The sequence below is a fragment of the Esox lucius genome, chromosome 13 (assembly GCF_011004845.1).
Source record: "Esox lucius isolate fEsoLuc1 chromosome 13, fEsoLuc1.pri, whole genome shotgun sequence".
NCBI lineage: Eukaryota > Metazoa > Chordata > Actinopteri > Esociformes > Esocidae > Esox > Esox lucius.
The window spans coordinates 6998814-7070902 of record NC_047581.1 but is presented as its reverse complement, the minus strand read 5'-3'; the positions used below and the strand labels follow the sequence as shown (position 1 = coordinate 7070902).

The window sequence follows — 72089 nt, the reverse complement described above, 5'->3', positions numbered from 1 at the left end:
TTCTACAGATACACCGTCGAGAGCAAGACCTTAGGTTGCGTCATCGCCTGGAACAGCAGCTGCACTGGCCAAGGTCGTAATGCTCTACGGAGGGTGGTGAGGTGAGCCCAATGCACCCCCGGGGTGCGCTGTCTGCCTACCAGGACATTTACTCCACACGGTGCAACAGGAAGGCCGCAAATATGGTCATGGACCACAGCCACCCGAGCCACAGGCTGTTCACTCTACCACCATCTAGCAGACTGATGGTTCAGGAGCCTCATGAACAAACGACCAAAACAAAGCCCCTACTCCCAGAACATCAGAACGTTAAATTAACTGCTTATAATTCGTAATGGGATCCCGATGTATAATGAGTTGTTTCATAGTGTTATGGAGCTTTCCGTTACAGGCTTTAGACATGTTTTCGTAATGGATGGGGATCATAGGCAAAATGTGACAGCTAATTATCTTCATAAATAAACTAAATATAAAAAAAGATTGTTTCTGGGGTCAATTACAAGCATGAAAAAAGTGATAATAAGGCTAAATATACAAATAAGCAAACGGTCCCTTTCAGTGACTCCATTATCTATACCTTAACGACCTTTTGCACACTCACATCCGAGATCACTTATGCACACTCGCCCAATCAATCACACACACTCTCTTGGGGGACACAGTGTCCCTCACACTTACACTCTAGGCACACGACATGCGACGCTACAGTTCTAACAACGTCTGCCCTAATGTGTATTTCATTTGTAACAAGTTCAAACTTGAAGCAGTGTGCATAGCTTATGTATTGGCCTATAATAGCAATGGCTAAGTCTCTGGAGATCTTAGGGCTTTGGGGCTTATTCCATAGTGCATCTTGGGTACTGTTCAAGGGTTTCTCCTTGCAGCGGTTTTGTAAAGCAGCATGTTTAAACATGTTGGGCATCCCCATATACCTGGTTACTGTTCTATCGGGCTCTATGTCACTGTGCCTTCATTGACTCAGTTTTGAAACTCCTTTGGGTTTACATGCTGGGAACCACAGCATGTGAGCGTACTGGCTAATTCGGCTAGAACTCAGACAGGGTATAAAATATTTTGGAGTGGCAGCCATCTGCCCTGCTCCAATTTCACACCAACTTCACTCCAATTTCACTCCGGTACCACGCTGTAGCCATGGGCTCTGGGCGTGCGCTCACCCAGCATCATTTTGGTTTCCTTCGTCATGTTTTTTTTTTAATGATTTCCCAAAAATGTTGCTTTCTTCTCGGGTAGCTCACTTCAAATTCAATCGGTAGCATACATAATCGCAAACTCAGGTGAGATGTTAAAAAATGGTGGGAATAGGAATCAACTGTTTCTTTTTCTGTGAACGCAGAGCTAGATTCTCTCCTTTAGGGAACAAAAACAATGTGTTGATCTTTTCCTGAGGAAGGCAGTTAACCCAAATTGCTTTCAGGTCATTGCCGTAAAAGACAGTGTGTTAGAAGTCAACTATACCTGGTAAAACAAGAGAAACTACCAACCAAATATTTGAGTGCTGTACAATGTAAGATCGAAGAATGAACACGGGTCTCTGTGAGATGTGTGTAAATGGTTCTTAGAGGTTCTTTCCTGAATTCAATTTTTGACACTGTACATCTTATCCCAAGCATATAACATGAGAACCGGGGTTACAAAGGTAACATTTGAGTTACAACACGATCTGACACATGCCAGCCTGAAACAAACAACACTCTTCTCTAACCCCCTGGGAACCAACCATTGCTGGTGAGAGAATGGCCCTACCTGACAATGCTCTGATCCGGAAGAAACACACCTTGTGGGCACGCTCACACGCACGCTCACACTGCGGGGATCCCTTAAGGAATAAAGCTGATTTGTTCGCCATGGCGACAGAGGAAGTGGAAAAGGACATTTGGCCCTTGGGGGAGTGTCTGTATACACGAGACGAAGTCACAGACGTACATCCACACACCCACAGAGGTGACTTCACCCCTTCACCCGAAGGTGCTTAATACAGAATGTTTTCTAAGGGATCCTACATCCCTCCTCTGTACCATTTTTTATAACCAAACTGGGAAAGGCCGAGTTGATTGGACAAGAGGCACATCACGGCTACCCATTGCTTGACAGCAGAGTGAAACTGGGCATGCACACACACACACACACACACACACACCCTAGAGGAGCCACATTTGTTAATGGGGCGTGATCTTAACACCATCCTCTCATTATCATTACAGCTGAACAGGAGAGTTGCTGTCTCGACTGACTGACAACATTTCACCACAAATACAAACACACCTTGGCACGCATACCTTCTCTCCCTTTCTCTCTGTCATCTGTTTCACTCATCTCTACATTATACCTCTCTTCTTTCGCTCTCTCTGATCTGTCTCTCTATCGCTCTCATCTTTCTTTCTCATCCCTGTCTCTCTCTCTCTTTCCTTCATCAGGGAGTCTGTCTGGGATGGATGCTAGCTAGTCTTGTGACCAGCTGTCTGTTACCATTATCCGGCCAAGCCTCAGCCTCAGATGAAATGGCAGCCATGTTTATCCCTGTCGGCTAGTCTGGCTGGCTGATTGGACTGCGGATCATTAGGTGCAATATCATATTGGCCCATTGGTTAGTTAATGAATCCAGAACCTTCCTCGGGGAATGACAGGCCACTTGGTCTGTGTATCTGTCAGCAACTCTGTGTAAACACATGGATAGTGATATCAGCAATTTCTGTATACACCGGTGGCATTTCGCTTAATTATTCAAAGTCAAACTTACAGGCTTGCCATGTGACGGGCAACATGCACCTGTTTTATTAAACAAGTAGCAGGGCGGCCTTTCCTTTTCTTAAATTCCATGTCAGGCCTTTGAAGGGATATTTGGTCCAGATTTTGGAAGTCACCGGTCGTTAATCTGGCTGCTTAGCTGGAATGTGGTTTGTACAATTCCGTACAGTTCCGACCACTTCCTCCAGAAAGCTCAAGGAGAGGATAAGGATCATTACTGCATTACTGTGTTAAGAGAAGGATTAGGTCCGAGATGCTGACATCAACACGGTAGTAATCAATGTGGAGGAGGGAGGATATCCGTGTATTTTTCGGAATCCTCTTAGCTACCGCTGACGAGGTAAAAAAAATAAACAACGACAGCATGATCCTGAGTTTGAATTGATTCCACAACCACCTAAGTACCGGGTTAGAAATGTGATCCAACACACGCATGAACTTGGATTTATAGAATATTATACACAGACACACCCTGTGTTACACAAGCACATCGTTTTCCTTAGAAATTAACAAATGCATTTTTAAGCCTTCCCTTGCAAAGACCATCGCTTGGCTTTAACCGCACGCAATGCATTTCAGTGGAAGGTGACTTCCAATATAAAACAACTGTAAGTCAGTTACTGATTTTTGGTGATGCATTCTATTATGCTGTAAGTCAAGGTTGTAACCTGTTGTTCTACAGGTCTTAAATCATGTGAGACCTGTGTTTTTTCCTCTCCCACATCCTCTCTCCCCCTTTTCAACTCACAGTGCGTCACCCTGGTTGTCTCACAGGCCCAGGGCTTCAGTCACAACAAAAGAAGAGGGAGAGATAGAGTGTGTGTGTGTGTGTGTGTGGGCGTGTTTGTGTCTGCCTTAGTGTCTAAGGTACAGTACATAGAGACCACAGGGTCTGTCTGTGTGATTGAGGTCAGTGTAATTGTCCGCTGGCTTGTCGTGGTCTCCACTGACAAAATCAGAGCATGTGAAAACGCTTTTCCTGCCAGCAATTGCTTTTCCTCTCCTGAGTCACATGGCAGGTAATTAGTTTGACTCCCAATCTGCATACACACACTTAAAAACACATACAAACACACATACACACAGCTTTACATCACATGGCTGGCTGCATGCATTACACTCACACACACGCATACTATTCTCCTGCTCTCAACTTTTAAAAAGACAAACTAAAGCCATATTCATTAACTGTTCCAAATAATCTGTTAGTGAAAGCTAAAATGGTAGCTCGATCGGTTTGTATCTTCTTACCTAACGTGAAAATTATCATACAGATCACATAAACAGCACAAACAGTGATGGGTACCAGGCTAGAAGAAGAACTCTTCCACCAACTCTTCACATATGGTTTCCTCCCAGCTAATTAGCGTCATTGGAACGGCCTCAAAGATGGAGGACCAAACAAGTGCTTTGGCTTGACGCTCAAACAACAAACTAACTTAATGTAATCACAACGGCATCAGCCCCATTGGGACCCATCTCCATGGCGACAAGTGGGTCCTCGCACACTTTTTGAGCGCACTGACGAATGGAGAAACACAAAGGCTCCCAACACCATGGTCTGCATTCATAAATTGCCTCAGAGTACAAGCACTGATCTACGATCAGGTCTGCCTCATCCATTAAATGACATTCATTAGAATCTAGAAGACAATAACTGATCCTAGATAAGCTCTGAGATAAGCACCACGGTGTGAGGTAAATATTACACCAGTCATTGAAAGAGAGGGAGGGTTCACCAACCCCAGCTGGCAGTGGATACCTAATTACACAGAAAAATTGAATTACTCGAAGAGATATTCCCATTCAAGTCTTTGTTCTGCAATTCTATTCCTATGCTTAATTAGTCTCCCCTTTCTGGTTTGGCTCAGTGGCTGAGACTAGACAATGAATCTATACCTAATGAACATACTTTGGTCACCACAGAATTCTAAAAACAACTAAAGACAATTCTAAACTGACCATATGCCGTGAAACTAAAGGATTCAAAATGAGGAGCGGTGTTCCTGTAAGTCTGGGCCAAAGTCTCTCTGACCACATGTTCCCAGAGTGGGTTTTGTCTTGGGTCTTTGAGTGCTGAATGATCTCATTTCTGTTTGAAGAGAAAAACGGTAATTAGTGTGCTCAGACTCTGAGGTGAGAAAAAGCTGAAAGAGTGTAAAGGGAGAGAAAGATTTCATCATGAAGGATCTCAGAAGCCCGGTTTATACTTGTTTTTAACATGTGTCCTTCATCCTGTTTTTGTTCTGATCTTGACCTGATCTTCACAGTTATAAGATCTTAGTGTGTCTTTTAATAACACTATGTAACACCATTTTTTTCCTGGTTAGTAAGTGTTATTTTGTAATTGCTTATGCCTAAAAAGTATAGAAAATATCAATCATTCCCACAAACTTTGCTTTAGTGACCAGGACAGTGATACTTTGAAATGTACCTATTTCCAATGAGAAAATGGGCAAATGTGTGTCTTTTCATTCACATAAAGAAGAAAACAACAAAAGAATCCAAATTAATATGTATTTATACTAAAGTAATGCAAAAATGACTACAAAAGAAGTGAGTAGTTTTTTTAGATTTTCGATTATACTGTAAATCATTTTAACGACTCATCCCCCAAATGTAGTCTCCCATCATGTTCTCGTTATACTGTCCTTGGTAGCGGTGTTCAAAGTCCAGTATATCCTGGTGAAAGCACTCACCTTGTTCCTCAAAGTACACTCCCATGTTCTTCTTGAATTTATCAAGATGAGCATCAAGGATATGGACTTTGAGGGACATCCTACAGCCCATTGTGCGGTAGTTCATCACCAGAGTCTCATCCAGCTACACATAGTTTTCGTGATTGCCCAGGATGCCCCGAAGCACTGCGACAAAGCTGTTCCAAGCCACTTTCTCTTTACTAGTGAGCTTCTTGGGGAATTCATTGCACTCCAAGATCTTCTTTATCAGTGGACGAAGACACCGGGTTTGACCTTTGCCTCAGACAGCTTGGGGAAGTCTTTGAAAAGTCTTGAAAGTACTTGAAGGCTGCCGAATCCTTATCTAGAGCCCTGACAAATGGTCTCATAAGGCCCAATTGAATTTGCAGTGGTAGCATCAGCAACTTCATCAGCACCAGTGGCTCCTACTTGATGTTGTTCCTCCCCACAGAGAACTCAGTCTGCTGTGGCCAGTCCCACCTGTAGCCAGTCCCGCCTGTGGACACCACCCTGCTGTCCCAAAGGCAAAGATAGCAGGCAAACTTGGTAAAAGTGCCTTGGAGACTCATCAGGAATTCCACCATTTTGAAGTATCCTATGACCTCCCAGCCACACTCGTCATACTTCAAGGCATCCAGCATAGTGTTGATGCTGTTGTAATCCAGTATTTATACTACTATTTATATCACTGGAAAGTTCTAGAAGGATCTAGAAGTTACTCCAAGTTTACTCAACACTGCATATATCTGGAATGTTCTGGAAAATAGGATTCATTTCAAAATATCACTGTCCAGGTCACAAAGCAAAGGAATAATAGTATTTTATTTGTGGGGAATAATAGCCATTTCTATACTTTTGAGGCATAAGCAATTAGGAAATAATACTTAGTACCCATGAACATCAACAACAACAAAAATGTATGCAGTGTAATTTATACCTCTCGAAAAATGTGGGCACAGTCATAAGCTGGATAACATCAGGACAGGACAAAGGAGGCTTTGTTAGATAAGATTCAACTAATCTAATCTAACCAGCATCTAAAAAAGCCTCCTGTTAGATGCAGGTGTGAAATGGGTTATAGCTGGTGTGGGAAAACACTTTTTTCCTTTTTCTTTTCCTCTCGCCTCATTTACTGTAGTTGTAAAACCATCAAAGCAACCCCTATAATTTGCTCAACCGACTTCCCATCATTGATTAACAGCATGTGGGTAAGTGAAAGAGGTAAATGGCAATGCAAAGCACCCAGTGAAAAAAGCATTAGATAAGTAAATGTGATTCCTAACAGCCAAATGCAACCCAATTGAATTATGTGTAAATTCCAGGCACGAAGGCTATTTTCGGGGCGTGGCTACAGAGAAACAGACCAGGGTGAGAATTTTGTTGGTGGGTGAGGAATTGGAAATCATTCTATATATTTGGTTATGAAGTCAAAAAGTTAAATTTATAAAGACGATTAAAGGTGATTTCTAATTTCAGTATATCTGAATGTCATGCTATTATATTTAGGGGAAGAGACAAATAATGTACGATTTGAAAAATTGACAAGAAGACTCAATAAATAAAAAATGTGTTTTGCTCAATTTGATTGGGTGGAACTGGCTTCCCAGTGGGTGGTCCTGAGTTGCGTGCACACAAATTGGAGAGACTGTGAAGTGTATCTGAGCAGTATGGTGAGTGCAGTGCTTTGTTGTTGAGTGTTGAGAGGGTGGCATTGATACAGTCTTGAATGATTCATTCCAGATGTTCACAGTTGACCAGTCATTCACACTACAGAATAGTAATCTGGGATGATGGTCGTTTGTGACTTCTACAGAGAGAGAGAGATTGACAGGAATAAAGAAACATTGAAATAAGAAGGGGGAGAGAGAGACCAGAGACAGAGGAAGCAAGTGAACTACAGCATCAGAGAGATGCAGGATGAAAGCAGGTTGTAGCTAATCATTCATTATAATTCATCACTCACTCACTACATTAATCATAGAATGAGAAAGGTTGAATAAATACATTTGAACTGTTTGCAAATACATTCTTTTATCAAAATGTATCAATCTGTTTCGCCTTATTGAAATCAGGTGTCACTTCATGAAGGTTTACACTGGAAACTAGCCAATATTAGTTTATTATTCTTTTAAAACAACACATTATACAGAAAAATCCCAACACCTTTGCTTTAAATTGAATAGCATATTCATACCACCACAAAAAACATTTTCACTGTACCCTATCCTACACACAAGTCACCTAAATGAATATACAGTATGTCGAATACAGTATCATTTAGCCTCAGAGAAGAAAGGCCTGAGTGCAGCAGAGAGACTATGAGAGAACACAGAGAGAAGGTTGGGGAGGGATATAGACTAGGGAGAAAACTTCTCTTACACTCATATAATGAGTCTTTATCTTCGAGACTGCCTCTGTTCTTGGCGAAGGAGTGACTTGGGAAGAAAAACTCGGCGAGAGCACAGGTCTTCAGCAAATTACCCATTATTATTTATTCCGAGACGTCGCCCTTTAAAGCGGGCCACCCTCTGGTTTTCTCATCGGCCCGATTGCAGCATGCGCCAAATCTCATTCAGACGAGACGCGTTTGCCTTGAAAGACAAAAATACATAGGCGCGCGAGAACAAATCTTTTTCATGAAGAAGAAGAAAAAGACGGTCTAATGCGAGGGACCAGGGGGGGGCGGGGGGGCAGGGGAGGGTGGTGGTTAGAGAAAAGGCAGATAAGCTACGATTCGTCTGGGAGGAGGCTGAGAGCTACGGAGAGAGAGGGTTAGGGTTGAAGGAACGATAGAGTTAGACTTCAGACTTAAACTCGAATACACAGACACAGTCTGAGAAGAAGACAATGAAGAGAAAAGTTGGGGGTCTTGGATGGAAACTGGGATCAGAGGCCCAGTTTGCTGAAGAATCGCAACGAGATGGAGAGGGGGAAATGAGATAAGGAACTAATGAGGGAGGGAAGGAGAGGAGGAGGTGTAAAGATATGAAGGAGGAATAAGAGAGGATTGGTTTGGGGGGGGGTTCTAGAGTTCTAGAAGAACCTCCACGGGGGGACGCTTTTTGATTTGGGAGGGATAAAGACCGAAAATCTCTCTACTTACCCACTAAAAAATAACTTGAAAGACAGCAGAGGGAAAGACAATTAGAGATACAGTAATAAACTTAAAAGAACATATACAGCAAATAAAGTGGCGATGTGTGTGTGTGTCTCGTGGGGGTGTTCTGGAAATGTTGTAATAGCAGGAGCTCTCCTGTTCTACTACCACATACCTACCTTACATCCCACTTCAGACCTCCTCCACACCTCGCCCAATAGACCTCCTCTACACCTCCTCCACACCTCGCCCTCCTCCAATATACCCATTTACAACATATACATACTGTACACTCACCTAAAGGATTATTAGGAACACCATACTAATACTGTGTTTGACCCCCTTTCGCCTTCAGAACTGCCTTAATTCTACGTGGCATTGATTCAACAAGGTGCTGAAAGCATTCTTTAGAAATGTTGGCCCATATTGATAGGATAGCATCTTGCAGTTGATGGAGATTTGTGGGATGCACATCCAGGGCACGAAGCTCCCGTTCCACCACATCCAAAAGATGCTCTATTGGGTTGAGATCTGGTGACTGTGGGGGCCATTTCAGTACAGTGAACTCATTGTCATGTTCAAGAAACCAATTTGAAATGATTCGAGATTTGTGACATGGTGCATTATCCTACTGGAAGTAGCCATCAGAGGATGGGTACATGGTAGTCATAAAGGGATGGACATGGTCAGAAACAATGCTCAGGTAGGCCGTGGCATTTAAACGATGCACAATTGGCACTAAGGAGCCTAAAGTGTGCCAAGAAAACATCCCCCACACCATTACACCACCACCACCAGCCTGCACAGTGGTAACAAGGCATGATGGATCCATGTTCTCATTCTGTTTACGCCAAATTCTGACTCTACCATCTGAATGTCTCAACAGAAATCGAGACTCATCAGACCAGGCAACATTCTTCCAGTCTTCAACTGTCCAATTTTGGTGAGCTCGTGCAAATTGTAGCCTCTTTTCCCTATTTGTAGTGGAGATGAGTGGTACCCGGTGGGGTCTTCTGCTGTTGTAGCCCATCCGCCTCAAGGTTGTGCGTGTTGTGGCTTCACAAATGCTTTGCTGCATACCTCGGTTGTAACGAGTGGTTATTTCAGTCAAAGTTGCTCATCTATCAGCTTGAATCAGTCGGCCCATTCTCCTCTGACCTCTAGCATCAACAAGGCATTTTCGCCCACAGGACTGCCGCATACTGGATGTTTTTCCCTTTTCATACCATTCTTTGTAAACCCTAGAAATGGTTGTGCGTGAAAATCCCAGTAACTGAGCAGATTGTGAAATACTCAGACCGGCCCATCTGGCACCAACAACCATGCAACCCTCAAAATTGCTTAAATCACCTTTCTTTCCCATTCTGACATTCAATTTGGAGTTCAGGAGATTGTCTTGACCAGGACCACACCCTTAAATGCATTGAAGCTACTGCCACGTGATTGGTCGATTAGATAATAGCATTAATGTGAAATTGAACAGGTGTTCCTAATAATCCTTTATATATGATCCTTTATATATATGATAGTGTATATGATTCAAGATTTTCAAGAATGTATTGATTGTCTGTGGAACATTCATAATTCCAATAAGTCTCACTGAGGTGTACTTGATATGTTTTCTGGATCTGTTATACAGTAATTAAAACCTGCCAAAGCATAACTTTGAAAATCTAGAAAATTACACAGGGGCTATGTGTGCTTGCCTTGCCCAAAGCTTTTAACGTTCTTGATCATGAAAGAGAAAACATTCAGAGAAAATGCATAACTGGTGCTAATTCCAGCTGAATGTCAAGCAATATCACCCCAGCAGTATAATGAAGAGTTAAAATATTTGACTCATTGAATAATAAAAAGGTTGAAAAACCCATTAATATTTGTATTCAGTTAAAATTGCATGAAATGCAAACAAAGCCACTTTATCTTTAGATATCAAAATGTACATGCATTTTGACTGAGACAACGTTGAGACTTTAAACACATTTCCTCATTCCTCAAGACACACAGAATTGCAAAGTAATATATTATACATGTTACGATAATATCTACACATCCAAAAAAGCATCACTTAATCAATCTAATTTATTTATAAAGCCCTTTAAACATCAGCAGTTGTCACAAAGTGCTTTTACAAAACACCCAGCCTTAACCCCGAAGGAGCAAACAACAGTAGTGTTGAATGTTTGTGGCTAGAGAAGGCCGAAATTTAGGAAGGAACCTGGAGAGGACCCAGGCTCAGAGGGGTGACCAGTCCTCTTCTGGCTGTGCTGGTTGAACATATTAAGAGTACAAATTGTAATAATTAATAAATGCATTTGGGCTGAGTCCAGAGTCTATTTAAACTTCCAGGTCGGAAGCATGACCAGATGGACAAGGACGGGGACAACACAGGAGAGGGGGAGGTGTCAGGTAATCGTCAGGTATCGTCTTGATCTGCAACACAACCAGGAGGACTTTGGACAGGGACAACAACAGGTCTTTCAAGCTTGGTACTCCTCAGGTGTGGGCCAGGACCTCATGTTCTCCTAAGTTTAAAATGGCAGGAGACAGCAAACATTTTCAAAATGCATTCCTTAGATCTATAGTGGAGAAGGAGAACTGACCCTACTCCCCAAGCACAATTATATAGTAGCGTAAGACCTTGGGGCTGAGACAGGGGATCCGGTGCCCCGGACAGGGCCCAGCAGGCAGGAAATCAATCCACCCACATTGCCAAGCAACAACCAAAGGGACACCCACCAACTCCAACCACCCTGAATGAGGGCTGAGTATTGCCAGCAGAGTACAGCCCAATTGCACAAATGTGCGCAACAGAGAGACAACAACAAGCCAGTGACCCTGCCCCCAAATTGCTTTGGAGGGAGGGCATCCCAGTGGCGATGAGATCCCACCTGCAAGACAGCAAGGGTGGACAGTATCAAGCCTTTCTGGTCACCTTCACGCCCCTGGGCCAGGCTACACCTAATCATAGACCATGCTGTAGACATGAGACTTTAGTAGACACTTGAAAGTTTGCACTGAGTTTGCATTTCTAACCTTAATTGGCAAATCATTCCACAGTAGTGTAGCTCTATGAGAGAAGGCCCTGCCTCCAGCTGTTTGTTTAGAAATTCTAGGTACAATTAAAAGGCCTGCATCTTGCGATCTAAGGTTACGTGTAGGTATGTATGCCTGGATCATTTCAGCAAGGTAAGTAGGAGCAAGTCCATGTATTGATTTATAGGTTAACAGTAAAACCTTAAAATCAGACCTAAACCTAACAGGCAGCCAGTGTAAAGAGGCTAGTACTGGAGTAATGTGTTAAAAAAAAAATTGTTCTAGTTAGGATTCTAGCAGCTGTGTGCAGCACTAATTTAAGTTTATTTATTGATTTATCAGGGTAACCGGAAAGAAGAGCATTGCAGTAATCTAATCTAGAAGTAACAAAAGCATGGATTCGTTTTTCTGCATCAGTTTTTGATAGAAAGTTTCAGATTTTTGCAATGATTTGAAGATGAAAATAAGTAACTCTTGAGACATATTTTATTTGTTCATCAAAGGAGAGGTCAGGGTCAAGGGTAAAGCCGAGGTTTCTTACATATTTTTTGGGATACGACCATGCAGCCATCAAGGTTCACATAGAGATCTGCCAACAAAGCTCTTTGTTTCTTGGGTCCTAAAACAAGCATTTCTGTTTTTCTTGAGTTTAAAAGTTCTCTGTTTAAGAAGTTCTCTGTTATCCACTTTCCAATATCTGAAACGCATGCTTCCAAAGTAACTAGTTTTGGGGCTTCTCCACGCTTCATTCAAATATATAACTGTGTGTCATCAGCATAACAGAAAATTGACATTGTGATTCCGGATTACATCACCCAGAGGCAGAATATATAGTGAGAACAATAATGGGCCCAGAACCGATCCTTGAGGAACACCAAAACATACCTTTGATATGTCAGAGGATATGCCATCCACACATACAAACTGATATCTTTCAGATAAATAAGATTTAAACTAGGCTAGAGCATGTCCACATAGCCCAATATGGGTTTCCAGTCTCTCTAAGAGAATGGTGTGATCAATAGTGTCAAAAGCAGCACTAAGATCTAGAAGCAACAGGACAGATGTGGAACTTTTGTCTGAGGCCATTAGAAGGTAATTTGTTATCTTCACAAGTGCAGTCTCAGTACTATGATGGGGTCTGAAACCGGAATGGAGCATTTCCTAAATTTTATGTCTTCAGGAAGGCATTCGGTTGTTAGGAAACACAATTTTTTAGATTTTTGAGAGGAACGGGAGGTTTGATATTGGCCTATAATTGTTTAATATGTCAGGATCTAGATTTTTTTTGAAGAGTCAAAATGTTCACTATTTTCAGTGAGTTTGGTACACTCACTAAAATTAGCAATTTATAATGTTCAACATTGGCCGACCTAGCACAGGAAATAGCTCCTTAAGTCATTTTGTTGGAATCAGGGCTAGCTGACAATTTGTGGGTTTAGAACTCATTACAATTTTAGTGAATGTGTCGAGCGATACAGGATCAAAAAATTCAAGTGACCCTATTGACACCTGGTCAGGGAGGTTCAGCACATTCTCAGGAGATTTTGAGGACCATAACTATTTAAGGAGGAGTCAGTTATTTGTTTTCTAATGGTGATGATCTTTTCATCAAAGTAGTTCATGTATTCATTACAGCTAAAGTGAAGACCCATTTCACTTGTTGAGCGTTGCTTTTTTGTTAATTTTGCAACTGTATAGAAGATACATTTTAGATTTTTTTTTGTTCACCTCAATCAGGTTGGAGAAATAAGCTGATCGAGCAAATTGGGGTGCTTTTTGGTATTGTAGTGTACTGTCTATCCAGGCTAATCTGAATACTTCCAACTTGGTGGAGCGCCACTTTCGCTAAATTTTTCTGGAGGCTTACTTGAGGGGTCTAGTATTGTCTGTGTACCAGGGAACAAGTTTCTTGATGCTTATTTCTTTTGTTTTTAATGGTGCAACTGTATCTAAAGTATTTCGCAGTGTTGAGTTTAGCTCCTCGATTTGATCCTTTGCAGATGTATTTACTCTGTCGTGGATGAGCGAGCTTGGAAGAATATCAAGAAAATGATTTGTAGTCTGAAAATTTATAGTACGGCTTTTGAAACTCATTGATTGTGGAGCAAGTGGATTTCTTGTTTTAACGGTAAATGTAAAAAGACAGTGATCCGATATTCCAGGATTCTGGGGGGAAATTATTAGATCTACAATATCTATTTCTCCTGACAGGACTAAATCTAAGATATGATTGTGATAGTGCGTTGTACCTGAGACATGTTGGATAAAACCCATTGAGTCAATTATGGCTTCAAAGGCTTTTTGAAGAGGGTCATTGGACTTTTCCATATGAATATTAAAATCGCCAAAAATTAACTATCTGCCATGACTACAAGGTTAGACAAGAATTCTGGTAATTATGTTTTCCAACATAATTCTCGCCTGACATTTGGGTCTAAAGTCAACCTCTAACTCTGCCATCTTTACTAGAAGACGATAGTTCTCCTCTGAGTTGTAGCTACAACAATTACAGTGATAAGGAATAGTAATGGTACTTAGCTGGGGGTATTCAACGATGAGTAGTTCCGTTAATTACGTCCAAAATAGTCTTGGTGTAGAAAAGTTCGGTAAAAGGTCAACAGATAAAAATATTGCATTGGTAAACTCTTAAAGTAGAATTTAACCAATTAGTTTATATAGAGTAAATTCGAAAAAGTTTGGCAGGTAGCCAGGTAGGTAACAGCAAGCAGCATACAGTGTGTTAATGCAATGTTTCTTAAATTTGCTGCTTAGGCACTGTAGTAACATTTAATAGCATGTACTCCACGTTGGATCTCAAGAAAATAAGTACTACATCTAAAGTTCAAAGAAGCACAGTGGGCTCCATCATTGTGACTCTTCCTAGAACTGGCTTTCTGGACAAACTAAAGTAACACAGGCCAGAAGTCAGGGAGGTGACCAAGAACACAACAATCACTCTAACACCGTTTCTCTGCAGAGCCAGGACAACCTGCCAGAAGAACATTCCTTATAGCACTCCATCAGTCAGATGTAGGGCGGTAGAGTGGCTAGAAGGTAATCACTCTTCAGTAAAAGTCACATGACATGCTGCCTGAAACACTTTGAGAGCTGGTGGAAAAAGATTTGCTGCTGTGATGACCAAAATCTAACTAAGCACTATGCCAATCGAAAAAAAGGTAATGCTCATTACTTGGCTAATGACATTACTGTGGTGAAACATGATGGTGGAAGCGTCATGCTAAGGGTAAGCTTCTTAGCCGAAGGGATTGGGAGACAGGTCAGGATTGAGGAAAGGATGAATGGAGCATAATAGAAAATGGAGCAAAGTCCAGAGTGGACGGGGGCGGATATTCATCCTTCAGCACAATAACGATTTGGAGCACACAAACAAGACAACATTACAGTGGTTCGGGAAAGGTCTGGGCTTTTATGAAGTACTGAATAAAGCATCCGAACACTTACAGTATCTCACAAAAGTGAGTACACTCCTCACATTTTTGTAAATATTTGATTATATCTTTTCATGTGACAACATTGAGGAAATGACACTTTGCTACAATGTAAAGTAGTGAGTGTACAGCTTGTATAACAGTGTAAATTTGCTGTCCCCTCAAAATAATCCAACACACAGCCATTAATGTCTAAACCGCTGGCAACAAAAGTGAATACACCCCTTAGTGAAAATGTCCAAATTGGGCCCAATTAGCCATTTTCCCTCCCCGGTGTCATGTGACTCGTTAGTCTTACAAGGTCTCAGGTGTGAATGGGGAGCAGGTGTGTTAAATTTGGTGTTATCGCTCTCACACTTCCTCATACTGGTAACTGGAAGTTCAACATGGCACCTCATGGCAAAGAACTCTCTGAGGATCTGAAAAAAAGAATTGTTGCTCTACATGAAGATGGCCTAGGCTATAAGAAGATTGCCAAGACCCTGAAACTGAGCTGCAGCATGGTGGCCAGGACCATACAGCGATTTAACAGGAAAGGTTCCACTTAGAACAGGCCTCGCAATGGTTGACCAAAGAAGTTGAGTGCATGTGCTCAGCATCATATCCAGAGGTTGTCTTTGGGAAATAGACGTATAAAGTGCTGCCAGCATTGCTGCAGAGGTTGAAGGGGAGGGGGGGTCAGCCTGTCAGTGCTCAGACCATACGCCGCACACTACATCAAATTGGTCTGAATGGTTGGTGTCCCAGAAGGAAGCCTGTTCTAAAGATGATGCCCAAGAAAGCCTGCAAACAGTTTGCTGAAGACAAGCAGACTAAGGACATGGATTACTGGAACCATGTCCTGTGGTCTGATGAGACCAAGATAAACGTATGTGTGTGGCGGCAACTAGGTGAGGAGTACAAAGACAAGTGTGTCTTGCCTACAGTCAAGCATGGTGGTGGGAGTGTCATGGTCTGGGGCTGCGTGAGTGCTGCCAGCACTGGGAAGCTACAGTTAATTGAGGGTACCATGAATTCCAACATGTACTGTGACATACTGAAGAAGAGCATATTCCAACATGATAATGACCCCAAAGACACCTCCAACACGACCACTGCCTTGCTAAAGAAGCTGTGGGTGAAGGTGATGGACTGGCCAAGCATGTCTCCAGACCTAAACCCTATTGAGCATCTGTGGGGCATCCTCGAACGGAAGGTGGAGGACCGCGAGGTCTCTAACTTCCACCAGCTCTGTGATTTCGTCATGGAGGAGTGGAGGACTCCAGTGGCAACTTGTGAAGCTCTGGTGAACTCCATGGCCAAGAGGGTTAAGTCAGTGCTGGACAATTAGGCTGGCCACACAAAATATTGACACATTGGTCCCAATTTGGACATTTTCACTTAGGGGTGTACTCACTTTTGTTTGCAGCAGTTTAGACATTAATGGCTGTGTGTTGCGTGATTTTGAAGGGACAGCATATTTACACCGTTAATCAAGCTGTACACTCACTACTTTACATTGTAGTAAAGTGGCATTATTATCATATATTTACAAAAAGGGGATGTACTCACTTTTTTGAGATACTGTATGTACATTCTAAAAATTGGCACAAATTTCTAAAACATGTTTTCACTTACAGGGTATTGTGTTTAGATTTATGGCAATAAATAATGATTTAATACATTTTTCTGTCAATAAACACATCAAAATATGAAGAAAGTGAATGGGTATGAATCCTTCCGAAGGCTTTTTTTTTAGGTTGTTTCCCCTCATGTATTGGCATATTGTAACTTATTCATGATTTAGGAGGGGGGTTTGGGTGTTCAAAAAGCAGACATATTGAGAAATAAATATGGAGAACAACAAAGACGACATTAGATACCTTCATCTTGAGGAAAAAATCTAAACATACAAAGTGAGACAAAAAATTTAATAGAAAACAAATAAAATGTTCTGTTTTGTCTCTTCAAGTTGTTTGGATGAAAGGCTGACAGAGAACGTAAGACAAATACAACTGAGTGTAAAATGGGAGAGAGGGCTTGGGGGGGGGGGGTTGGGAGTAGGAATTTCCCAAAGGGGTCGATGTGTTTGTGCTAGCTTTGCTCTCTCTCTGACTCTCTCCGTCTCTCTCTCTCTATCTCTCTCTCTGTTACTCATTCGGAAAGACAGTCAGTCTCTGGGACACGGAATCAGCACAAAGCAAAGTCTCCTATTCTCGCACACTTTTAATTCACTCTCCCTCTCAGAGACGCAAGCTGAACACACCCACACGTTTCCTGTGCATAGAGCCGGGCATGCAGAGTAGAGAGAAGAGGTAGTGAAAATAAAAAGTATTTAACCTGATAAATAAAAAAATTTAACAGGAGAGAAGACACAGAGGAAAACAAAGAAAAAAGAAGGAAAAAAGGGAGATAGAGGAGGAAGCCAGAGGAAAACAGAAACAAGGGAAGGAGAGACACGCCGAATATCACACCAATTGCCATGATTCAGGTAAGAAATTAGAGACTCTGTTTCTGCCTCTTTAGTCTCCGTCTCTCATTCACACACTGAATCACTAGTTCTGACTCTTTCACTGTCACTTACACCCTACCTTTTCGTGCTAAAGTGCGATAGCCATGTAGTGTATGGGATACATGTGTGCTTTCGTGTGTTCGTGAGTGTGTGGGTGCGTGCGAGCAAGATAGAGGAAGAGAGAGTTGTGGTATGTGGATAAACAGGTATGCTAAGGTTGGACATTCAACATGTGCTGTGTATCAGGTATACAGTACCTCCAGGTCAGAGTATGCCACAGTAGCCTGATTCACAACCCATTACGCTCATCCATTACGTGGGTTAAAGGTTAATTTTGTGTCAGTTTCATTGTCAATTCCCAGAAAGAGTATTGAAACCAGCCAACAGAGCACCATTTGTCCCAATGAGACATAGTCCATGTTTGACTTTTGTAACGTTTGGATACTTGGATAGAGATTGCCAGGGAGAAAGGGAGACAGGGAGACAGGGAGACAGGGAGGAGGAGACGCAATGGGGGAGAGGTAGAGAAGTGGAGAGAGTGGGGGAGATTCAGAGGCTGTTCAGAGTTGACATCGCTACACTTGAACGCCGGCTTTCATGTTATAGACCGTCCAGTCTGTTGATAATGTGGGCGCCTGATTAGTGGTGCCAGTTCTGAGGACCTGCTGGTTATTATTGTGTTCTGGAAGACTGTGTGAAGAACTGCCTGGTGTCTGGTGTCACGTCTTCTGTTCATTTGTTTACAGAACATATGAGATTAGGACACGAGGACCTGGTCAGGGACGGCTTGGGAGTCTTTCAATGCTTAAGCGCGTCTTCCGGTTGCAGTGAGATTTAATATGAATTTTTCTTGATCAAACTACTTGTCTTAATTTATATCAGGACATAAGGGCTTGTTAGTGATGGCTCACTAGCGCCTTTTAATGCTCCAATGTTGGAACTTCTGCCTGCTACAAGTTAAATAAAACCAAATGATTTTGATTGGCTACTTTTGTGTTTATTTAACTTGGAAGTGTCCTATCATAGATGAGGTGCAGGAGGGATTGAGAAGAAGAGAGAGAGGGAGAGCGAGAGGGAGGAAGATGTGGGGAGGCCTGAACGGAACCACAGTCTCTGAATAGGTCGGACAACATGCTCCTATGATATACTGTCTCTTAATCTAGATGTTCTGGTTCACCAACCCCTTGAAAAAACAGCTCATTATGACAGACTCGGGGACATTCTGCTACGTCAATACCCTCCTTAAATATCTCTTTGAAGGCCACATAAAAGAAGCACACAGTGCTGTTCTACCCGAGTAGATCTACATGCTGTCACGTGTGATGCGGAAGGTGCGGTGTGTCATCTGTGCACTACTCTTCACAACGCCTGAGTGAATAGGGCACCGCTAAACATATTGATGATGTCTACTCTGTGGTTTCATCAAACCCTGTATGCAAGCTGAGTCAGCGATCGGTCATAGGTGGCGTGGGGGGGGGGGGGGGGTCCACTGGTCTGGTCTACTGCCTACACGGCAGATATACCACTGAAGCATGGGTTCAAATCCACCCGCTGCTCTGTCCGTTTAAAACACCCTTCCTCGACTGCCTCTGTGTGCCTGAAGAATATATTTCTATATGAATTTATATATAAAGCTGTGTGTGAGAAAATGTATGAACCTAATGACAGAGGGACAAGGAAAAATAGAGAGTGGGAAGGTGTAGAGTTCAAGAGAAACAAAAGAGAAAGTGTGGACATGGAGGGGCAATCACTTCATAAGTACAACATGCTTCAGTGATCTTAATTACATACACAAGAGAAAGAGAGCGTGCAAATGGCAGAGAAAGAGTGATTCGGAAAGAAAGAGAGAGTGAGAGTCATTCAGCTTTCCTGAGCGCTGCCCTGTGCGCTTCCACACGGTGGATCTTCCTGTCTGTCATTGTGATTGTGTGTGTGTCTGATGGCTAGACAGGCTGTGTGTTTGGATGCATTAGGATGCATTAGCAGGAGGAGCTAGCGAAGCAGCCGTGAATAATGCATGGTCAATATTTATGAGCAGATAGCGTGTCAGTTGGAAGGCATTGAGGAGCACGCCACCCGCATGTCTGTGTGTTTCCCAGTAAAATTCTTCACCAAAGTAACCATAATAATGTAGAGCTTGGGCCTCCCGGTCAGTGCAGCACCATAATATGCCAATATGACCCGGGTTAATTTCTTAATCACAGCCTACTATGTAGTCCCAAAACGGGCAATGTGAACTGGCTCAGCAATGTTCAGGTTGGTAGGAGGGATGGTCGTCCAGGTTTTCCTTAGGTCAGGAACCGGCAAGCAACTTGTGTTCATTAACCAAAGAAGCCCTGTCCTCCAAGTTTATTATTCTGTCTGACTTCCTGGTTGAACAAGCAGTGTGATAAAAAGCAAAACAGTTAGGCGGGATGAACATCCCGATCTTTCACCCTCCTAAACATACTGGGATTTGCTTTGATGAGGCATGGATGAAAAGGGCTAAAATCAAACACCTTGACCCAAGTAAGTATATATTTGATATATCAGTGGGCCTGGGAGTTGAACATATGATCCCGGGTTTCTAAGTGCCCAGCTCTACCGACTGAGCCGTACAGGACCACCATCTACAGTGTCTATTCAGCAGTGGTAATTGAGTGTTTCCAGGAGCTCACCTGGCAGTCATCCATCATGTCCGCTTGTGGCAATTCTAAGGTCCTGTTTGGTCATTACATTACAGGTGGGCCACACAATGACCTTAGCTCGTTATAGGAAAACACATACACAATCACTCCCACCCACAAACACACACACACACACACAGTGTTTCAGCCAGTCAGTGTTTTGCTGGGCCATCACACTCCAGCGGGTTTAAGGAGAGGTGACAGGACCCCCCATTGACCGACAGATGGAGAGAGCTAGAGGTCCCACCTTAGACACACCCACACACGCATGGACGCACAAAGACACGCAGACAAGTGCACGCACGGGTGTACACATGGAAGCAAGTAAGCGTGCGCACACACACGTGCACACACAAAGACACACACGCATTGTGCTGGGGGAACGGGTCTGTGTTACTGAGTTAGATACAGAAGACAGAGCAGAGATGCCGGACCATGGTGCACCGGGGCTGCGAGGGGCGACGGTGGGGATGGATTGGGGTTCTGCAGATGGGCTGACCCACCGGGTCCGAGGTTTGCTCTCTGGGGTTGCTGGTGCATTGGTTAAGATGAGATTGCAAAGAGTGGTGAGGTGGGCTTTGGGGAGCTTTGGGATTCTTTGTTGGGTCATGAAACCCCTGGATTGAGGCAGGAGAGATAGGTTAGTGACAAATGTGGGTCCGGGGGTTGTTGTGTAGGCTTGTGAACATTTGACTGAAATCGCCAATAAATAACCTCAAGTGGATCGAATATTTGTCCTCTAGTGATGAATTGGCTGCATCGGAAACATTTATGAAAAAGAAAAGGCTTTTTGGTTGTAATATACATACCGGGGTGTAATTAATGGATGGGAGCTAGGGGTTTAAGTTGGGAGGAGACTTTGCTTCACACAAAGCTAATAACAAATGTTAATGTCATCCCCCCGGGAAGCAAAACTGGTCAGTTTGTACAAATTAATTACCCTTTTTCATTATTTTTTTTACAGCGGCTGTCCCCCCCTAAAAAACATAGACCAAGGACGGCGGACTGTGACATTGACCAATCTCCTTTGGGCGATATTATATGTGTACATGGAACTGGTTTGACCTTGATGGTGAGAAGACCACGGGAGGGGATTGAACTGAAAACCCTTGGAGGGAGTTGGGTGTGGGGTGGGGGGGGCTGGGGCCCGAGGGTTTGGGGGGGGTTCATCCACCGCTGTCCACACTCGTTAATTTCCAGTCACAGCAAGAGCCTGAAAACTCGGGCAGGGGGAGAGATAGTGGAGAGAGGGGAGGAACAAGGGGGAGTAGGTGGGGGAGGCACATGATAAAGCCATCCAAGAGTTATGTGCTTGGTCAATTAACCCCCTCTCCTTTGTAAACACCCTAATGTTCTTATGTTCTGCCGCCTCTTTGTCTCAGTCCGTGTGTAGTCGTGTAGGTGTGTGTTTGTGTGCATGTGCATACATGGCGGTGATCAGGCCTACATTTAACATTAAATGTACATGACCTGAAGTGCGCTCATAGTCATTAAAATAAAAATAAAAATAAATTTTAGCAGGTCCCTTCTAGGAAAAATGTGATGTCCCGCTAAGGGATATGTCCAGCTAAAGGGTTTTGACGCGTACGATCACACCAGTGTGATCAAGCTAGAGTGGTCCCTGAAGCATACGATCACACCGGTGTGATTAGTACGTCTTTAGCATGCCTAGCTACAAGTAATGTAACAATGGCTGGTCAGATCGCGCTGTTATTTACTCATATTTAGCTCAAACAGTGTTTATAACTTTATTTCCTGATTGTAATTGTTTCAAGACCACACTATGATATTAACCAGGTAGAAAGCATTCAAATCTACTTACGTACCAACAGACTGCCAACACTAATACACAAAAATGAATGATATTAGCGACTACTATAGAGCATCTTAACATTTCCTGGAAGAGCTGACAACCGATCAAAACCATTGTTAAAACCTTCTAGAAGTTACGTTACCCGTTGTATGCTTTTTATATAGTTTATTCATTTTCACTGCACTGAATCACAGGTCACGCTTTGTTAGCTAGCGGTTAGCTGATGTTTGCTAGTGGTTAGCTGACGTTTTCTAGCTAGCTACAGTTATACATCAACCAACTTTTCCAGCTCTTAGAATCCGAGTCAACGAGAGAAGCTTGCAATGCAATGTATGTAGTGTTCCTTACCTGGCAAGGTGACTATTCAAATGCTGGAGTGAGTTTAAATACTGTAATGAGTACTGAAGTCATGCGCAAAAAAACTCACGCTGGGGGGGTCGGTTAGGAATATTTGAAACTCACGCATGAAAAGGTTAAGTGTGCGGTAACTTTCCACTGGGCATTTGGGATACTTCTAGGTTTTGGCAAAACCATTTAGGTTTAGGGTTAGATGTTAGGGATGGGCTGGGTTTGCGCACAATGGTTGGGTTATTGAATCTGGATTTCTTGGTCCTCACAAGAATAGATGAACAAACATTGTGTGTGTGTGTGTGTGTGTGTGTGTGTGTGTGGATGCCAGTCTGGAAAGGCAGTGGGGTGTACGGTACAGAGGCACACAGGCTATTAGATCGGTCAAAAAGAACCACTGTGAGAAGGGACAGAGAGAGAAACAGAGGAGAGAGAAGGAAAGAGATTCAGGGAATAAATAGGGAGAGAGACAGGGAAGAGCCCAAGATTGATGACATTAGTGTTCTAGGGAAATACTGTGGGGGACTGGAGAGCTTCCGACACAATTAGCCCAGTCGCATCAGAGTTTTCTCCTGAAATCGCCCCCAAGTAAAGCCTGGATCTACAGCACCATGATAATCCTGGAGCTACAGTTGACAGTAGTTGACAGTTGACAGATTCAAAAGTGCTGCTCATATGGGCAGGTGTCAGTAAACTCCCATTTTAGCCAACAGTGTCCTCAGGTTGTTGTTTTATTACTGTCTCCATGGGAACCACTTGGCTGTAATAAGACACCAACTGTGGCATCATCTGGAGATCTATCTAGTCGGCATCGTCTACCACCGCCTTTCTTTCATTTGTTCTCTTCTTTGTCACTGCTTCTTGCCACCGCCTTTCCTTCTCTTCACTCGCTCCCCTTGTCAGCTTCTTGCGATCCTTTATTTCTTGTCTCTCTCTCCACCTGCTCCTCCCTCGCCTTTCTTGTCTCACAAGCGGAGGCTCATAGACGCCTGTGAAGAAAGGTTGCCGTAGCAAGACAGCCGGTGGCAGGTCCCCGTTACGCCTCGTTCATTTGTCTCCTCTACTCACCCCACCTGCTCTCCATGCTCCACCCCCAACTACATTCTTCAGCCCATTGTCCTCTTTTACTTTCCTTCTCTCTCTGGGCTGTCTTCCTCTCTTCCCACATTTAACTTCCTCCATTCCATTCTTACCATATTTAACTTTGAGTTCAGGACCTACATTACAGGTACATTTTTCTGTCCCGTAATGAATTGACCGGGCAAACATCACCTCCCTCGTTCTGTCACTATGCCCCCAAACCAAAGACACACACGCGCACAGAGGCACATCCCCCAACTGCACACACACACTCACACACACACACACACACACACTCTCTTTACCCACACTGATAGATCCTCATTGATGATTACACATACTCTCGGTGGACATCCCAACCCACCCACACACACGCACACAGTATTGACTTTCTCTTGACAACAAACAGCCAGTAAGATTAGTGACCGGAGTTTGGTCCCAGGAGCTACAAGCACATGGATCCATCACGGCCGAACCTGAAAGTGAGGAGGAGTGAGAGGACAGGATGACATAGAGAGACGATGAGAGGCGCGAGGGAGGAGGAGACCAAAGGAGTCCCCTTGTGACCATCTCTCAGTCCGTCAGTGATTGGAGTGTCAAATGTGATTGGTTAAATCCCCTTTGATGGGTCAGAGGGTGGCAGGCAACAGGCTGTCAGAGTTGCCCTTTGCTACTTGGTAAGAAAACAACAACATATGCGCGTGGATCTGTTGGTGTGTCAACATAGGTGAGTGAATGTGCGTGTGTGTGTCTCTCTGCTTGGGTGAAGGTGTGTAACGGAGAGTGCCTGTAGGTGTCAGCTCCTACCGTACGGCTAGCTTTTGTACTACTTTCATGCCAGTAGGTGTCTGCTCCTACCAGACAGCTAGCTCTGTGTACTACTTTCATGCCTATAGGTGTCAGCTCCTACTGGACAGCTAGCTCTTTGTACTACTTTCATGCCAGTAGGTGTCAGCTCCTACCAGACAGCTAGCTCTGTGTACTACTTTCATTCCTGTGTCTCGGCATGCATTTGTACTTCTTTTTTTTTGTATCTGTGTTTATACTGTATATAAAATATGTATCTGTGTGTTGGAATTGAATTGAAATATAGACAGATAGATAGCAGACAAAATTATTGACTGACAGAAATCTGTCTGTCTCATCTCTCCATAGCTCTGTGCTGGGCTGCTGTATTCACACACATACACAGAGCTCTGTTCCAGGCGGGCGTGTAAACGCATGCTAGGCAATCAGATGTTATCATCCGAGGCATGCCTACAACCAGACACATGCGTGACAAAGACCTCTTTAATTGCACACACACATGCACACGCACACACACACACACACACACACTTTCCTAATCACTCTCACGAACACTTACACACTCCCCTGATACAACCCGTTTTTTTAACCCAAACACCCCCCACTCATCTACAGACGCACACAGACACACACGCCACCCTTCTCATTATCAATGCGCCATAAACACACAATATAGCTCTTTGAGTGTTTGATACGAATGACCCAGATTTTTGAGCGCGAGCTGCTGGGGAGGAACGCAAAGGGTGTCTGGGGTTTGTGTGAGGGGGAGAGGTTTATGAATGTGTGTGGGAGGGGGAGAGAGTTGGGCGGATGGTGGGGAGTTTTTCTGAAGAGTCTAATTTGAAACCCAGTTGGGGGTCGCTGGGCATATTTCTGCAAAGGTCAGTGTCTCTTCTAAAGGGACAGAGAGAGATAGATAGAGGAGGGAGGCAGAGAGAGGGGGAGAAAGATGAGGGAGGCAGAGAGAGAGGGGGAGAGACTTCCAGTAACCCCATAAAGAAACATTATCTGCAAAATTCTCTCTTTGCTTTTCCTCTTGCTCTCTTCATCCCTTGGTCTTCTGAAGAGATCTGATCCCCAAACCTAAGCTCATTCATGTAGCAATTCTACAAAGGAGGAGTGCTTGGCGAGGGGTTTTCGAAGACTTTGGGAGTGGCTCCTTGGCACAAACAAACAAAGTACCAAATCGTACTGACTCTTGTAACTATAGGGATACCATTGTATCTGTATATTTAGGTCATTTTGCAAAAGTACTTATCTTAAGTGCATACATTTTTTTACCCTTTAATTAAAGGCACATAATATACTAACTTTGTTGATCAAGCCTTAAAAAGCAGAGTTTACTACCCCCTGCACACTCTTTTGATCATTTGTTGATGATTGTAACTTTGTATTCAAAACCTTGGGTATGCAAATGTACTGTCATACTGGATCATGTGCACCCAAAAAGGTACCACACTGTACAATATGGGATCATTATGTGCATCTCTAAAAGTATATTTCACAGACACACACAGACGCTATGACACATTCATCTGCAGCGTGGGCTCAACAAGACAACACATTGTTATTTTTTGTCTTCACGGTTGGAACCGATCAATGAAACAAACGTTTTCGTGTAGTTTGAAAAGTAGCAGCGCCCGGAAATGTAACACGTCAGTTTCATGGAAAGCTGAGATTGTCTGACTCAGGAGTTGTTCATGAGTATGTGACTTGACCAGGAAAAAGGATTGGGTTGGGACTGAATCAGATCAGGTGACCTGTTATAGACGCCTGCAAATCAGTGAGTTGTTGCTTGTGTGATTGTTACGAAGTCACACTCGCGTTTGAATTTCAGAACAAAAAAGTTAAAGCTGCATCTAGTCTATTGAAATGTTTACAATCTGGGCCTTAAGTGGTCTTATGGTCTAAGGCAGTTAATCGAAGTGCAGGGGCCTCATTGTGAACAGATTTTGTATCCCAGTCGCAACATAACCACATCTCAAACCGTCTCTGCATCGCCTGGGCTGCCAGGAAGGTCTTCGTACAGGGTTGCCTTACTATTCTCTAGTGACTCCTAGTGGGCGGCTTGGGCACCTGCAAGCTGAATAGCGTGTGTTAGCCAAAGATGGGCTCTCTTACAAGCGTATGGCTTCCAGCATACTTTCTGGTTGATTAAACAGCGTGAGGATGGCCTGGCAGGGTACGCCCAGGAGGACAGAGACAAGGGAATAATCCCAGAGACAGGGGAATAATCATGAATTGGATATTATATATTACATAATTTTTTACCATGTAGTTTTCAGCCTAATCAAGAGGTAGAAGATGCAGCATTGGGATTTTATGTAAATGTCAGCGGATCTGACTAATTGCTATTTGTTTGTCTACGCAGTCAAGTTATATAACGAGGAAAAACTCCATATCCTAAATGGGATTAAGTTTAGAATGTTTGGTTGTCGTGGAAACTAGTCTGAGGCATATAGAAGGTGGAATGGCTAAAGTAATACTAGACTCTTGACATATGCAAGACAGATCTCTCCTAAAATGTCTCTGTCTAATTTGTTTATAGACCCCCCTTGGTTAGCTTTCATCTACCCACACATGGAATGTGAATATGATAAAGTATGCCTCATTAGATTGTCATTTGGAGACGTTATCTGAATCTGCACATACTGCATATTGCATCTTTTATAATATGGTTTGGGTTGTGTTTTCGATGGTTGTCTGATGGTTGTCAGGAAATAGAGGAACGGATACACAAAGAGATGGTAGCTCCGAGAAAGAAAGAAAAGCAGAGAGACAGAGAATGTGAGAAGGACAGAGAGGGATAGAGAGAGCAACGGAGAGAGACTAACATAGAGACACAAACAGACACAAACAGACAGATAAAGAGAGACAAACAGAGAGGAGAGTTTATCTAATTCCCACAGCCTCGGTGATATGGCAAGACTGGCAATTCACCGGCTTTCACCATGCTACCCCCTACCAGGGCAAATCTCTCTGCTTACATTATACACACACATACACACATTTCCTGCTTCGAACACACGCAGGCACAGACAACCTCTGTCCCCACCATCCCTCCCTCCACCCCTCCCTCTATGTAAAGGATAATCCTCAACACCAGCAGCACAAATAACAGCAGAAAATATAGTTCTAAGGCATGGCAGTGTGAAGAGAAACGAGCGGTGCACACAGGGCGCCAACACATGGAAATGTAGATATGTATAAACTCAGAAGTAACACGCCAAGGCATAAAATTCCCAGACAAACAAAATCCAAACAACCTTTACATAAACATACTAACAGAGAGAGAGAGAGAGAGAGAAATAGAACGCTTAAGAAATAGAAAGAGTAAGCAGCACTGAATACATTGGCTGTATATTTCACATTTCACAGAATTACTTTAAGTTCCCTCTGGCATCCTAGCAATAATGTCTGTCAATGCGGAGCTATCAAAGCTGCGCACCATAGACAATCTGAGCCTTGTGTTTGTCAGTTTTCCACTGTGCCCAACTGGAGTCACAAGGACTAGGCGGCTGTCTGCTTGAGGGAGAGACTCTCTGTTACTGAACATGGCCGAACTAAAAGCTGTCTGGAGGCCATCATCTAACTGTAACAAAACACTAATCCGTCCTATTCATCAGATTGAATTTAAAAAAATGTTTTACCTTGCTTTAGCAACATCTCCGATCAGTGTTATGCTATTAAAGAGACTTGTGTTTCCAAAGCAGATTTCTGTCATTCAGTTCTACCTACACAGTATATAATAAAGAAGACATTGGAATATTACAGGGATGTAAGCGTGAAACAATGTGGTATTGTAGTATGATTGATTTTTTTGTAGATAAAAGGTTACTTTGGAGTTTCTGTGTGAGCTACAGACGTTAAGGTAATTCCTCCACTATTAATATATTCATGTCTGTATCTTCATGTTGGAGATCTAGTGAGACAAAAGGGCCCAAAGAGAGAGAGAAATAAGAGGAATATAAATAAATGGATAACGAGAGAGGGGTTTAGCAAATTTTTGAACAAAATTTGTGTTCACATTTTAGAACACAAAGAGATAGATAGACTAAGAGAGTGGGGGTCATTAGCGGAGTGGAAGTGAAGCTGAATCTGCTGCGTATCGACAGGTGGGGAACACTCTTCTGTACTGGGGGACACTAGTGCTAAAACACACACAGAGAAGCCCGAGGAGTCACAAGGAAATGTTCAACACCTGATTTACTGAACACACACGTATCTAAAACACACACACTTTCTGAGACGGACACAGGCTCTTGTTGAATTTCATACATTAGAGAGGAAATAATGGCCATGGCAGCCCCCACTCCAGGACAATACCTTCACCTTTGATAACTGACCGGATCAAAATGTAAGGTAATGAAGAGCCAGAGTATAGAGAGAGCACATACATCCTCTCGAGAGGATTAGGGAGGTGAGGTCAGGTGATTGACAACAATCCCTAAGGCGCAATTAAAGGCGAACAAGAGGAAAGGAACACTTGCAAGGTTACTCTCCAGTACCACACAACACACTAACGCAAGCACGCAACGCACGCACAAACACCCGACAAGGTAATTAATAACACGAGCTCGGCCTGGACAAAACAGCAAAGACGACAACAGTGACAGACACAACAACAATGTCAAACAGAGGATAATGTCCGTGACACCGCCGCGCTGTGACGACGTTCAGGCCTGGTGAACACAGACGCAGACTAAACAAGCCAGCTGGTCTCGAGGGAATGAGGAAGATGGCGGATGTAAATCTTTCACAGCCAAATTCGGCAAAGATATGTTATGGTAAAGGCCGGCCACTATTTGCAGTGGTGAGCTCATTCAGAGTTAAAAGAAGGGGTACTTTTTTGGGGGCTGGTGATGTGCGAAAACACTTTTCTCCAATGTTGAAATCCATAGAGAGGTGATTTTTGTCGTTGTTTTCTAACCTTAAACCTAACCTTCACCCCAGTAGTTTGATACCTAACTATACGTTTTAGTAGCATTCCTAACATGTAATACATTTTTGCAAATTCATTACATATTATACATTCCTTTCAGTAGCACATTTTAATGTACCCTAACGTAACATAACATATCATACAGATTTGTCTGTCACAGATTGACGCATACTATTTCCCTGAGACCACGTTGAAGCAACTAACTCCAATAGAGGTCAATATGCTGCCTTGAATTTGCAATCACTCTCTATGAGTCCTCCTTGTGTGACTGCCTGATGATTAAGGACAGGCAGGACCACTTTCCGTGTCCCACATGCAAGTCTGAAAAATGTTTTGTTGCATTGGAACTACTTTGTTAAATGTGCAAGTATATTCATGATGTCACCCTAACTGACAAGCTATACCATTCCCCGTGCCACCTAATATACTTATTGTAACTTGATAAATAGTGTTTCGTGATCAATATATTTATGTGTATCCAATTTTATTAAAACCAATTAAACACCATACACCTCAAGATCCTTTGTAGACAGCACAACAGTACACTTGTAATTGAAAAGACTTTCCAAGGCAGAAATGGAATTGTCCGCCAGTGTTAATCTGTCATTCTGATCCCGCTGTATGGCAATGTAGACGTCGCTAGCGTGTACATCAAAATGGGGGGGGGCTAAGCCCCGAATGTATTATGATCCTAGTGATGCCTCTGTTGTCCGCCATGTTTAACTTTTTACATTATTTACCATTTATTTCCTCATCTATCATTCCCATTTTGACATTCAATTTGTATTATTATCGGGACTTCTACCTTGATGCTCCAAATAGTTTTCTTTCAATTAATGATTGAATAAACATTATTGATCAACCTGAGGGGAAATTAAGTTTGATAAAGGGTATCAGCAGGTTTCAGCAAGTTAAATTTAAGACTTTTTAATGCCACTTCGAATTGAATTTAAGACCAATTTTACAACACCCCTTGCAAAAAATACATAAGGCCACCCATTCAACTGAAGTAAGACACCTACAGACTTTAGTAGTTGATGAGCACCAAAACAAGCAGCTGTTTAAGTTGCTTTTGTAGCACTAATATGCATTGTTGGTGAAGTAGGCCACTGCAACTCCCTCCAATGTTCTTTAATTCCCTCCAGTGTGTGGACAATCAGTGTCCCCATAAAATCTTGATGCCAAAAGAGCTAGTGATCTCTGGTTCGGTCTTGAACTAACTTTTGTTCAATAACTATAATAATTAATACAATAATAAAATAATTATTTCAAAAATAATATTGCACACAGATTAGAAATACAAATAATCTGCCTACCTAGCCAACTACATTATTTAGGCTGGGTTGCACCAACATGAATTAAATTAATCCTGGTTTAGACTTAATATAGGGTTAGTAAATCTAGGTTTAAACTGGTTTATAATTAATCAGAGACGTGTTGCACTCCGCTTCCACACCCCAGAAACTCTCTCAATTAGCCCTCTTGTTTTAATGTGAGAGTAGTTGTAGTTTTTCTCTGCCTGCGTCTGAGGGTTCAAAAGAGGAGTCATCAGGTATGAGCGACATGCATAGCCGTTGTCACCCACTAGGTATCCACTGATCTCCCCTCCTTCCAGCAGGGCACCAAGTTGACTGTTGTCAAAGATTCGCCTGTCATGTGTGGATCCTGGCCATCTTGCAACAATGTGTGTGATCTTGGCCTGGTCATCACTCACAACTTGGACATTAATTGAGCAGTAGCCCTTTCGATTACCAAAAAGTTCCCCATTCTCCCCACCGTGGTTCGAATCGAATATACTGACCCTTCAAACATGCAATTGCTTTTGACACTCTGCTGACAATTCTGCAGACTGTGGACTCCAAAAAGATCCCCTTCAACCTGTAGCATAAAAACGCAAAGCTACTAGGAGCTGGAGAAGAGGTGGCACAGCAGATCTCACTTCCATGCTTGATAGCTGGTCCAACCTTCCCACTGAGGTATAAGACAGACTCTTTTGTAAATCTATACCGCTGGGAAAACTCACTATAAATATATCTGCCAATCCATCGTTAAACTAGGTTTAAAATTACTGGTGCAACAGACTTGAATTTTACTGTGATTGCCAAAGGTTTAGATTTAACCAGGATGAATTGTAAACTACATTTAAACTAGGCTTAAGGTTTGGTGCAACCGGATTAGTAGATAAACCTTGATTTAATCTAGTTTAAAAGTTAAACCATGTTGGTGCTACCCAGCCTTAATGTAAGTGTCTTTAACGTTTTTTTAATTTACCAAAACGTACAATATCTGTAAAGCAGGAGCTGTAATCTTCAGGCTGATTAAATACAAATACAGTAACCATGGAATTGTCCTCCGGGCAGAGAGGGCACCACTGAAAATGATACCCTGCTCTTAACGACTTCCTCATTACATCACTTTCAACAATGGCGAATAATAACACATCATCTCTTCATTTGCAGGCTGTTTACTGAACAATGCAGCAGGATCCTATATCTCTGTGATCAAGGAGCACCCTCCGCCTGCCCCTTCATTCCAGCCTGTGTATATATCCTCCTGTACAAGTGTGTACCCCACTCCCTGGCCCAAGCACCCCTCGCTGCCCCCCATAGACCACCATGCTGGGGACTGTCCTCCTAGCCCTGCTGGTCCTCATCCTACTGCAGACTACCCAGATATGCGTCTGCCTACGGGAGCTCCGAGCTGCCAGCTCGCCCCCAGCTCAAAACGCCACCCAGCAGCGCCTACCTGGGGCCATCATCATTGGCGTTCGTAAAGGCGGAACCAGGGCCCTCCTGGAGATGCTCAACCTCCATCCGGACGTAGAGGTGGCCAAAGCTGAGGTAACGATAAAATGCTCCCTCGATCGTCTCTACTTGATTTATAAAGCACTTTCAGAATAATATACAATCATACAACATAAATACCTAGACATTACATGGTCTAGGTTTGAGCATTGACTGTGTTGCTTACGAGGGGTTGGGAGCTCCATGGGTGATGGATATTGGTCAAGAACAGAGATGGAGAAGTGCAAAGTACTTGGGTGTGTTCACCAGGTTGGGAAGTTCCTAATTATGAACTTCGTTAACCTGGTTATTTAGGTCTTATTTGCAAACTTCCAAAAAGTGTTTAACACAGCTGAACCCAGCCGAGTGTTTTTACTTTTTACACCTCTGGTCAAGCATTGCCCGAGGTGGAGGGAGGAATTTCGGCTCAAATGATTCAAAAAGCTACCTGGGGTCGTCAGTCGGTTGAGTGTGCCCTCATGTGCAAAAGGGCAAGGCACTCTACCCCTGGTGTGTTTAAGTCCTAGATTGTCAACTATCCAAAGCTAGTTTAGAGGAGTTGTTGTGTCCATACAGGGACAGTACTGTACATTTACACTGGTAAAGTGTATAATGACAAACACCACAGCCAATAACAACATTTCCAATTAGTGTAAAATACATTACTTTCTTTTTTCTTGAGGTTCACTACTTTAACATAGAAGAACACTACCAGCAGGGGCTGGCCTGGTACCGTGCCCAGATGCCCTTCACCCTGCCTGGGCAGCTGACTGTGGAAAAGACCCCTGGCTACTTTGCCAGTCCCCAGGTCCCTGAAAGGGTCTGGGAAATAAACCCTGCTGTTCGTCTCTTGCTGATCGTCCGGGACCCCGCTGAACGCCTTGTTTCCGACTACACCCAGGTCCTCCATAACAGGATGACCCGCCACAAGCCGTACCAACCTTTAGGTAGGTTAGGGAGTTGGAACTGAATGTGAAATTACTTCAAACCAGAACAACCAAGTATTTGAAAACTATCAGAATTTGGTTTCGTGCATATATGTACCAATTGTAATCTGAATGTTATCAGATCTCATATTTAAAAGGAAGATCAGGACAACATCAAGGCAGACGACGCAAAATCCAACCTAGACTACCTAATACTATTCTTTTCTCATGCGGTAAGTTAAGAAGAGAAGTCGTGTTATTGTTTAAATTCAGTAAATGTTTGAGGCAGTATTCTACACAGTGCCATTTAAACAATAACACAACTTGTCCCCTCTATCCTTACTGAACAAGACTGGAATAGTATTAGGATGGGGGATTCAGTAGTACTGCATCTAAAGTGAGTATGAGGAGACTACAAGTCAATGCAAACTTATAGACGGACCAACTAGAAAGTCTAAATGGGGAATATCTCAGGCACTCAAAAATTTTGTGGAAAAACATAAAATTAAAACATTACCTGCCTATGTCTTCTGGTCATTTATGCTTGTATTTATTCTAGTAGTCTTACACATGGCCCCCTTAAGAGAGCCAATTACTGCTGGTGTAGGACCATTTGAGAATTGTACTGATCTCCTTGAAAAAGCTCTTAATCCACGGGCGCAGCACCGTCCCAATTGACCTTGTGCCTCTTATCAGGTGGGCTTGGAGATATTCTTTCATAATTACTTAGTATCTTACATATCTGTTTTATTCCAATGTAGAGGAGCTGTTGATCAGCCAGGGCCACATCAATCCATCTTATAAGGCCCTGCAGAGGAGCCTGTATCATCAGCACCTGGCCCACTGGCTGGATGTCTTCCCCAGGGAGCAGATTCACGTGGTGGATGGAGAGTCCCTCATCCGGGATCCCTTCCCTGAGCTACGGAGAGCTGAGAGGTATCAAAAACCCCAAATTACAAATAGAGCAGGAGAAACATTGTATGAAAATCCACATTGTGATTGGTGATTGCTGATGCATGGTTTGCTTGGTTTATACTTATCTTGTCCTTATTTCATAGCTTCTTGGACCTACCACCGCGCATAGCTCCATCTAACTTCTACTTCAACACCACCAAGGGCTTCTACTGCCTCCTCTCTGCCAGCGGCCACGACAAGTGCCTGGACGAGTCCAAGGGGAGGCCCCATGCTCCTCTCCGCTCCCAAGCCTTCAGGAAGCTTTGCCGATATTTCCGAGAACCCAACCGCTTGTTCTTTGAGATGGTGGGACGCTCATTCTCTTGGTGCTGACCGGCAGTCAAGAAATATTATAGGCTTCTATTGCTCTGACACCATTTTTAACGGAGAAGAGCAAGGGGACAGACAGGGCCGACCGGACATAATGGTCCATGACCACAAACATTTAGGATGTCTATGAAATGGTAGCACTGTGGCGATACTTTAGAGCAGAGCGGGTACCGTTTTGGATGTAATCTCAGACTTTTTAGGACTCTGGAGAGGCCATCAGCGGCAAAAAAACACTGGCCTGTGATTGATTGATTGGTCGATTGGAATGATTGCTGTGTTTGTCTCTCGAGTGGCTTGGTGTTGAGTGGGTGGTTAGAGAAATTGATGATGTGTTGATTGACAGGTTAGTGGGCGGATTTATTGACTGAGAGGTGAGAGGAGAAAAATACCACTAACACACCAGGGATATTTATGTTTTTGTTCTCAGAGACCCGAGCCAGGCAAGGGTCTTGGGACGAGCTATCCGACAAGCATAGACTTCAGAAAATGACTAAGGGACACAGTGCACACAGATGATGGCTACGTTCAATGTGGCCGACTGCACCACCCTTCATGGAACACTGACCCTGAACTGGAAACTCCATTGGAGTTTTTTGACGTTACTACATGCTGGAGAACATGAAGTGCCCACTCAGTAATGCCGTATGCCTTGTGGTCCTAACGTCGTGTGGTCACGGCTCTGGCTGGTGCCTGTCACCCTGAGCCTCGGTTGATAGGGCTGAACACTGTCTTATGCACAAATTGGCATGAAATGGAGTATAATTAAGAACCACAATATGCCATGCCATTTGTACTGTGGACAATCAAGAGAAAAACAACAGACTCTAAAAATATGCTGTCATTTTGATGGTCATTAAAATATGTTTCAAAGTAGATCCAGTGGGGGGGGTGGGTTGTACATAATAAACATGTACATAAAAATAGATAGAAGAATGTTTTGAAATTAGATGGAGGGTATTGTTGCACTGAATTGAATCCTTATTTGCATACAGAAGGTACAGAAGTATTAATGTACCAATAAAAATCGATGTCAAACAGAACGTGACATCAGACTGCTTTCAGCCCTCAGCTTGTTTACCACTGTTCCATGTTGAGAGAGCAAACAGAATGTCCTCTGTAAAATAATCATGCTGACTTATTGCAATTATTTTATTCGGCTGATATTTCACATTCACATTTTCAACAAAAAATTTTATTTTTTTAATTGTTGGATTTACTCCTTGAATTTTACATTTCAAAGAGTTGAGTTATAACGTGTTGTTTGTTTTCTAAAATCCTCAATAAATGTGTACTGTGGTCATTTAACCAACAGAAAATAACCATATTGAATGGAATACGATCAATAATAGTCTCACTACAGCTTTGTAGATAGAGAGGAAAAATGTACAATCAAGAAAGGAAACAAACAAATAATTCCTGCTCTGTGTTTGAAGACTTCCCAGCTCACTATGGCTTTCATGTTCTCCGGTGAGACCCAGCAGTATGTGGACAGACTCAGATGTAGTTGTGTGCAATTCAGACTGTGTTTAGTGTGGTTGGAGAAGTTGACCAAGAAGTGAAATGACAAATTTACCATCTTGCCTTTATGAATAGTTATTTATGTGAGTAAGCTCCTAATCATTCCAAGATTTTTTTTTTGATTGTTATCAAATGTCTGTTGGGTAATAGAGCATGAAGTATACCCAGAATAATACAACCCTGTTTCAAAAAAGGTTGGGACGCCGTGTAAAATGCAAATAAAAACAGAATGCAATGAAATGCAAATCCTTTATCCTTATAGTACAAAGACAATATATCAAATGTTGAAACAGAAATGTTACTGTTTTTGGGGAAAAAAAACATGCAGATTTTGAATTTGATGCCAGCAACAAGTTTTCGAAAAAGTTGGGACGGGGCATGTTTACCAATGTCTTGCATCACCTTTTCTTTTAACAATATTCTGTAAGCATTTGGGAACTGAAGCGACCAATTGCTGTTGTTTTGAAAGTGAAATGCATTCCCATTCTTGCTTGATATAGGACTGCAGCTGCTCAACAGTTCGGGGGTCTCCTTTGTCATTTTTTTTCATAATGCACCAAATGTTTTCAATAGGGGACAGGTCTGGACTACAGGCAAGCCAGTTTAACACCCAGACTATTTTACTATGGAGCCATGCCGTTGTGATACATGCAAATTATGGTTTGGCATTGTCTTCCTGAAATAAGCAAGGCCTTTCCTGAAAAAAGACATCTAGATGGCAGCATATGTTGCCGGTATATACAGTGGGGCAAAAAAGTATCTAGTCAGCCACCAATTGTCGAGAGAGATTATCAGTGGTTTTTTATGTCTTCCATTTTTTTATAATTGCTCCCACAATTGATTTCTTCACACCAAGCTACTTACCTATTGCAGATTCAGTCTTCCCAGCTTGGTGCAGGTCTACAATTTTGTTTCTGGTGTCCTTTGACAGCTCTTTGGTCTTGGCCATAGTGGAGTTTGGAGTGTGACTGTTTGAGATTGTGGACAGGTGTCTTTTATATTGATAACAAGTTCAAACAGGTGCCATTAATACAGGTAACGAGTGGAGGACAGAGGAGCCTCTTAAAGAAGAAGTTACAGGTCTGTGAGAGCCAAAAATCTTGCTTGTTTGTAGGTGACCAAATACTTATTTTTTTCTTTGCATGGTTGAGTTTTATCTTGCATTTTTTGATGCAGCGACATACTGTGTTCACAGACACTGGTTTTCAGAAGTGTTCCTGAGCCCATGCAGTGATCTCCACTACAGACTTGTGTCTGTTAATTGCTGTGCCGCCTAAGTGGCCCAAAGATCACAGGCATGCAATATCAGTTTTGGGCCAAATCCATACGATAAAGAGATTTCTCTGGATTTTCAGAATGTTTTAATGATATAATGTACTGTGGATGATGATCCCCAAACTCTTTGCAATTTTACATTGAGAACCGTTATTCTTAAATTGTTGCACTATCTGCCCATGCAGTCTTTCACAGAGTGGTGAACCCCTCCCCATCTTTACTTCTGACAGACCCATCCTCTCTGGAATGATCTTTTAATACCCAATCATGTTACTGACCTGTTGCCAATTGACTTAATTGGTTGTGTGATATTCCACCAGGTTTCGTTTTTTAGCATTACACATTTCCAGTCTTTTGTTACCTCTGTCACAGCTTTTCTGAAACGTGTTGCTGGTGTCAAATTCAAAGTATGCATCGATTTCTCAAGAAACAATAAAATGTCTCAGTTTCAACATTTTATATGTTGTCTTTGTACTATTTACTAATGAATATAGGATTTAAATTATTTGCACATCATTGCATTTGGTTTTTATTTACGCAGCATCTCAATAATTTTGGAAACGTGAGGCTTAGACATAATTTTTTGTATAGATCCGATACAGTCAGGGTAGTTGCTAATGCGGGGAAGGGTGTGCATGAATCACCTGGCCCTGGCTTGGCAGGGGCCCCTTAAAAATATCAATGTCGTTCTCTATAAGTGAGGGGGCCCTGGACTCCTGCCGACGGCTCTGGATACAGTATTTCAATACATACAACCAGGCCTCAACATAATGTATTGTAAGATCAATGACATTGAAATATAACACTTGATCAATACATAATGTATTGTAACTATCAGATTAGATACATGTTTCAATACAGACAATCAGCGCTGCCATTTTCGTCAGCAACCTGTATTTGTTATTCTAGAATATAGTCACAATCTCTATGATTGTTATTGCTAATGGCAGTATAGCTGATCTTGCACATCAAAGGGGTACTGGTGCTTTGTTATCTATCTCTGGTATGACCAACACTAGATACATTTGTAAAGTGTAAATGCAGGTTGACAGCAGGATGTCCCTCTCTGGGTAGGACTGGAATGAGTGAGTACGGTAAAAATCCCAAGTGAGGACATAGAAACAGAAACTTATGTCTGTGTGTATTCATGTGAGAGACAGGAATGGGGAGAGAGAGAGATTAATAACATTAGTAGCCTCCCAGGTGTCATCTCAATCAGAAGTGGAGACAGATGTGTCTCAATTACTAATGAGTGAGGTCATTCAAAGGCTGAGAGTGAAACAAGAAAAGGGGTATCCTTTCATCTCTCTTAACTAAGTGGATGTGTTTGCATTGTGCAGAGAGAGGAGTGATATCACATAAATTATACTGGTCTTATGTCCCTCCAACTACCGACACAACCTCTATGATATAGCGCCACCTGCTGCCACAGAACAATAATGACAAGTCATTCTACTTAAAGGGGTCTCACAGAAATACCCTCCACTGCAGACTTTTTTTGTTGCTCTAAGACTGTGGTGTTTTTCATTATTAAACAAAAAAATGGTGGCAGTAGTTAGCTTCCGAACTCCGAATGTGAATGGGTTGGTGCCAAAGTATCCGACTGACATCGTCAGAACTTCAAGGTAACATTTGAACATTAAAATACAATTATTGTTTAATTAAAATCGACCAGAGCATCACTATTCACCTAATATACATAATGTTCTCGGGCACTATTTATATGAAGCGTTCACCCATTTTACGGCTTTTCCAAAATGATGCCTTCTAGGGTCTAATTTACCAAGCATGAGCACGCACAAATCTGTGCGTAAACCATGTGTGGGATCATTTCTACGAAAAGTCTCGGATTTATGCATCTGAACGTAGCCTACATTAACGCATGCTTGAGAATGTTCGTACATTTACGCAGATACATAACCCTGCATACGCACAATTGCAAGTGGTTGAATAAAAGAACTGCTTCCAAAGTAGGCCTATAGTTATTGTGGAAAAATTATCATTTAAATAGTGCCGGGAAAATTATGTAATTGTTTTTCTATTATGATTTCATGCAACGTTCCTCAACAGGCCACTTCAGTTAATTTGTAATTATAATAACGCAAATTAAAGTAACTTGTCATATAGACACGTGTATAACCGTTGTTTAATTATTCTAACGTGAGATACTAGAACATATGCGAAGTTGATTTTCCAATGGAAGATTTGCAATAGGCTACGTTCCATAAAGCACATTTCAGAGACAGGTTGGACCTTTTCGCAGAATGTACGCTATAGGCTCAGCAGACATCGCTTAGGCGTAAAATATAAACAGGGTATACTATCCATATCGGTTGAGTTCACCAGTCTCTGTCGTTCTGGGGGGATAGTAACGGGATCGGCACCTGGATCGATAAAATAACCATCCCCTATCCTATGAATAGAACGTCCTTCCATTTATTTAACTTGCAGGTGATATTTTTTTATGCGCAGTCTATAAAATGCTGCATGACTTGTTAATGTCTTTGAACCAAAATAATGTCAGTGGATGTTGAGGATACGATGCATACTATTGATTGTTTAATATAGGTCCAAAAAAATTTAACGGCTTATTTCCAAATGCTAAAGACGTGTACGAAATGTTCTCCCTAGCAAAGTCTTAACTTTAACTGCTCAAGCGCGAAACAATTATGTTAGAATGCATTCAGCATTTTACATATGGCACCTATACCCCTGTCAAACTCAGATTTAGATCTGATTCTTAACTTCTGGGGTTGCGTGGTTGTTGTTTTTAATGTACAAGTGTTTCCCAAAGCCTTAAATGAATTATATAACATATTTGGGTAATTGCGGGCGTGTCCTAAACCAAAAAGCCAATGTCGTACACCAGCACTGAGAACACCTTACCGGTTGTAGTGTCGTTTGACAAATCGCATTTATTCTCTGTGCGGACGTGCATTCGCAATTCCAATCGTAAACACAATCTAGTTCTTAAGATGCAGTCTAGTTTCTACGCACGCTTGAGAATTGTGCCTCCTGTCGTCCTCTTCTTAATACCTTCAAAAAATCTATTGGATTGTAAGATTGGAGGGGAAGATTTTCAGATGACAGATGGCAAGCCATTTGCTACCCAGCAGGACCACTCGTACAAGTTCTCATCCGGGAGAACACTGGTAGGCGAACAGAGGATAATAAGGATGTCATATGCAGTTGCAGCGTCCATACTTGGAGTTACAGCTGAACTTAATGTCGACACTTGAATATCATACAAATCATTGAGCTTGCCTCGGCACTGCCGTACCATATGAGAATCAAGCAAACCTTTCACTACGTAAACAGTTAAGAGTAAAAACATGATTCAAACTACTTCTCTTTCACACATTTGACTGTGGCATTCATTGCTCAGTTACAAATTAGAATGCATCAGTTTCAACAGGCAAATCCCTTTAACTGCACTCACCCTTGGAAACTAGCTGGAAATATAGGAATACCAAAGTATTATCATACAGCTCAATACATGGAATTTTATTATGCTTTGAGAAGCCTTTTGCTTATAGAATGAGCAGCACATAGACATTACACATTCTTTTAGGATAATGTCTAATCGCTTCAGAAAAACTATCATATAGAATAGTTTAATCATTTAAACAACTAGTTAGTCCAACAGTACCAAGACATGGGAGTAAACTAGGCAAAGTCGTTTCAATTATTTCCTTGCACAGTATTTTGCATAACAAAGTACAATAAACAAAGCATGTCAGCTACAAGTTCTCAACGGACTAAAACCTGAGTAGTTTATTAGTGATGGGACACTAAATGGAATACTGCTTTTAGATAAGATTTCAGTTGTCATCAAGAGAAAGAAAAGGACTTACATTAACTCTTAACATGATAAATGACAGATTGTAACATGAACCAAGATAGCAATGTCTGATGAAAATGTGCAGAAAGAATGAAATAACCACAAACAACTTTTTTTATAAAAAAATTGGGTTTTAACAATTCAATTTTTCAGTATAAAACACTTCTGAAGCCCTGCCAATCAAACAAATTCAACTGTCACAAAAGTACCACCACCCATCCTGCCCAAAAATCTAAAATAACATACATACAAATGTTTCTTTCAAGACCCCCCCCCCTTTTTCTAGTAATGGGAAATATTACAATAACAAAACACTAACAGTCACTCATCAGCTAAAATATAATAAAAAAGGATTAATGTGAGGTCCAGGTTCAGTCAGAGTCCAAACACAAGTGACTCAGAAGACAGTCCACTCCGAACACAAGCCTTCACAGTTCTGGTCAACAAGGTGGCATCTGCCTATGCAGTCTTCTGTTGGCCCTTCTTTCCAATCAGGGACTTGTGGATGTGAGGGATCACACCTGGAAACAAGCAAACAGCAGTTAGATGATGCAAGCGACTGTCACAAAAAAAAAAGGATGAGTAGATATACATGCTTAGTGTACACAGGGGTATTCAACTGTGGCCCTCGAAGTCAGTACCCCTCAATATTTTCCTTGCAACCACATAATCAGGGACTTATTTAAACCTGGAACACCAGATGGGTCCAATTAAGATGAGGTAGAACAGAAAACCAGTAGGCTCCAGTCTAGGGTAAATTTTATAATTCTGATACACAAAATCAGTGACCCAACACTATTTAAAAACAGCATGTGCTTGCTGAACTCACCTCCTCCAGCAATGGTGGCCTTGATGAGGGAGTCCAACTCCTCGTCTCCCCGAATGGCGAGCTGCAAGTGACGGGGAGTGATGCGCTTCACCTTCAGATCTTTAGAGGCGTTCCCTGCCAACTCTAGTACCTGGAAATCAAATAGAAAACATGTCACCAACACAAATAGCAATAGTTGGTAATCCCACAGGTTATTGTGGCCATGGGTGTCTTTGTGTCAGTCTCACCTCAGCGGTGAGGTACTCAAGAATGGCTGCGCTGTACACTGCCGCTGTGGCACCTACACGCCCATGGCTGGTAGTACGAGTCTTTAAATGCCTGTGGATACGACCCACTGGGAACTGGCAGGAAGTAAACAGATTTCAGGCCAATGAAAAGAGGTTATAAAATACAGTCTATTTTGACAGAAAGAAAATAGGCTGAGGAGACAAGAATTCCAGCTGCACTTGCAATGTTCCTGGAGGTTTTACTACCATACTGAATGGGCTTCTTACTATTGCCAGAAAGTAAATGAGCAAAAATGTATAACCAGTTGCTTGCAAACACTGTACTCTAGTGCCAGTAAAATACAAAAAGCACTGCCAATCATACCATTTGCATTTAACTTAGAACGGTGAATGATATGAACACGTTTTCGATCTTACCTGCAGTCCGGCTCTCTGGGAGCGTGACACAGCTTTCGCCTTGGCTTTGCCACTGTCTTTTCCTGCTTTACCACCAGCCTGGAACATAAAGAACAAAATGCAGTATTACAAAGATAAAAAGAAAATGTTAATATATAATATAAATCCTGATAAGCATTCAATCACCATTTCCAAAAAACAAAACTTCAAATTACCCCTGCTGATCAGGACTCAAAAGGAGTGTAATGCTACTGGCTCCAACTGGTCTTATGGCCAAATATTTGCAGCTGTTTTGACTACAACTGGGGTGCCTCAAGAAAGTATTGTAAATTACGTCATCCAGCAATTTACTGTAGTCTGTATTGCACATAGGACAAATACTGTACAGCAAGCGAATGCATAAACAGGTACACACCTTTTGGTAAATAACGAATGTCTTGTCAAAATTACACAACAGTAAAGGCTGATAAATAGGTCCACAGAAAATGAATCGCTAACTAAGCTAATTAGAACGATTGAACCAGTTTGTTTACACTAAAGGTAGTTCTATACTAGGTCCAATCACACTTTTGAGCCCATACACTTTCCCGCCAAATGAAGCTGCAGCTGGCGTCAAATGAGAAGGCACTGAAACATGCTAGCTAAGTGGATGTACACTTTTGCACCGTTGAATTACAAAGAGATTAATCACATTAATGAAAGCCATTAACAAATACACGTATTGCAAAAATTACAATAAAATTGGTGTATATTTGACACAAGCATACGTCAATATTTTCAGTTCACAGAAAAACAGCCGCGGTCCCAAGTAACCAACTGAACTACAAAAACTACCATTGTGAAATGAAAAAAAATCTAATTGGAACCTGCCAACTTAATGCTCAACCCAAGACTTCCAGGCAAAAAAAAACTCTATAAAACGTAGTTACCAACAGAAACATAGGAACATAGTATAAACACCGTTACCACTTAGCCCAGGAAAGCGAACTTGCTAGTGGGCTAACGCGGTGCAATACTAGCTTAGCATTTATTTTCAGTCAATTTGAAAACCGTAGCAGGTTATTCTATCGAATTCACATTTACAGGATAAACGCATATTATACACGAAGCAGTCGTAATTAAACGTGTCGCACCAGACACACATACCATTTCAGCGTTTTGTTCTTAGGCTGTGGAAATGAGTAGGTCGGAAACAATTTCGGTTCAAGACAGAGCAACAATAAACCCCTTAGCAAACCTATGCCCAGAACCCCTCGCTAGCGGTCATTGGCCAATGGGAAATATGGTTGTTACTTTGAATATTTTTTTGTGACCAATCACGTCGTTGCTTATACCCATTTTACCCATCCCCCCACATGAAATCGGGCATGTACTTTTTTGCGCACGAAACCAACAAGTAGGCGGGACTGCTTTAACTGCAAACTGCCACTCAAAACCTGTCGCTTTAAAAATAATAATTAATAAAATAAAAAATATAACTAGTATACTGTGACATTTTTCATACAAATTCGTTACTAATTACATTTTGTATAGGTGAATCCCAAATGAGGGTTTTTACAGTAAGCCAAAGCAATTTAGGTAACCTATTATGAAAACATTCAATGGGAAAGTTAGTATTTCTGAATATGCAATCATCAATAAAGTGCATGTTCGCGTTTTTTTCAAAAATATGATTTGTCAACCAAGTAAATCATATTGATAATAACATAACATCAGATTTCATATTTATTTAACCTTCTTTGAATTTATTGAATGACAAAATCTACAATTATGCTGTTGATGTAATTGGCAGGCGAACGGCCAATCAGAGCACAGTAGTCAATGTACTGTTTCTTGTCACGCCTGTAACGTGGTTACAGCGAGTAGGGGAAGTACGCGGGGGAGGGGTGTCAGAACGTAGGAGGAAGGAAAGAAGCTGGCTGGTGGCGAAGATGGCGGATGGGGACAGTGGGAGTGAGCGCGGTGGCAGCAGTGGTGGCGGAGGGGGTGGTGGCGGCGGGTTTCACCACTACCAGCGGGATCAGGAGACCCAGGAGCTAGCTTCGAAGCGACTGGACATCCAGAATAAACGCTTCTACCTGGATGTAAAGCAGAATGCAAAAGGCAGGTTCATCAAAATAGCCGAGGTCGGCGCGGGGGGCTCGAAAAGTCGGCTGACACTTTCCATGTCGGTTGCTGCGGAGTTCCGTGACTACCTGGGGGATTTTATAGAACACTACGCCCAACTTGGGCCTAGTAGCCCTGAGCAGATCGCCCAATCATCCGGCGGGGACGACAGTGGGCCTAGGCGGGCCTTAAAAAGTGAGTTCCTGGTGCGAGAAAACAGAAAATACTACCTCGATCTGAAAGAAAACCAGCGGGGGAGGTTTCTACGGATCAGGCAGACAGTTAACCGAGGCCCGGGGTTTGGAGTTGGTGCGATCCCTGGTGGCATGCAGTCCGGACAAACCATCGCTCTCCCGGCCCAAGGATTAATTGAGTTCCGCGACGCCCTTGCCAAACATATAGACGACTACGGTGGAGATGACGAGGAACTCGCCAGTGGCGGAGGAGCAGGGGGCTACAGCGAGCTTCCGGAGGGCACCTCCATCATGGTGGATTCCAAACGTTTCTTCTTTGACGTGGGATCCAACAAGTACGGAGTTTTCTTAAGGGTGAGCGAAGTTAAACCCAGCTATAGAAACTCTATCACTATCCCGTTCAAAGCGTGGGGCAAGTTTGGAGGAGCGTTTTCTCGTTATGCTGACGAGATGAAAGAGATACAGGAGAGACAGAGAGATAAAATGTTTGAAAGAAGACCAGGAGGAGCAGGAGGCGAAGAGTCTGAGGGAGACGATGTGGACGACGATTGAATGATCAAGCCGACTATACAATCAAGTTGACAACGTGACGTAAAGCTTGGATATACGATCGAAAATGTTGTGCATGACGAATCGAACATGATAAAAAATACATATATAATTGACTGAGAAATACTATGTTAACAGATTTGTGTTATAAAACGTTTAGATCGATGGGTTTGTGCTAGCTAAACCAGTAAATATTTTCCATAGATGATAAAAAAGATTGTCTAATAACTTACCGCACCAACTGTTTCAGAACTCCAGTCTCGCCATGATTCAGAACAAGACGTTATGCTATTAGCCCAATTCACAAATAGAATATCTATTTTTAACTCTGAATAACTTACTTAGACCTGAACTATGTGCTATATGTAAGAAAGTGTAAACGTGTGGTGTGTTGTTAATCAAAGATGCACAGCTCAGCATTTCCAGTACATTGCTGTGCGTTTCCGTCTCTCATTGTTTCATAGAGACCTGCTGTGTTGTTTTGAAAGAAACTGAATAATTGTCCCAAAGTTTTGTTGTGCTGAACCACGCATTTCCCCCCAAAATTACTTATGCGTTTTTTGTAAGCAGACATTGGTACGTTTGCTCCCAATATCTTGGATATGGTGAAAAAAAATTGTACCGGCGAGAGAAAATTGTTTCGGGCCTATAGGAATGAGTTCAATCCATCTATGGACACAAGTAGTATTAGAGACCCCCATATCAGCGCTGTTTTTGTCAACCACAAGAATGGGAGAGTCTTGTTGTCTGAGTCACTTTTAATTGCTAAGTGATTTCACACACTCCACATTTTATTATAATGGTGCTGCTACTGTTGGACAGCATAAAGGCTGGTACGGAGTACAATATAGGGACATAATATGGTCAAATCTAGCAACCTGTTAGACTTCGGTGACTTGGACTGAAGGTGGCACCCTAGGGCCTTTTTAGGCCCAGTGGATTAGTTAGCATGACTGGAACTGGCTTGTTAGCTTAGTTATGGCTTAAAAAGCCTTCTCATTGCAGAATCTCAATTTAAATCCCCATCCAGGAAACTGGGCCTAACATTGACACTGGGTTGATTGAGTTATGGGATTCACATTCATGGCTAGTTTTAAATGGATAGGTCACTTGGGTCCTACTTTCTTCAACTCTGGTCATTTATGACTGAAATAAACCTCAGTTTGATTGTGGAGTTGGTGCTTTGGAGAAATAATATCCACAGCAAGGTGCTGTCCTAAATATACCAGATAGGATATTATGCTATTCAACAGAAAAGTCAATAATTATTTTTAGAACTTAAATAACTATGTCTAGAAATTAAATAACTATGTCTATTAGATGATATGTATATGTGAAATATATTGGATAGTGCTACTTAAACTGGCTTGGCCTATTAAAAACACTAAAGCTTGGATGAAGTCATCCAGAGATATTTAGGTATACCATTTATTTTTCCTTCTAACAATTATTCTGTTAGAGATGATTAAGAGCATAGAAAACTATATAATGACAACAACCTCATTATATTTGAATTGTGCACAAGGCACTTTGATCCAGTCTCATTTAAGTATTCTGACACAATCGGTTTTCTCATTTCCAGCACTTCAATATATTGAACAGAAATGTAAACAAATCCATTAAGCCTTCTTAACCCCTCTTCATTTCAATCCACCAGTTTCCCATTTTCTCTCAAGTTGGTACTCCCAGTTGCCTGTAAGAGATGTCTGAACAGCATCCAGACATGTCTTAATTCAGCTTTCCTCTTTATTTTAAATTTTTTTAATTGGTTCTTTATAGAATTTCTTTCCCCTTTTTTTGCATATTCTAACGGCTGTATGTTGGTATAAAACCTGGTTTATAAGCCTGGTTTAAACAATTACTTTAACAGTGACAAAAAATAAGATCAATAATGTAATTGTTAACATGCATAGTCATCACATTTGTAACATTGTTCAGGAAATTACATCATTATCAACAGCAACCATCCTATTTTCCCTCTGTGTGTGAACCTTTCCCCTCTTAACTTTACCCTTTAGCACAGCAGTCGAGAATTTGTCATACAAGGAAACATCTCAGAGCAATAGTTTTTTTTTTTCTACTGATATACAAATATTCTATTAAAACACGAGTTTTAACTACAACTGTACTCCTGTACTGTGCTACGTAAAATGGCAGCTGTTTATCTCGTGTGTTCTGCTGTAATATTCTACCAAGTTCCTATAAACAGTAAATAAATAAAAATATTTGCTGAGGATAAGTTTTGTTTCTGTTCCTGTTTAACAAAGTCAGAATTCATAGTCAGTTGATTCATATTTTTTCAGTGGGGGTATTGGGTTATGTTTTTTCATTGATATTATATTAGGAATGTGACCCACACTTACTGCATGATACAATTAAACATTTAACATCCTTGCATGAATCCTAGCCTATGGCCTTTGCAATCACCAGATCTCCACCCAATTCAACACCACCTCTCCACTACCATAATCGAAACACCAAATGAGGGACTATCTTTTGGGAGAATGGTGTTCCATCCCCCCAGAGTTATAGAGACTCATAGAATCTATGCCAAGGTACATAGCTGCTGTTCTGGCATGTCGTGGTGGCCTAACACCTAATTGAGGCACTATGTTTTTCTACAATTTGTCAACCATCTGTATGTCATACATTTGTTTCAGTGTAGTACATAGGCGAAGACAACAGATTCTACTCATCTCAACAAATTGCGATGAAGTCAGTTGCTTAACGGCGGACTAAAGCTTAGACGTTCAACTCTTGTAAATTGTTGACTTGTGCATAGAAGTAAGCGTAGGATGCGTTGTTGCTGTACGGGTTATCGAAGGGTTTGTGTTGTGGTTGTCTGGGCGAGTGGGTGTTTGTGTGGTAATCTACAAAGAGGTCAGATTAACCTCCTATCAATGATTTCCATTCCAAATGGTCCCCCATCCTACTTTTGACTAAAGCACTGGTCAAAAGTAGTGGACAATGCATGGAGTCAAGGGGCATTTGGGAAACAGACATACCGGCCCTACTGTCTACTCACCCTTGACCGAATAACTTTGTGGAATCACTTTGGTTTTCACTCATAATATCCATCTCATTAGTAATTAACTTGAACCTCTAAGCATGTGACAAATCCAACAGCACTGATAAGGTAAAGAGCAACACATGACTTAAATCTGAACATGTTTGAAGAACTTAGAACATCTTCCTGAATGTTGACTTGCCTGAAGCTTTATGCGAGAAAGGGAAAACTGCTCCCAACCTTAAGGGAAGACAAAGCATGGGACAATGCTTACATCTGCTGGAACTGGTGGGATTTCAAACTGAAACTCTGTGTCCTGACTGGCAGATAGATTGATTGAATGGAAGTTTCATGTTTATCTCCAAAATGTTTCCCAGTAAAGGCAGAAAATAAGGCAGAGTTCAAATCCTGGTCAGGCATACCAACTGTTTGAGGGTATCTAAGAGGTCTGTGCCAGTTAGCTTCAGCAATGTCTGCATTAGATTGATTAGGTGTTGGACAGGGTTGCCTTGTCACTTTGCTGAAGCTAACTGGCAACTCCATGTGTTGAGTTGGACACATGCATTCTGTAAAGTAGAATGCATACTCCCTTTTTTCAAGGGTAATGAAGTCAAGAACTTTAACTTGCATTCAGAAATTTAGCCCATCTTTTGTTAGCAGATATGTTATAGAAAGCAGGAGATACAGTGGATATAAAAAGTCTACTCACCCCTGTTAAAATGCCAGGTTTTGGTGATGTGAAAGAATGAGACAAAGATAAATCATGTCAGAAATGTTCCACTCTTAATGTGAACGATTCAATTGAAAAACAAACTGCAATTTTCAAGGGGGAAAAATGAAAAATAAATACCTTACTATAACCTGGTTGCATAAGTGTGCACACCCTCTTATAACTGGGGACGTGGCTGTGTTCAGAATTAACCAATCACATTCAAACTCATGTTAAATAGAAGTAATTACTCACCTGCCATTATTAAAAGTGACTCTGAATTATCACATATAAAGTTCAGCTGTTCTAGTAGGATTTTCCTGACATTTTCTTAGTTGCATCTCAGAGCAAAAGCCATGGCCTGCAGAGAGCTTCCAAAGCATCAGAGGGATTTCATTGTTGAAAGATATCAGGAGAAGGTTACACAATCATTTCCAAAGCATTAGATATTCCATGGAACACAGTGAAGACAGTCATCATCAAGTGGAAAAAATATGGCACAGTAGGGACATTACAAATAACTGGACATCCCTCCAAAATTGATGAAAAGACGAGAAGAAAACTGTTCAGGGAGGCTTCCAAGAGGCCTACAGCAACATTAAAGGAACTGCAGGAATTTCTGGGAAGTACTAGCTGTGTGCTACATGTGACAACAATCTCCCGTATTCTTCATATGAATGGGCTATGGGGTAGGTTGGTAAGACGCAAGCCATTTCTTGCAAAGAAAGACATCCAAGCCCAGCTGAAGTTTGCAAAAACAAACATTGTTAACGGTATAAATGGTGGAGTAAGAGGCATAAAACAAATCATCAATAACATTTTCACTTACAGCCCACCTCAATCTGATTAACACTTGTTTGTCTGAGTGAAGGCTATAGTACTTTTCAGCCGGTGATAGAGTTCTTAGGCAATGAGCCATAGTCAATTAATCTCAGCTTGCCATTCAGTTGTTGATACGATACAGCTCCAAGACCCTTTTTTGAGGGGTCTGTGTGTATGTAGTATGTAAAGCGAGTGTTGAAGTTAGGGTAGGCTAGACAGGGTATCTGCTGGTTTCAGCAAGTTGATTTTAAGACTTTTTAAGAATTTTTTATGTCACTGAATTCAATTTAAGGCCGATTTCACAAAAACATCCCATGCAAAAAATACGTAAGGACACCAATTTATATTAAGTACCCACTGTTGTTAGAGCAGTAAGCCTACTGCTAACAATAACATTATTACTGGCTGTACTTCGTGGGACTGTCGTCTGTGATACGACAAAACAGAACTGAGAAATGTCTAATTTGGTTGGAGGCTTTTCTGAGCTTATTTGTCGTTTATGGGATTCCACAGATTTAATATCTATAGTGCCAAGTTTGAAAGACTGCTTGTAAAAACACAGCAGCCTTCGTTTTCTTCCCCATCAATAGATTTCAATCACAAAGCAAAGTCACTGTTGTCTTCTTCCGATTTAATTTTCACTTTCTTATGGTACCTGTGAGTTTAACAGTCAATCTCTACAGTGTAGATAGCTAAATTATCTAGCTTGGTACTAGCTAGCTATCTTCCTCATGAACAACGGTGTTGGGTGAAAAGCAGCCAACTGTGATGTCTTGCTGACATCTAACATTCTGATTGAAATCGTAAAGATCTTTAAAAATCAGACAATTTAAGACTTTTCAAGGACTTTTATTTAGATTAATTAATTAATTTACTTTACTGCTAGAACAGGGGGGTTGGCCAATGTGTCAATCAGTTGGTCCAGAGTTCTCTGTTGCTCCTCAGTCCACAAAACAGGTGTTCTTGACAACAACTGAGCTCCATTCCCCTTCCTTGATTTTTCTGCTGGCATTTCCACTGCACACCCTTTCACTTGCTGCAGCTCATAGACTGGTTTCAAGATTGTGGACAAATCCTGGAAAAATGTGCAATAGTAACATAAAGGTCCAGGCAATTTCCATACTTTACCAACTGTTCTTGAGACTTTTTCAAATTTATTTTGAAAAGTGGACTTTTCAACACTGATCTCCAAGAGCCAGCACTGCTTTGACGTCCTTCATGTTTGACGTCTTTTTGACTCTGTTTGACTAAACCTCCAACTCACTGGATGTTGAATGTCATGGCGAAACACAAAACATAATCTAAATACTGAAAAAAGCTTTCATCTCTCAAGGTGTCAGTGGCTCAGTAGTTAGGGAGTCAGGCATGTATTTGGAAGTTTTCCAGTTCAAATCCCAACTGGGCCATTTGTCACTGTGTTTCTGTGCAAGACTCTTTACCTTATGTTGTTCTGGGGAAGAATGTCCCTGTACTTTCTGTAAGTCACTTTGGATAAAGTGTCTGAAAAATGACTAAAATGTAAATAAATCGGTGGATGTCAGACATGACTATTTGGTCTTGTTGCACTCTAGCAACTTGTGGTGAGTAGGCCACCTGTGAGCTCAACTCTTGTTCCCTGAGAGATGTAATTCCTCAAGTGCACATGTTTTGGCCGGTGTAATAAAAAGCAAAACAACTTGGTGAGATTTGTATAATTTGACTGTTGTACAAATATTAAGTTGTGAATTTGTGAACTCTACAAGCATATCACACATCATGCAAGATGGCAACAATAACAATCAACCACAAGATGGGGATGGTGATCAGTCTGTGAAAGGACATATACCTTATCTTCAAACCACTGTAGAGTTAAACTCCACCCTCCTAGTTTTCATAGAGATGGTGAAGATAAGGTATGTTTTGGTCTTTAAAAAAATCATGATTACAGTTTGCTCAAAAGCATGCAATTATGGGTCAGACATGGCCATATTATCTCCAACCAAGTGTGAAACATCTGGTTAGCTAGTAAGTGTCCTTTACAACGTACACTCACCTAAAGGATTATTAGGAACACCTGTTCAATTTCTCATTAATGCAATTATCTAATCAACCAATCACATGGCAGTTGCTTCAATGCATTTAGGGGTGTGGTCCTGGTCAAGACAATCTCCTGAACTCCAAACTTAATGTCAGAATGGGAAAGAAAGGTGATTTAAGCAATTTTGAGCGTGGCAAGGTTGTTGGTGCCAGACAGGCCGGTCTGAGTATTTCACAATCTGCTCAGTTACTGGGATTTTCACGCACAACCATTTCTAGGGTTTACAAAGAATGGTGTGAAAAGGGAAAAACATCCAGTATGTGGCAGTCCTGTGGGTGAAAATGCCTTGTTGATGCTAGAGGTCAGAGGAGAATGGGCTGACTGATTCAAGCTGATAGAAGAGCAACTTTGACTGAAATAACCACTCGTTACAACCGAGGTATGCAGCAAAGCATTTGTGAAGCCACAATACACACAACCTTGAGGCGGATGGGCTACAACAGCAGAAGACCCCACCGGGTACCACTCATCTCCACTACAAATAGGAAAAAGAGGCTACAATTTGCACGAGCTCACCAAAATTGGACAGTTGAAGACTGGAAGAATGTTGCCTGGTCTGATGAGTCTCGATTTCTGTTGACACATTCAGATGGTAGAGTCAGAATTTGGCGTAAACAGAATGAGAACATGGATCCATCATGCCTTGTTACCACTGTGCAGGCTGGTGGTGGTGGTGTAATGGTGTGGGGGATGTTTTCTTGGCACACTTTAGGCCCCTTAGGGCCAATTGGGTATCGTTTAAATGCCATGGCCTACCTGAGCATTGTTTCTGGCCATCCCTTTATGACCACCATGTACCCATCTTCTGATGGCTACTTCCAGCAGGATAATGCACCATGTCACAAAGCTTGAATCATTTCAAATTGGTTTCTTGAACATGACAATGAGTTCACTGTACTGAAATGGCCCCCACAGTCACCAGATCTCAACCCAATAGAGCATCTTTGGGATGTGGTGGAATGGGAGCTTCGTGCCCTGGATGTGCATCTCACAAATCTCCATCAACTGCAAGATGCTATCCTATCAATATGGGCCAACATTTCTAAAGAATGCTTTCAGCACCTTGTTGAATCAATGCCACGTAGAATTAAGGCAGTTCTGAAGGCGAAAGGGGGTCAAACACAGAATTAGTATGGTTTTCCTAATAATCCTTTAGGTGAGTGTATGATCACATTATCCTCTTTATTTATAGCTCTGTGTGACTGTAGTTGTAGTGTTATGCCACCATTCATAATCTTATTTTACTGATGTATCTATGATATTCAATAACTATCGATTGCTGTCATACTTGTGTATATTACTGCCATTCTAGTCCTTGTTTATTTTATTTTGTATTGCATTGTTTATTTTGTACTTTTTCACATTTCAAATACTGTACATACATCTTCCGCTTCATCCAGGGCCGGGTCGCGGGGGCAGCAGTCTAAGCAGAGATGCCCAGACTTCCCTCTCCCCAGACACTTCCAGCTCTTCCGGGGGGACACTGAGGCGTTCCCAGGCCAGCCGGGAGACATAGTCCCTCCAGCGTGTCCTAGGTCTTCCCCAGGGTCTCCTCCCGGTGGGACGGGACCGGAACACCTTCCCAGGAAGGCGTTCCGGAGGCATCCGAAACAGATGCCCAAGCCACCTCAGCTGACCCCTCTCGATGTGGAGGAGCAGCGCCTCTACTCCGAGCTCCTCCCGGGTGACCGAGCTTCTCACCCTAAGGGATCGCCCAGCCACTCTGCGGAGAAAGCTTATTTCGGCCGCCTGTATCCGGGATCGTGTCCGGGATCTTGGCCGCCTGTACCCAAAGCTCATGACCATAGGTGAGAGTACGAACTTAGATTGACCGGTAAATCGAGAGCTTCGCCTTGCGGCTCAGCTCTTTCTTCACCACGACAGACCGATACATCGACCGCATTACTGCAGAAGCTGTACCGATCCGTCTGTCAATCTCCCGTTCCATCCTTCCCTCACTCCTTTACAAGACCCCTAGAACTCCTCCACTTGAGGTAGGCACTCTCCACCAACCTGAAGTGGGCAAGCCACCCTTTTCCGACTGAGGATCAAATACTGTAATTTTACTATATCTGTTGCTGGACAAATTTTCTTGTAATATTAGATTTTTAAAAATGTATTTCAATTAATTAAAATGTTTATTTTCTATGCTTGCTGTAAAATGCATGTTTTTTTGTATGCATCTTGCACTGTTTGAAATAAATTGTTTAGATTTTATTCAGTTCATTGTCATTTGTGTTATGACCAAAATTATTGCAAAGGATTATTATAAATAAAACCTAATATTGGGGCGTGAGGCATCCTGCTGGGTTCAGTGCATAAAGGCAGCTTGCTGCAATCAAGCCGCTGATCAGGGTATTGTTGGAAGGCATTGTCATGAAATCGGCCCACCGCCGGCCCGACTGTGATGAAAATAAAATTAAGTATGTGTTATTTTCTAGATCACAGAACATAAATCTGGATTACCTAAAAATCACAACCCTAAATGGTTCTTTTATAGAACATGTAACTTTTTATTACATGGGGAGGACTGACGATTGACAAGGGGAGGAATGACGATTGACAAGGGGAGGACTGACGATTGACAAGGGGAGGATTAAAGCTTAATCGGGGTGATGTTTGATAAGGGGAGAGCGGATACTTGACCAAAGGAGGGGTGACGTTTGACCGGGGTAGGGGTGATGACTGAGTAGGAGGAAGAACAGAGTTTCTGGGGAGGAATGATAATGTTCCTAATACAGATGCTGTAAACCAATTCTATGTCATTCACTCATACGCATCCACATGGCTCTTACCACAGTCCCGTAGGGAGGAAAGACCCGTACGGACCGTATCATTTACACACACACACACACAGCTGTGGGTCTGTCCTGGGTCTGTCCTGTGTCTACACACACTCCCACATGTCACCTTGCCAGGTAGTGCCTCTTGCACAAACACCCGTAGGTCCTTCACCGAAGCTGCTTTACCAGGTTGTGAGTCGATCACACACACGCCCCCGCAAACCATTGCCCCAGCTGCCTTACCAAAGGTAATTTGTGCGCACGATTTGTGCTGTCACACTGGACAGGAACTTATTTACAACCACCGTCTGCCCCCTTTGCCTGTACCGGGCTCTCTTCACTTAGACAATGACTTATTTACAACCACCAGCAAGCCTTTGCTGGGCTGTCCTTTACCAGACATTGACTTATATACAATATTGTAGCATGCATACAATGTATTGGATTCAAAAATGCTGTGTGCATTCAAGATTCAAGGTTCGTTACATTTGGGAAGACTCGTGATTGTATGGTCTGAATTACACAGCAAAAATGCTTACCTTTGTTCTGCGCACCGTTTGTGTAACTCAGTCCAACGTTTGTGTAACTCAGTCCAATCCCTTCCAGGTGGTTTAGTAAAGCAGCCATGTCTATGTCTTACTCCTGGCTAGCTCGCAAATTATGTAGTGGAAAATCAAGTCCACAACGACTAAAACAAATGCACTTCAACTCAAGAACTTGTTAATCCAATAGACTTTAATGAAAATCATAAAACAATGACAGAAGTTAAAGCCAGGTCCTTCAGCAGATACACTCCTAAACTATTAAAGACCTGACTGGCTTTATACAAAACTTTTACACATCAGGCTGACCATCCTTTTTGGGAGTCCCCTAGGGCGGGGCTCACCTCTTGTTCTCTGTCTCTTCCTGAGTGTCTTTAATTAAAACCACTAACTCATAATAACCTTATGGTTCATATTTGGGTCACACTTCCAATGAACTCAAAAAGGCCATAAATCTCAGGGTCATAAATGTCTAGACACAGGATGATGCTCTGTTGAGGAGACCACTCATGATGGCTCTCAGTACAGGATACACACATCATGATGATCATACACCCTCTGAGAGCTCATTGTCTGTGTGTTTGGGTGGATTACATCATTCAAGAACTCATTGTCTGTGTGTCTGGATTGCACATTTTCATAAAGCGAGTGATTATGCATGCATATCGATTTATTCATAAAGCATTTGCAATTTACAGAAAAGTCTGTCACAAAATACACATCACCTCAATGCAAACCAGCATTGAGGTGGAGTCCATGTAGCGGGAATTGTACGGGAATTAGCTGCGATAGGACTGAGTTTGCTTGGTATAATAGGCATGGAGTTTTTTTTTAATGTACAGTTACAGTGGGGAGAACAAGTATTTGATACACTGCCGATTTAGCAGGTTTTCCTACTTACAAAGCATGTAGAAGTCTGTAATTGTTTTCATAGATACACTTCAACTGTGAGAGACGGAATCTAAAAATCCAGAAACTCACATTGTATGATATTTAAATAATTAATTGGCATTTTATCGCATGACATAAGCATTTGATCACCTACCAACCAGTAAGAATTCCGGCTCTCACAGACCTGTTAGTTTGTCTTTAAGAAGCCCTCCTGTTCTCCACACCTGTATTAACTGCACCTGTTTGAAGTCGTTACCTGTAGAAAAGACACCTGTCCACACACTCAGTCAAACAGACTCCAACCTCTCCACAATGGCCAAGACCAGAGAGCTGTATAAGGATATCAGGGATAGAATTGTAGACCTGCACAAGGTTGGGATGGGATACAGGACAATAGGCAAGCAGCTTGGTGAGAAGGCAACAACTGTTGGCGCAATTATTAGAAAATGGAAGAAGTTTAAGATGACGGTCAATCTCCCTTGGTCTGGGGCTCCATGCAAGATCTCACCTCGTGGGGCATCAATGGTCATGAGGAAGGTGAGAGATCAGCCCAGAACTACACGGCAGGACCTGGTCAATGACCTGAAGAGAGAGGACCAAATCTCAAAGAAAACCATTAGTCATGGATTAAAATCCTGCAGTGCAGGCAAGGTCCCCCTGCTCAAGCCAGCGCATGTCCAGGCCCGTCTGAAGTTTGCCAAAGACCATCTGGATGATCCAGAGGAGGAATAAGAGAAGGTCATGTGGTCTGATGAGACAAAAATCGAGCTTTTTGGTCTAAACTCCACTCGCCGTGTTTGAAGGAAGAAGAGGGATGAGTACAACCCCCCAAGAACACCATCCCAACCATGAAGCATGGAGGTGGAAACATCATTCTTTGGGGATGCATTACTGCAAAGGGGACAGGACGACTGCACCGTATTGAAGGAAGGATGGATGGGGCCATGTATCGCAAGATCTTGGCCAACAACCTCCTTCCCTCAGTTAGAGCATTGAAGATGGGTCGTGGCTGGGTCTTCCAGCATGACAACGACCCCAAACACACAGCCAGGGCAACTAAGGAGTGGTTCCGTAAGAAGCATCTCAAGGTCCTGGAGTGGCCTAGCCAGTCTCCAGACCTGATCCCAATAGAAAATCTTTGGAGGGAGCTGAAAGTCTGTATTGCCCCGCGACAGCCCCGAAACATGAAGGATCTGGAGAAGGTCTGTATGGAGGAGTGAGCCAAAATCCCTGCTGCAGTGTGTGCAAACCTGGTCAAGAACTACAGGAAACCTATGATCTTTGTAATTGCAAACAAAGGTTTCTGTACCAAATATTAAGTTCTGCTTTTCTGACGTATCAAATACTTATGTCATGGAATTTTAATTACTTAAAAATCATATAATGTGATTTTCTGGATTTTTGTTTTAGATTCCACCACTCACATTTGAAGAGTACCCTAATAAAAAATTACAGACTTCTACATGCTTTGTAAGTGGGAAAACCTGCAAAATCGGCAGTGTATCAAATACTCCCCACTGTATATGCCAGCTAGCTGCGATGGACTGTCAGTTCACAAAACTTGAGCAACTAACAATCCTATCACCACTAGTTGCTTTACAATGTAGGTTTGGATACATTTTTTCATTTGGACTCTAATTCATTAAGTCTAAATTTCACTGGATTTTGGCCGACGGTGACCTTGTCTTTCTCAAGGCAGAGGTACTTTCCAGGTTCTGCCACAGATCTTAGGTACCCCCATTCCCCAGTCTTTTTATCCCACATGAACAGGCATCTCTCATCTGGCAAATTGGTATTCTCCTTTTTATTAAGTAGCTGGGGAGTAAAAAAAAAAAAAAGAGGAAAAGTTAGTACGCACACCTTCGTTGTCTGTCCTATGACTGGAAGTTTGAATCACATTGAATATTATAAAAATGGGAGTTCTGAATAGATGGGAGCTCTTGGCTCAGAATAGATACATTTATTTTAGAAAGCACAGTTCAGTTGTTACAAAAGACTTAAACAAACACCCAGCCTGAAACTCCAAAGTCCAAGCAACAACAAGATATGATGCACAGTAGCGAGGGAGAACTCCGTAAAGCCTTGTGACAGTCCAGCATCCTGTCCAGGGGCTTTATTTAACTTGTACATCCATTTGTTTTACACAACGGAAATGGTGTCTGGCCTTACTGGCTGTTCTGGCTATTAATCATGTCCACCAGCTGAACCTTTAACAATGAGTCTTGGAACAGGGTTAAAGGAAGTGGCAAGAAGTGAGATAAGACAAGTATGTAGGAGTGAGATTATCATGCTTTTTTTATTCTTGAAAGTGTGTTCGCCACCCATAAGGCCCTCATTTCATTTCAAGTGCAGTGTTTATTGGTTGTATTTAGCTCAAAAAGACATCTCCATAGCCATAGCTTTTTGCTACGTTCCTGCTGTTTTAAAGGTGCCTTAAGTAAGTGCTAGACCACTGTTTCTGTACACAGGTAAGACAAGGGGGCTATAAAAATTAAACGACTCTGAAATCCATAGACAGAGCTACAGTATGGATGCAAGACAAGACCATCCCATGTATCAGAGACGTACAATTCTAGTTTTAACCTCATTTTGGGCTATACAGTTTGTTTACAATTACATTGTTTACAGATATTGGAGGTAAACAAGCTTCCTCTATTTTGGTTTTTGATAAAGATTGAACTAAGGGGGTCCCCAGAAGAATATGCAATATTCTTGAATATTCAGTTGGAGTACAGTCTAAAAGAAATCACTTGGCTGTGATCCTGATATTAAGTACCAAAACAAATTGCCAAAACTGCCAGAAAGGCATATGTGGGTTCTTAGCTAAGTTTTGTAGTCCAATAGAAAGAATACAATGTATTAAGGACAGTAAAGTGGAGGTTCTGAAATACAGTATAGGCGTACCTTTATGTCGTCCTCCTCGACAACGAAGAACAACTGTTCTGTTTCAAACTCAAAACAGAACGCCAGCTTAATTTCATTTAGTTCTGGGCAATGGTAGACAATGACTGAAATGAGAAATAACAAAACAATGTTTAAATAAGTCAAGAAATATAAAAGTGTGTGTACTTTGTCTCTGCCACAGGGGAGCAGATAATAAAAGGGGCCATTTGTAGAAAGTATTCAAATGTAAAATAAGATAATGTCCATATACCGGCAGTAAAAGTGTTATGATAGTGTTTCACAACATGTATTCACCATAAAATATTGTCGGTGCATATACAAGTGTTGGTCAACAAAAAGGCTTCTGTTGTCAAATGAAAATTCTGCACCCTCTCTTCCCTCTCAGTAGAGATGGGATAATCTCGATAAAACCATAGATTAGGAACAGCAGACAGGGCAAAGAAAAACCCATTGTAATTTCCTGGTTGTTAAAATTCTAGGCAGTTCTCTCAAACTCTGTTCAAGTGACAAAACAAGCGTTGAATAATGTTTGGAATCATTGTGCCATTTATATAGCTTTTTATATTTTTTTGAAATATCCAAAAAGCAATAATAATTACAGCTTTTGTAAACTGGACACCCGAAAAGGAAATTGTGGTATTTACTGTATTTCAACTAACTTCCACAAGTGGGAGTAAACCGTTACTTCATTTCTAAGATAAATTTAATGAAACTGGGTTCTAGTTGATCTCCGTTTAAACAACAGTATAATTTGCTTGCAAAGCAGTAATTTCTCATTGTTTTCACACACAATGCAAATGCTAAGCACATTTTGGCAAAACAATGCAAAACTCTTGAGTAAATCGTGTTCATTTTGTTTTACATTTGGTCACAACTTATACAAACTCTTCCCTTGAACGTCAACTTTTTCTGCACATATACAAAACGTAGTTTCACAATGTTCAATCAGCGATCAGTTCTTATTCCTGCATAATAGGGGCCTCCTAGAGATGCAATTTGCAGAATGGACCAAGCATGGCGAAGGGAAGAGGGCTACATGGTAGAGCACCTGCTCAAAGGGGAATATAATTGCCACTTATATAATTTCCGATTATTGACCATGTTGTCTGTCATTGCTTTTCCATGAATGAGGTTGGGCAGGTCAACTGTGGGTTCAAGAATGACATGAGGTGTGACAGGTCAAATAGGGGGCAGTGCATAAGAGCCAGCAGCAGCCCCGCTCATGACATGAGGAATGGGCCATCAGGCACACACCATTTGAATTTCAGTATTACAGAACTGTATTAAGTACCAGTGAATGTTTAAAATACATTAACTAATTTGAAAGTGAATTCCTACAAAAATCCACAAGCTGACAAAACAAACAAATTTAGAATCTGTCCTGAAAAGACAAGTCACTTTTTCTGAAATCACTGTAAAACCTTATTTAATAGCATTAAATATATTCTACCTTCATGGTCTGTAAGGGCATTTTTCATTACAGACTTGACAAAAATGTAGTGTTTTGATTCGAAGTCCGTAGTGACTGTAGCAATCTTTCCTTTTGGCACTTCCATTGTGACATGTCTCTGCCAGGTTTGCCTGTAAAACAACAAAAAGGTTAATTTAGAAAACGTGGTGTGTAGAAATATTGAAAGGTAGAATAGTCCCTACACGCATGGCTAAGAGCTTAGATAAGAGCTTCACATTAACACAAAGCAAACTAATAGCACGATAGCTTGCAAAGGACAGATGTAAGGTCCCTGCCTGAGGGGACTGTTCCACTTCGTGTTTTCTGTTTGTCCTTGTCTTGTCCTTGTATGGTCTTCCCTTTTCTTGTTTTAGTTAATCGGTGTATTCATTCCCCTCCATGAACTGCCACCTTAACGTGGTGGAGGGGTTTGAGTACCCGAGTGACCCTAGGAGCTACGTTGTCTGGGGCTATATGCCCCTGGTAGGGTCTCCCAAGGCAAACAGGTCCTAGGCGACGGGTCAGACTAAGAGCGGTTCAAAACCCCCTTAAGGATGAAAACAATTATGAGTTCCGTGACGTCGCCCGGTATGGCGCAGCCAGGGCCCCACCCTGGAGCCAGGCCGGGCTCAGCCCAAAGGAGCGACGTGGGGATGAACACTTCACCACTCTGGAGTTGCCCATGGTGAGAGGCGGCGGGCTGGTGTGGGTTTGCTTATAGCTCCCCAGCTCTGCCGCCAAGTGCTGGAGTTTACCCCGGTGAACGAGAGGGTCGTTTCCCTGCGCCTACGGGTCGGGGATAGGTCTCTCACTGTTGTTTGTGCCTACGGGCTGAACGGCAGTGCAGAATACCCGACCCGAGTCTCTGGGAGGGGTGCTGGAAATTGCTCTGACTGGGGACTCTATCGTTCTACTGGGGGACTTCAATGCCCACGTTGGCAACAACAGTGACACCTGGAGGGGCGTGATTGGGAGGAACGGCCCCCCTGATCTGAACCCGAGCGGTGTTCAGTTATTGGACTTCTGTGCTGGTCATAGTTTGTCCATAACGAACACCATGTTCGACTTTGTTGTCGTTTCATCTGACCTGCGGCCGTATGTCTTGGACACTCGGGTGAAGAGAGGGGCGGGGCTGTCAACTGATCACCACCTGGTGTTGAGTTGGATCCGATGGCGGGGAGGAAGCTGGACAGACTCGGTAGGCCCAAGCGTACTGTAAGGGTCTGCTGGGAACGTCTGGCCGAGTGTCCTGTCAGAGAGATCTTTAACTCCCACCTCCTGCAGAGTTTCGACTGGATCCCGAGGGAGGCTGGAGATATTGAGTCCAAGTGGACCATGTTCTCCACCGCCATTGTCGAAGCGGCTGCTCGGAGCTGTGGCCGTAAGGTCTCCGGTGCCTCTCGAGGAGGCAATCCCCGAACCCGGTGGTGGACACCGGAAGTAAGGGATGCCATCAAGCTGAAGAAGGAGTCCTATCAGGCCTGGTTGGCTTGTGGGACTCCTGAGGCAGCTGATGGGTACGGGTCGTCTGGCCTCGAAGAGATTCTGGCAAACCGTCCGGCACCTCAGGAGAGGGAAACAGTGCCCTACCAACGCTGTTTACAGTAGAGGTGGGCAGCTGTTGACCTCAATTGGGGATGTCGTCGGGCGGTGGAAGGAGTACTTCGAGGATCTCCTCAATCCCGCTGTCACGTCTCCCATTGAGGAAGCAGAGGATGAGGGCTCAGAGGTGGACTTGTCCATCACCCAGGCTGAAGTCACAGAGGTGGTCAAGAAACTCCTCGGTGGCAAGGGACCGGGGGTGGATGAGATCCGCCCTGAGTACCTCAAGTCTCTGGATGTTGTGGGGCTGTCTTGGTTGACACACCTGTGCAACATTGCGTGGCGGTCAGGGACAGTGCCTCTGGGATGGCAGACCGGGGTGGTGGTCCCTCTTTTTAAGAATGGGGACCGGAGGGTGTGTTCCAACTATAGGGGGATCACACTTCTCAGCCTCCTTGGGAAAGCCTATGCCAGGGTTCTGGAGAGGAGAATATGGCCGATAGTAGAACCTCAGTTTCAGGAGGAACAGTGTGGTTTTCGTCCGGGCCGTAGAACACTGGACCAGCTCTATACCCTCTACGGGGTGTTGGAGGGTTCATGGGAGTTTGCCCAACCAATCCACATGTGTTTTGTGGATTTGGAGAAGGCATTCGACTGTGTCCCTCGTGGCATCCTATGGAGAGTGCTTCGGGAATATGGGGTCCTGGGTCCTTTGCTAAGGGCTGTCAGGTCCCTGTACGACCGAAGCAGGAGCTGGTCCGCATTGCCGGCAGTAAGTCAGACTTGTTCCCAGTGCATGTTGGACTCCGGCAGGGCTACCCTTTGTCACCGGTTCTGTTCTTTTTATGGACAGAATTTCTAGGCGCAGCCAGGGGCCGGAGGGTGTCAGGTTTGGGGACCACACGATTTCGTCTCTGCTCTTTGCGGATGATGCTGTCGTGTTGGCCCCTTCAAACCAGGACCTTCAGCATGCACTGGGACGGTTTGCAGCCGAGTGTGAAGCGGTGGGGATGAGAATCAGTACCTCCAAATCCGAGGCCATGGTCCTCAGTCGGAAAAGGGTGGCTTGCCCACTTCAGATTGGTGGAGAGTGCCTGCCTCAAGTGGAGTATCTAGGGGTCTTGTTCACGAGTGAGGGAAGGATGGAACGGGAGATTGACAGACGGATCGGTGCAGCTTCTGCAGTAATGCGGTCGGTGTATCGGTCTGTCATGGTCAAGAAAGAGCTGAGCCACAAGGCGAAGCTCTTGATTTACCGGTCAATCTACGTTCCTACTCTCAACCTATGGTCATGAGCTTTGGGTCATGACCGAAAGGACAAGATCCTGGATACAGGCGGCCGAAATGAGCTTTCTCCGCAGGGTGGCTGGGTGATCCCTTAGAGATAGGGTGAGAAGCTTGGTCACCCGGGAGGAGCTCAGAGTAGAGCCGCTGCTCCTCCACATCGAGAGGGGTCAGCTGAGGTGGCTTGGGCATCTGTTTCGGATGCCTCCTGAACGCCTTCCCGGGAAGGTGTTCCGGTCCCGTCCCACCGGAAGGAGACCCCGGGGAAGACCAAGGACACGCTGGAGGGACTATGTCTCCCAGCTGGCCTGGGAACGCCTCGGTGTCCCCCCGGAAGAGCTGGAGGAAGTGTCTGGGGAGAGGGAAGTCTGGGCATCTCTGCTTAGACTGCTGCCCCCGCGCCCCGGCCCCGGATAAGCGGAAGATGATGGATGGATGGTATATTCATTTCACTTGTGTTTAGCCACCACCTGTTTCTGTTCTCCTCATTTGTCTGTGTATTTAGTTCAGCCATTTTCTCCCTGTCGCTGTTGGTCATTGTGCTTGTGTGCCTGTTATGTTTTGTGAACTCCTGAACTCCTGAAACCCTGAGTATTCTGTAGTGCCCGGCACTCCGTTTTGCTTTCCTTGTTTTTGTCTATTAAAAGGAAACGCTTCGACATTCTGCCTGCCTCCGTCTCTCTTTTTTTTTTTTTTTGTCCAGGCCCGTCTGAAGTTTGCCAATGACCATCTGGATGATCCAGAGGAGGAATGGGAGATGGTCATGTTGTCTGATGAGACAAACATAGAGCTTTTTGGTCTAAACTCCACTCGCTGTGTTTGGAGGAAGAAGAAGGAGGAGTACAACCCCAAGAACACCATCCCAACCGTGAAGCATGGAGGTGGAAACATCATTCTTTGGGGATGCTTTTCTGCAAAGGGGACAGGACGATTGCACCGTATTGAGGGGAGGATGGATGGGGCCATGTATCGTGAGATCTTGGCCAACAACCTCCTTCCCTCAGTAAGAGCATTGAAGATGGGTCATGGCTGGGTCTTCCAGCATGACAACAACCCCAAACACACAGCCAGGGCAACTAAGGAGTGGCTCCGTAAGAAGCATCTCAAGGTCCTGTAGTGGCTTAGCCGGTCTCCAGGCTTGAACCCAATAGAAAATCTTTGGAGGGAGCTAAAAGTCTGTATTGCCTAGCCAAAACCCCAAAAACCTGAAGGATCTAGAGAAGGTCTGTATGGAGGAGTGGGCCAAAATCCCTGCTGCAGTGTGTGCAAACCTGGTCAAGAACTACAGGAAATGATATGATAAAAATTACAGACCTCTACATGCTTTGTGAGTGGGAAAACCTGCAAAATCACCAGTGTATCAAATACTTGTTCTCCCCACTGTAGCTTCATCTCTCATCTCAACTCATCTTCATCCGCTTATCCGGTATCGGGTCACAGGGGCAGCAGCTCCAACAGGGGACCCCAAACTTCCCTTTCCCGAGCCACATTTGCCAGCTCTGACTGGGGGATCCTGAGTCGTTCCCAGGCCAGTGTCGAAATATAATCTCTCCACCTAGTCCTGGGCCTACCCCAAGTTCTCCTCCCAGCTGGACGTGCCTGGAACACCTCCCTAGGGAGACGTCCTGGGGGCATCCATACCAGATGCCCGAACCACCTCAACTGGCTCCTTTCGATGCAAAGGAGCAGCGGCTCTACTCCGAGTTCCTCACAGATGGCTGAGCTTCTCACCCTATCCTATGCCTTCCAGCCCAGCTCTCTTTTCGTCACAACGGTGCGGTAAAGCGAATGCAATACTGCCCCCGCTGCTCCGACTCTCCGGCCAATCTCCCGCTCCATTGTCCCCTCACTCGCGAACAAGACCCTGAGATACTTGAACTCCTTTACTTGGGGTAACGCCTCATTCCCTACCTGTAGGAAGCACTCCATCGGTTTCCTGTTGAGAACCATGGCCTCAGATTTAGAGGTGCTAATCCTCATCCCAACCGCTTCGCACTCGGCTGCGAACAGGTCCAGAGACAGACCAATGATGCCATCAGGACCACATCATCCACAAAAAGCAGCGATGAGATCCCCAACCCACCGAACTGCAACCCCTCCCCACCCCGACTACGCCTCAATATCCTGTCCATAAAAGTTACAAACAGGATTGGTGACAAACGCAGCCCTGGCGGAGGCCAACCCCCACCTGGAACGAGTCCGACTTACTACAGAGAACCCGAACACAGCTCTCACTTTGGACGTACAGGGATTGGATAGCCCTCAGGAGGGACCTCCTCACCCCATACTCCCGCAGCACCTCCCACTGTATCTCCCGGGGGACCCGGTCATATGCCTTCTCCAGATCCACAAAACACAAGTAAACTGGATGGGCATATTCCCAGGCCCCCTCCATATCCATACTATCTGCCGAACCCTCCTTTCCAGTACCTTTGAGTAGACTTTCCCAGGGAGGCTGAGAAGTGTGATACCCCTGTAATTGGCACACACCCGTCTTGTCCCCCTTTTTGAACAGGGGAACCACCACCCCGATCTGCCACTCCTTTGGCACTTTCCCCGACTCCCACGCAATGTTGAAGAGGTGTGTCATCCAAGACATCCCCTCCACACCCAAAGCTTTCAACATTTCTGGACGGATCTCGTCAATCCCCGGAGCTTTGCCACTGTGGAGTTGTTTGACTACCTCATTGACTTCTGCCATGGAGATTGACGATGCTTCCCCATCAGCCTCCAGCTCTGCCTCCACTATAGAGGGCGTGTTAGTGGGATTTAGGAGTTCCTCAAAGTGTTCCTTCCATCGCCTAATTACCTCCTCAGCTTGGATAGTTCCCCATTTTCCCCTCCTGAGAAAGCGGACGGTTATCCAGAAACACCTTGGTGCCGACCGAAAGTCCTTCTCCATGGCTTCCCCAAACTCCTCCCACACCCGCTGTTTTGCCTCTTTCACAGCCGAGGTCGCAGCCCTTCGGGTCTGTCGGTACACTGCAACCGTCTCCGGAGTCAGTCGGATGGCTTCCCTGACCACCGGTGTCCACCAGGGAGGAGCCAGACTAAGAATGGTTCAAACAACCCCTATGTACAAACGAGGAAGAGGAGGAGTTACCCTGCCCGGAGGAAGCCCGGAGCCCCCATCTGGAGCCAGGCCCAGAGGGAGGGCTCGCCGGCGAGCGCTTGGTGGTTTGCCACGGAGCCCGGTGAGGCATAGCCCGAAAAAGCAACGTGGCAACCCCTCTCCATCCTATGGGCCCACCACTCATGGGAGGAACCGCTGGGGTCGAGTATGCTGCCATATGGGTGGCAGTGAAGGCCAGACCCTCGACGGACCAGACCCGGGCGGCAGGGGCTGGCTCTGGGGACGTGGATCGTCACCTCTCTGTGGGGGGAAGGAACTTGTGAGGGAGGTGGAGCGCAATCAGTTAGATCTGGTGGGGCTTACATCCACACACAGTCATGGTTCTGGAACCGTACTGCTGGATAGGGGGTGGACTTTATTCTTCTCTGGAGTTGCCCAGGGTGTAAGGCGCCGAGCGGGGGTTGGGATACTCACAAGCCCCCGGCTGAGTGCCGCTATGTTGGAGTTTACCCCAGTGGATGAGAGGGTCGCCTCCCTACGCCTACGGGTTGTGGGGGGGGAATCTCTGACTGTTGTTTGTGCATATCCCCCGAACAGCAGTTCGGAGTATTTGGCCTTCTTGGAGAGTCCTGTATGAGGCTTCAGTAGGGGACTTCATAATTCTGCTGGGGGACTTCAACGCACACGTGGGCAATGATGGAGACACCTGGAGAGGCGTGATAGGGAGGAACGGCCTCCCTGATCTGAACTTGAGTGGTCGTTTGTTGTTGTTGAGTTCTGTGCTAGTCATGGATTATCTATAACAAACACCATGTGTTTGCTCATAAGTGTACGTGGTACCAGAGCACCCTAGGCGAAGGTCGATGATTGATTTTGTGATCGTGTTATCAGATCTGAGACCGCATGTTTTGGACACTCGGGTAAAGAGAGGGGTGGAGCTGTAACTGTAGCTACAGCTCCGAAAAAAATTAGGAGACCACTGCACCTTTTTCTTTCCTTTCCAAAAAAGTTGAAGTTTTGAGTGAGGAACAGAAGGGTTATTATTAAGAGACCACTGCAAATTGAACGCTTCTGTTCCTCACTCAAAACTTTCCTTTTCACCTTTTTTGGAAAGGAAAGAAAAAGATGCAGTGGTCTCTTAATGTTTTCAGGAGCTGTATTGTTGGTTACCGCTGATATTATAGAGATTGCTAAAATGCTACTTGTTCTCTGAACATTTACCCTTCCTACTGGTGCCATTCAGAATTAATCAGTAATTACAGTAAGTAAATATACATTGTGTCCCATTTCTAAAATGGCATCAAACTGACAATTAGATGTAGTAACAGACAAACCAGAAACAATAAGAGAAAAATGTCATTCTCAACAGCATAATAATAGCATTGTATTTTTTTTTTTATGCTGTCATCAATGCTGCCGGAATTCCCCATAATGACTAAGTGAAAACATGTTTCTCACATTTTGAAATGTGTGAAATTTTTATTATATCTCATACATATCTCATGCGTTAATCATACCCTTTGCCATGACACATCACAAATTGAGCTCAGATGCATATGCTGTCCATTGATCAAACTTAAGGTGTGTATTAAGTTTGTAGGTGTCGCGATGTAACGGTATTGACGTGATATTTAAAATGAAATATTGATATGATGTTAATAATACATATATGATAATATCGTATTCACTAGGTGGGACTGAAGTTGTATTTTTCCAAAAACTTTTGATATCTTATTCATGTCAGATATAGTATGTCAAACAAGAAGACAGGACTTATGCACTGATGTTGAAATCCATTCGTTAGCCCCACTAAAACCCCCGGTACAGGTCCACAAAGAGGCAACGTTTGTTTGCCTATTCACATGAGGAAAATTAAATTTTTCCAAAAAACCCTCTTGGTTTTTCCATAGCTTATTCATGGACAAACAATGCTTGAACTACGAGTCTGGACCTATACACTAGTGTTTTAATTAACGCCTTTTTGTATCCTATTTACTAGGCAAATGTTCTGTATTTTTCCTCTCAGTATTAGGCCTCTTGGATCTTTTGTTTATCAGTTCATCTGGTTGCCTTTTCATAATCCAATAAATTTTTCTCAAATCCTGCCCTCACACATGGCACTTAAGGTAGCCGATTACATGTATCATTAAATATACTGTATTTTTAATATAACAAATTCCACTTCAATCAAAGCAATCATTTAACAATGAATTGGGAACACTCAAAAGCAGCAAATGACAGCCTAATCTGAGCTACGTGGATGTCAGCTCCGCTTAAACGTTGCTTTAGGTAAGTGTAATTTTTCTTTTTGTACACTCATTTTTCTATTTGTACAGTTATGGATACAGACTCTCTCCATCTTCTTTTGGCCACGAAAATCGTGTAGTGAAAATCTGATATCATGACAGCCCTAATGTGAATACCTCAAATTAATGCTGCACTTTAAACCCATATTCATTATTTAACTGTAACTTAAATATATTTCGGTAGACAACCAAAATAACAAAACTTGTATCAGTGTCAAATTATTTCTGGACCTAACTGTAATTCCCACCCTGTTGGCCGAAATCCTATTGCTGCTTCTCATTCTGTATAAACTTCGGGTGGACCCTGTCCCCTCACCCTTTTTAATGTATCATTACCTAAAAGAGTTAAGTAATGTTCCATTTAAAAAGGGGACAGCTGTCAGAAAGGGCCAAAAACAAATCTTGCATATAACCAGAAACAATGTTCCTGGGAAACAATGGCATGGGATCATAAGAATGTTCTTAGGTCATTGACAAAATAAGATATAGTAATACAATTAATAACACTGGCCAACAAAAAATAATTTTTGGAATGTTTCCTTAACTTCATTAATCAAATCTTACTAATTTTGGGGTGAGAAAAAGGAATATGACAAAGAAAAATCTTTATTAGCTCTAGTTTCTGTGATATACAATACGTGGAAATATTTTATTTTAACGTATTAAGAGAAAACGATAAATTTGAATTACATATGCCAACATCATTGAAAGTGCATTTTAAATTTCTATAATGTCAGTTATATTCTAAGAGTTCTACATTGATGGATGAATACCTGGCAGGTGGTTCGGTGTGAAGAGAATCATGTGGTGGCTTCATGAGATCGTTTTCTTTTGGCTTGCCAAAAGTAAATTCCGGAGCATTCCTACACACAGACCAGCAGTAATCCATAAGTATAGCTTCATTCCAATGGCCCTGATATCTTTGTTCCATTGCAGAAATATCCTGATGGAATCTTTCTCCGTGTTCATCACTGACAGCTCCACAACTAGGAGGGAAAAAGTCTAGGTGGGAGTGGAGAAAATGGATTTTAAGGGACATATTGCATCCTAGTTGATGGTATTTTTCCAGAAGTACTGTCACCAACTGAGTGTAGTTATCATCTCTTTTGTTGCCTAAGAATCCATGTATAACTCCCTTTAAGGCTTCCCAAGCTTCCTTTTCTTTCCCCTCCAAAACTCGTCAAATGCAGGATCCTTTACAAGTTGTCGAATTTGTGGCCCAACAAAAATACCTTCCTTAACATTTCCATCACTCAATCTAGGAAATTTGTCTCTTAAGTACTTAAAGGCCTGTCCTTCCTGGTTAAGTACTTAAAGGGCTGTCATGTTTGCATAAGTCTCCTTCATGTAAACTGCATGACCAACAGGAATAGAACGAAGACGGTTGCCATTGTGAAGTAATACAGCTTTCAAACTAAGCTTGGAGGAGGCTATGAATAGCCTCCATTTAGTTGGATCATGGTTCAAATTCAAACATTTCATCAAGCCATTAATATCGCAGCAAACAACCAGATTTTTTTTCTCAAAAAAAGGAATCAGATACCTCTGACGTTCTCTGTAATGTGAGACCCTGACATCACGTTCAAGAAGATTCCATTGCTGTAGTCTTGACCCTAGAAGTTCTGCCTTCTCCTTTGACACGTCAAGGTCTCGAATGAGATCACTCAATTCTGCTTGACTCAGTCGGTGCGGTGTATCATCTTTTACCCCAAAATCTGGGTCATGGGATGTGGAAGGCTTGTTGGGTTCTTCTTCTTCCACACTGTCTTCATTTTCTACTTCAAGCTCATAATGTTGAGGTGGAGTAGGAACTGGTAAACTATCTGAATGTGGAATAGGTCGAATAGCAGATGGAAGATTTGGGTATTGAACTGTTCCTCTTTTCTACATTGACAATCCTGCCTTTATAGGTGGAGTCAAGCAGAAGTAGCAGTCATCTATATGGTTTGTAGGCTCCCGCCAAACCATAGGCACAGCAAAAGCCATAGATCGTCTTTTATTTTTCAGCCATTCTCAAAGTATAACTGAAGAAGAGTTGCAACATATATGTGGAGCCCATGATTTATCCTGGTCCCCTACCTTCATACCAAAAAAATGCTGATAGGCAGTCTTCACAAGAGGCGTCAGATTGCGTTTCTGTGACGAAAATGTTATTTCACCACATATGTAACAGAAATTATTCACTAAATTTACAAATTTTCGTGGCATTTTGATATAACAAATTTTACACTTCAAAACAATTATGTTTATAACCTACAAAACATCTGGGGAACATTCTGTTATGTCAGTTGAGAGGTGTGAAAACTCTAAAAACTCTAAAAAATTACGTCACTGTATCTCCAAAGCAAGAGCTAATCGGTCATTTTTATAGTGATTTTTGAATTTCAGCAGATGGAAATACATAACAATACGCTAATTTTGAGCTCAAAACATTTTCAATGTTGGCCAGTGTAATTATTCAAGAAAGTCAAAGTTTAGACAATGTAATTCAATAAAATAACCATAACAGCATGTAATATTGCAGACAAAACCTTTCATAATCTGTATTAAACAAATTATTCAGGAAACTATCTCATCTTAAAAATAGCCATGCATCCAATCAAGGACACAGGAGTTTCATATTGGGGGGACACATTTAAAACGTTTGCAAAATGTTCTTATTATTGTGGGGTGGACCAATTTATCTGCTTCTAACATAGGGAGGGACATGTCCCCACCGTCCCCACACCCATGCATTCAATATCCAGATTAGATTAGTTATCCCTGTTTAAACGAATCCTTTAGGATTTTCTGGTAGGATCTGGAAATATTCTCTAGGAATCCTATAAGTTTTCATATTGGATGATGTTCGAATGGAAGTCCTGAAAGGGAAGTAGAAATGTAAAGTAATTCTTTCTTCTTTTTTTTATAAAAGCTATAACAACCCCCCAAAATGAAACCTATAGATAGTATCGGCTCCTAGATAGGGAAATCGGAAAATCTACATGAAAACGCCAATAAGAAACCTAAATCATGATAGATCATGATAGTCTTAAATATTTTTTCTAGAGTAGTTTCTTTGATCAGTATTCAAAACGATTACGCGGTTTGTATCACTTTCTGCAAATAAAAACCAAATAGCTTCAGAACGAATAACAATGCCAACTTTTCCTTAAGACACATGTTCTAAAGCAATTTAGCTGATCAATAACAAGTCACAAAAGAGAGAAAGTGCGAGAAAGAGTAATTGACATACATTTTCTGTTGACCTCGTCAAAAAATGCGGAATAGATTAAGTCCGATGCTAAAATGCGGTTGCAAATGCTTGATCACCGTCTCTGTAGGTGTCTATAATGCATCTGCGTCTTGTGAGCAACATTTCGGGTCACGAAAATCTGGAATTTTTCAAAATAAAAGAGACCAACGAATTACTTAAAAACTGAGATAAATGTAGTTTATTAATTGTTTGAGAACATGTACCTCTCAAAACATTGACAACAATTCAAATATGATCATATTTAAGAGTCATTTCGATAAAAAGTGGGTGTTAGTGGGTGTTAAAACACGTTCCAAGGGTAAAATTCAGACAATGCCA

General features: G+C 42.7%; 4 protein-coding genes across 9 annotated transcripts; 2 read left to right on the top strand and 2 right to left on the bottom strand.

Annotated features, from left to right (window-relative positions):
• Window positions 1–17412: 17412 nt before the first annotated feature.
• On the top strand, window positions 17413–35509 carry hs3st1l2 (heparan sulfate (glucosamine) 3-O-sulfotransferase 1-like 2). 4 transcript variants are annotated; one of them, XM_010866076.5, is made up of 5 exons: window positions 17413–17520; window positions 31657–32037; window positions 32663–32927; window positions 33668–33842; window positions 33965–35509. In XM_010866076.5, the coding sequence occupies exons 2-5, from the start codon at window positions 31813–31815 to the stop codon at window positions 34191–34193; spliced, it is 894 nt and encodes a 297-aa protein (XP_010864378.1). In that variant the 5' UTR covers window positions 17413–17520; window positions 31657–31812; the 3' UTR covers window positions 34194–35509. The 4 variants fall into 4 exon arrangements, with proteins under 4 accessions (XP_010864378.1, XP_019907813.1, XP_010864381.1 ...); XM_020052254.3 differs by lacking the exon at window positions 17413–17520 and adding an exon at window positions 18575–18662; XM_010866079.5 differs by lacking the exon at window positions 17413–17520 and adding an exon at window positions 23569–24125.
• A 5227-nt stretch (window positions 35510–40736) lies between these two features.
• Window positions 40737–43481, bottom strand: LOC105007232 (histone H2A.V). The gene is given in 5 exon segments (NM_001310956.1): window positions 40737–41345; window positions 41654–41783; window positions 41881–41994; window positions 42298–42375; window positions 43423–43481. Coding segments are annotated over 5 exon segments (387 nt in total). The 5' UTR covers window positions 43426–43481; the 3' UTR covers window positions 40737–41283.
• A 694-nt stretch (window positions 43482–44175) lies between these two features.
• On the top strand, window positions 44176–47364 carry LOC105007231 (transcriptional activator protein Pur-beta). Its single transcript, XM_010866074.4, has one exon. The coding sequence runs from the start codon at window positions 44208–44210 to the stop codon at window positions 45126–45128; it is 921 nt and encodes a 306-aa protein (XP_010864376.2). The 5' UTR covers window positions 44176–44207; the 3' UTR covers window positions 45129–47364.
• A 10062-nt stretch (window positions 47365–57426) lies between these two features.
• On the bottom strand, window positions 57427–71846 carry LOC105007229. 3 transcript variants are annotated; one of them, XM_010866073.4, is made up of 5 exons: window positions 71751–71846; window positions 69289–69517; window positions 60311–60441; window positions 58861–58964; window positions 57427–57771 (listed from the first exon to the last, which is right to left on the bottom strand). In XM_010866073.4, exons 2-5 carry the CDS (start codon window positions 69444–69446, stop codon window positions 57580–57582), a joined length of 585 nt encoding a protein of 194 aa, XP_010864375.2. In that variant the 5' UTR covers window positions 69447–69517; window positions 71751–71846; the 3' UTR covers window positions 57427–57579. The 3 variants fall into 3 exon arrangements, with proteins under 3 accessions (XP_010864375.2, XP_028980350.1, XP_028980349.1); XM_029124517.2 differs by lacking the exon at window positions 71751–71846 and adding an exon at window positions 70059–70685; XM_029124516.2 differs by lacking the exon at window positions 71751–71846 and having other exon boundaries at window positions 69289–70040.
• Between the last annotated feature and the right edge of the window lie 243 nt (window positions 71847–72089).

What these genes read in the sequence shown, in the direction of transcription:
- hs3st1l2 (XM_010866076.5), top strand. Translation starts at nt 31,813, where the DNA reads ATGCTGGGGACTGTCCTCCTAGCCCTGCTGGTCCTCATCCTACTGCAG. An exon ending in TAGAGGTGGCCAAAGCTGAG is followed by an intron (nt 32,038 to 32,662) that starts GTAACGATAAAA and finishes TTTTTTCTTGAG; the next exon opens with GTTCACTACTTTAACATAGA. An exon ending in GAGCTACGGAGAGCTGAGAG is followed by an intron (nt 33,843 to 33,964) that starts GTATCAAAAACC and finishes CTTATTTCATAG; the next exon opens with CTTCTTGGACCTACCACCGC.
- LOC105007231 (XM_010866074.4), top strand. Translation starts at nt 44,208, where the DNA reads ATGGCGGATGGGGACAGTGGGAGTGAGCGCGGTGGCAGCAGTGGTGGC.
- LOC105007229 (XM_029124516.2), bottom strand. Translation starts at nt 69,554, where the DNA reads ATGTCCCTTAAAATCCATTTTCTCCACTCCCACCTAGACTTTTTCCCT. An exon ending in TGCCCTTACAGACCATGAAG is followed by an intron (nt 58,965 to 60,310) that starts GTAGAATATATT and finishes TTCTCATTTCAG; the next exon opens with TCATTGTCTACCATTGCCCA. An exon ending in TCGAGGAGGACGACATAAAG is followed by an intron (nt 57,772 to 58,860) that starts GTACGCCTATAC and finishes TTTACTCCCCAG; the next exon opens with CTACTTAATAAAAAGGAGAA.